General features: G+C 35.7%; 1 protein-coding gene and 1 long non-coding RNA gene across 2 annotated transcripts in view; both read right to left on the bottom strand.

Annotated features, from left to right (window-relative positions):
• LOC135327353 (uncharacterized) overlaps window positions 1-561 on the bottom strand; it is a 1897-nt gene extending 1336 nt beyond the window's left edge. Inside the window, exon 1 of the long non-coding RNA XR_010387469.1 lies at window positions 467-561. This is a non-coding gene — a long non-coding RNA (uncharacterized LOC135327353). The remainder of the gene's footprint in view (window positions 1-466) is intronic.
• Window positions 562-19961: 19400 nt separating this feature from the next.
• Window positions 19962-48344, bottom strand: PXDNL (peroxidasin like). Its single transcript, XM_064505505.1, is given in 17 exon segments — window positions 19962-20100; window positions 20102-20149; window positions 22058-22092; window positions 22094-22199; window positions 25745-25819; window positions 25821-26008; window positions 26010-26097; window positions 26099-26204; window positions 26207-26224; window positions 26227-26258; window positions 26389-26608; window positions 26611-27061; window positions 27063-27086; window positions 27088-27147; window positions 43777-43855; window positions 44249-44360; window positions 48155-48344. Coding segments are annotated over 17 exon segments (1971 nt in total).
• Window positions 48345-72089: the final 23745 nt, after the last annotated feature.

The following is a 72089-nucleotide window of genomic DNA, read 5'->3' as shown; positions in this document are numbered from 1 at the left end:
TATCAGTTATATAAAAAACTGAATAAACTCTACCTGAAAGAGCTAGACAGACTAGAGAGCTTCTTCTACTCAGAAATTCAGATAAAAACTCTGGTTTACATCAGCCAAAGAAGATGGCTACATCCTACTTCACTCTAAGTGTGGTTCCTACCTTGCATCCACAACGTAATTTAACAAAATTAGTCTGGAAACTCTTTTGTAAGGTTTTCACATCAGGTGCAGGTCAAGATATGTTATTCTAGATGCAGTTCATCATAGAGAGATTCTTTTCATCTGAATTTGAGTCCCAACTTTTTTAGTTTGCAGGAATATCACATTACCAGTGAGTTAAATGGAATACTGTGTGTGGAAAATGGAAACATATTTATCTTTAAATATACTAGTGTGTTCTCCATGCATTATAATCTAGTCCTAGGAATTTTAATAACTTGCTAAAATAGTACAAAATAAAAAAGAGAAACCGCACCTTTGATGTATTTGTACATTTTTTCTTAAGAGTTCAAACTTTCCATCTGCTCAGGAAGACTCCAGCACTTGAATGCTAGGCAATCTGCAGCAAAGTCACACAGAACTCAAAATAGTTAGTCAAGTAAATCAAGTCAAGTCTAACTATTGTACAGAAAACATCACCTCTCTCAAGGAAATGACTGTCAAGTCAGCTTTTTGACCAGAGCTTTCTAGAAATCTCCCTGATTCCTTGACCCTTAACATCTTCTCTACAAGCATGAAACCCTTTAGAAGATTGCTAAGATGGCCTAATTTGCTGCCTGATCTCGCTCCATGCATTCCTGTGACCAGGATTTCAGAGGCATAAGTCTCAGCTGCAGGTTTCCTTGGAGATCTAAGGGTAGGTTTTACTCAGCAAGTCCCATTGATCTTGCATGTCTTTCTAGAAGGCAGTGCTGGTGTCTTTCTAATAGGTACACCTCAGCCCCCCATCTATCCAACATCAGCACAACACATGGAAGAGCTTGTTCACACTTTTAAGTTAAAAGAGAGCAAGATCCCAACTGTCTTACCTTGTGTAACCTAAAGCCTGTGAAAGTTTATGAGTGAATGCTTGTCTTCATACATGTATTATGAACAGAAGATAAGTTTGAAACAAATAGGGGCTGGGCTCATGTCCAGCGATTATCTGCAAAGCAAATCCAGACACCTGTGGTGTGATGCCTTGTGATGCAGGCACTTGTTTCAAAAATTTCAATGATTTTTCTCTTGAGCCTTTGGTAGAAACTAAACACAGGTTATTCCAAGACAATCTGCTTATGGAAAAGTCATGAGAAAGTTTCAACATGCATATGACCACTTCTTTACAGGCAATATGGAGTATGGCATGGCCTTCTCACTTTCAGGAAATTTTAGAGGGTTCTCTCTGAAACTGGGACACTAAAGCAAAAGGAAAGGCATAAAGATATGCATGGTCACAGGAGTCTTGTAACTCAACTCATTTCTATTGGAAACAGACGGTCCTTGGGTCCAAAGCTGAAAGCAAGTCACATAGTTCTGTCTTGGCAGAAATTCACCCTAACAGATCCCACAAGCTATATGAAGTAGTCCGTTCATTTAATAATCACAGCCATTCCAAAAAGAAACACATCATTTAAAATGTTCTTTCACCTCATGGAGATCACTTTTAGGAGAAAATGTATATGTCCTAACAGGAACTTCAATATTTGGCCTAACAAAATAATTAGGTCTAGTTTAAGTAAGATACTGTAGTAGCTCTACACCTGTAAAATGGAGTTCTGTTAAAAGTCGATTGAAGAACTTTAACCCAAACACAAAACATTAAAAACAGACAAAAATGTATGTGATCAGATGTTCAGGTGGCAGAAGGGATTAGTGGTCATTTTACAGCAGTAAAGAGACACAGCATATTTAACGATAAGAGGCAGCTCATTAATCTGAGCTGGTGGGACTCCAGTACCCAATCAAATGGAAGCGAAATGCATTAAGGCAAGTCACTCCATTTCTCATCATTGAGTAAGTAAGAACTCTAATGGGCTTTAAAAACACATTTTCTGGGATGTCAGAATATAATTAAAGCTTAGCCTAATTCAAGTGAATAAATAAAATTCTGTTTTGAAGGGAATATTCATTTTGAATACAAAGATCAACAAGTCAGTGCAGCTGGGCATTCTGCTCACACACACTTGATACTTAAAAGGGGAACATTAATACATTTGTGCCAATGGCAATTCATTTTCTGATGGAAGTTCTAATCTGACAGCACATGGTGCCTTGGCGACAAGACACATAAAAAAAAAATTAAATGAAAGCCTGAAATATGAATTTCCACTCTCTATCACAGGTTATAAAGTATACAGTGTTAGAAAAATGCATGTAAGTGAATAATGCGTATAGCCTTAAGACTTGCAGTAAATTTTTACAGTGTTTTTCTATTGGTATTATCCTTATATGACAATATGCTGGAACAGGATAAATACTGATAAGTGAGTCCACCCAGCAGTAATACTCATTTACTGTATTACATCATATATAGGATTATCTTTTAGACATGAGTGCTCTTAACAGCAAAATGAAACTGTTCTATGCTTGAACAGCTTCCACCACAGCAATGGCTTGGAATATTAACATTATATAATTGAATAATAAGTCAGAATGTCTTTTTATTTCTTGTGGAAGATTATTGCTTGTTTTGAAGATACAGCAATATTCTTCTAAAAACCACTTGTATGGCTATTAATGTAAATACAACTGCATGCCATGAACTATGCCATGAACTATGCCATAAAAACGATGGGTTATAAGCTATGGTCTTACTAATAGATTACTTCTAAGAAATAATTAATTTTCCTGTATTCTTATATTTTAACTAAGGAATTCTTCAAGAATTGGAGAAAATGACATTATTTGAAGAAAAGAAAAGAAAAATGTGTAAAGACAACATGCAGATACTAAAATAGAACTAAAACATTTGTCATTTTAATCACAGCAAAAACAACCAGAAGCCCACTACTTAGAATTCACAGTAGTATACAGTTTATATGAATTTTATGGTAACAAGTCTAATCTTACACACAGCAAACTCTTCTCATGACCTAAATGGGGATAAAGTAGTTTAACGATGTTTTGAAACATTTCAAATATATTTATGGACCACTGCAATCACTCAGATATTGAACTGTTATATCACTACCTGTCACTGCGTACTGAATGTGCAGAAAGATGAAAAAATGTGAGTATACTAATGGACAAAGAATAAAAAGAATTCTGAAACAGTATACTGCTTGGGCTTTCTGGAGATTTTAGCTATATTCGGAAGCATTATATTTTATTTATAGTGAAATTACATTTTTTATCTATCCTGAGTAAGTTTAGAAATTACTACTTCAGGTTCAAATATGTCCTTTCTACTGACCACAGAGTTCATATATCTGACAAATAATGTCAGGGAGCCATATGTTTCTCCTTTCCTTTCAGTAAAGAAGGTGGAAGAAGGTGGAAGGCATCACAATGTTTTAATGTTGAGATTAATGTTTAATGCTTACTCTAAGAAACATTTTTTACTAGCCTACATGAGTTCTCCAATTCAGCTAAATGTTTTAAGTCCATGTGATTTAGCCCTCTAGTCACATACAATTTAAATGTAGATACATTTTGAATTGAAAATTTAATTTAAAATATGAAAATGATGAATTTACTTCTGTATTCCTCAAAATGTTTTTGTTTTTCTAACATTTTTCCTTTACATGTATTTGTTGTTCCAAAGTTTGGAGTTTAAGCTAAATTTTCCCAAATATTTTGTTCCTAAGGAAACTTTTGCTTGCAGATTGTGCAGAGGAATGGATTTCATTAGCTCTATTCCACTCAAATCCATTGGTGTTTGTGCCTCTGGGCTGGGCAAACTAACACAATTGAAATGATCAGTGTTTCTGATATTGATGATCATCATGTGGCCACATTATATGTCCCTCTGCATGGCACTGCATATGTACTTGTACATCTTTTATGAGGAGAATTGATATGTTTACAATGATAAGCATTTGCATTAGTACATGAAATTGCACACAGGGAATAACTATTGTATGAATATACAGGGCACCGAAACAATAACTTTTCTGCTGCTTCTTATGGTGGGAGAATGCATTCCTCTGCCATTTTATATGATTTCCACCTAAACACTTTCTTTTTGTATACTGCTTTCTAAATTTCAAATATTTCAAATCTACTCTGTCATTGAACAACTGTATATTACACATTCCCTGTTTTGCTGCTTTGTTATTTTCATCATGCTGTGTTATATAATTTACCCTGAATTTGCAATTACATATCCCTTGTGAGGATGCAATTCAGGAAAAGAAGAGTATGTTGTAGAGAAACAGTACTAGGAAGGAAGAAGCCAGAAAAGGAGAAGGAAAAAAAAATGTAGAAGTCCATCAAATGAAATTAATCTTCCCTGATCTGTTAGAGGTCCCCCCCCGCCCATTACCTTACACATCAGTGTGTTTTTAATGTTGACATACTACTTAATTTTCTCTTTCCTTCTGCAGTTTAGATTATTTCTGGAGGAAAGGGGGTGTGAAAACAAATAGTGAAAGCAAATATGCAAAAGGCCCCAGAGAGGTGCATTGTATATTTGCAGTTAACTTAACTCTTGAGCTTCAAGCTCTTTCTGAGTCTGTGGAAGCTACGGACTGCAAATTCAGTAGAAGCATACCTAGAAAAAAGTCCACATGCACAGCTGAATAAAAGAAATGCCTCCCATGGGTCTTGTTTTATTAATAAAAATGAACTCCAGCCTTTTCTTAGATATGAAAGCACATAGGAGCCCCAGTTCAGTGAAGTTCTTGAGAAAACACTTCAATGTAAGCATTCAGGACCCTACTGAGGAAGACTACTTGTGCATAAGCAAATGCAGTGCTTATACCCTGTACTTTCACCTTTTACTCAGAAACCACCTGTTTCTTCCCAAGTCAACCTTTTATTCTAGTGACTTATTCCGCCTCTCATTTAGCCTAGATAATGTCTAAAGAATTTCAGAACTACAATAAATAACACTGCACCAAAGGTATTCCCTAAATATGAGTCTCCGTTCAAGTATCTTACAAGGCAAAAATCTGTTTCATTAGAAGACTGCTGTTTGCACCAAAGCTGAACTACTTTCTCCTCAGAGTAATCCCCAAAATGCGATAATGAAAGAGAAATGTTTCCTCCATCATTAAAGGGCAGAGATCTAACTCATCTTTTCATGAAATTACTCAGGGGTTAACCTCAACTTTCTGGTAACATGCAACAGTTGACTAATGGGCCTAAAAGAGTATTTTCTTGGTTACCTGATGAGAATGCGGGCCTTTTTTGCCCTTAATGTTTATCCCAGCTATCTGTGAGCTTCTCCCATTTCACAGATAATAGCCCTTTAGGGTGACTTCCAGCCAGTCCTTGGAGGCAGGGTGAGATGAGATATAAAACAGATATTAAGACATGAGAGGTGGGAAGCATGTGTAGAAAGAGCTGAAGCCCTGCTTTCCAAAAAAGCCAGATTTGATTCTCCTGCCGTATAAGAAGTTAAGTGGGAGGCTCTGCATAGTCTTTTCAAGCAAAGCATAGATCGGAAACAAGCCTTTAATTATCAGATGTGACACTGAACTCATACATACCCAGCCACAACAATTCTTAAAATGCATGCTAAAAGTCTGCGCTCATCTGTTCTTCAATAACTGTCCTGTAACAATTTAATCTAAATTCAGAAATAATGAAGAGACTTCGTAATACTTGTGCCCCATCTTTCTCCTAAGAACTTACAGCCAGGTTATTTCTCCTAGGAAGAGCTACTTAGTTCAGAAGATACTGGTTAATCCTGCAGGTCAAGTACTGGAGAGCTGTGGAGGCAATTTGAAAGACTAGATTATAGAGTTATTGAATGCCTTAGAGTCTATTATCTGTTATCAAATCTATTATTTTCAATGGATATATTGAAGGAACATGGTGTTACAACATTCACAGAATTATGACACAATTCAGGAAAATGAGAGGTTTTGAAATTTTGATCATTTATCTTGTGTTAAAGTGTACAGATTTGAGAGATTCAAGAAAACCACTGGATGAACTAACCAATAATACAGCATAAAGCCCAACTGTGGATACTCTAAATAAATCTCAAAAATAATAACTTAAAAACTCATAGGTTTAAATGTGATTATTGCAAACAACTGGCTGAGCAATTGTAGAAAATATCTACAGAATCACTCTGTTTATGAAAAAATCAGAATATAAAAAATGAGTCAAAATAAAATCTGAGGAAGGAACAGTTCCACGATCTCTGCTCATTACTAACTTCACTATTCTTTGAAATTCTTCAGATTCTAATAAACTATTATCTGACAGCCACATACTGTTGGAAGAGGTTAGGCATATATGCAAAGACGTCTGTAAATTTTATCATCGCTAGTAAGAAGAATATGTTGAGATTGTAGTTCCTTTTATTGAATTTTTGTTGTCATTTTGTTTTGTTGAAACCTGACATAGGTTATTCACCTATCAATTTTAGATATTCCAGCCTTCTAGGAAGTAAATACTTATGAGAAAGATACACAGGCAATGCTGACAAATATAATACCTGCTACATTTGATTTGATAAATTGTGTAAACACAAGAGTAGCTGCAGAAAATCAGAAAGGTAAGTGTGTCACATTTATTGACAAAACAAAGTAAAATTTTTTCATCATACTGGACAGTAATGAGAATGTGCTTTTATTCAATGGAAGATTCTAGGCACATTTGGAAACCCAGTTCCTATACAGCCAACATGGTAAGGTTTCTGAGATCTGATTCCATAATAAATCTTAATTTTAATTTGCCAATGAAAACTTGGGAGATTGAAAATTTCCACCACTTCAGCAGAGAGGAACAAATGTTGTTGTTTTACAGAAATGTATGCTGTTCATTAGTATTTTACTATATAAGACAGGAAATGTGCTGCAAAAGGAACAAAAGTTCAGTATTCCCAAAATTGAACTCTGACATGAAAAATTGATTTTTGTTTTTACTCTCTAAAGTAGAAAGGATATAATAAAGTAGTTCTGAGTTTTAGGTCATTTCAAATTCGGATACAGTCCAACTATTTTTTGTTCTTACTTAAGCTCAGGAATAATACATTCCTTTCTTTTCAAATTTCCTTCAGAGCTGTATTTATCCGTCTAAAAAAAAAAAAAAAAAACCAAAATACCCCCCAAAACCTGGCAATATCTCCAATTAAAGGAGCACGTTACAATTACTCATTCTTTTCTATTGTTCAGTCCTGTGAAATTCATACCACTGGCTTAAATGAATGTCATGTGTTGTGTCACTACAATTGATTTCCTTAGAGTTGAATCACAAGCACACAAGTGCCGTAAATCAGGCCTGCGTGCTTCAGTGGTTATACTGCCCTAATGGGTCTGCTGCCGCAGCACTGATTCTGCCCTTCTGCAGGTGATGATTCACAGAACATTTCTTTTCATTCAGATGACAGGACTTGTGCTCAAAGCTCTATTTTATACTGCTTATAATCAAGAGTTAGCAACTTCCACACGTATTCTCATTCTTCCTTTGGTCTCAAAAAGGAAAAAAGGCTACTCATGGAGGGGGTGGCAGGAGGGGAGGGTGGAAGAGGAGCCTTCTTTGTCTTAAAGTTTCGTTGTTGTGTTCCACAAATAAAAGGAAGTAGTTTCTGATGGCTTTTCATACATATGTTCAGTAGTACAGTGATACAAGCAGTTCCTTCAAAAACAGCTTCTGAACTGTCTGATATTATCTGTGTCTGTCCATCTATCTATCCAGTCAACATATGGTACTTCAGCTTTGGAAATATAGGCAACAACTACTGAATGACAGCTTTCTATTTGTTTTATCTGCCCACAGAGCTTTCATATCAAAGTCGAAGTGTTTCAAAAAGGCTGACAGATTAGATTAGATATTGACACTGACTTTTGCAACAATGAGGAGAATAGTAAAATGTAAAAAACATTTAAAAAAAAAGCTTGAAAGAAGACATGATTCTCAATCATTCAAGGATGATGGAAAAAGGATGTTCATGATGACAGGCAACATACCCTATGTTGATTCATCATTTACAAACTCTTTTTAAATTATCCTCTCAGTGTCCAAAATAATGTATGATATATTCCTTACACACCTGTCTTCCTGCTATCAAAAACTAATTCTTTTTGTATCTCCCTTCCTCCAAGCAAATAATTACAAAGACGATTTCAGACATAATTCTCACAATAAATAAACCAGTCTTAAAAACTGACTGAATATAGCAGAAAATAGAAAGTTTGTTCCAGTTGGCAAAATGTTGGTGCATGGCATAGTGAAATTTGAGAAGAAGAATCTGGCTTTTATGTAAGGACGGGAGGATGTACATTTGTCATTCTAGCAGTCTGCCATTCTGTTTTTTTCACCTATCCTAGCCATTGAGTTATCAGCTCCCTAAAGGCCAATTTCTAATGTATATGGTTTAACTACCAACAAGAATGAAATAAGCACTCTATAGTGTCCAGATAGTGTTGATGTCCTGATGCAGGCATAGTACCACATTCATCTATGTGTTCTCTACCAGCTATTTATCCACAAGCAAGTTAAAAATCAAAGCCTACATTCACCCATGTTAAATCAATTTTTTTTTTTTTTTGTTCAGGCATAAAACACAAGGTTCATTTGAAGCACATTGTTTCATATTTCACTTATAAGGAATTTAACTATATGCTTCAACTTTATATGAATCACAGTAACAAGAATTGTTTCTGGCTGAAAATCTGTTCTGTAAAAACTTTACCCTGCTCCTACCAGAGAGGTACTATAGCTGACATGGTTCTGACTGCTTTTGTGATAGATATGTTTTCTTTACATACAGCCAAATAATCTCATCCTTGCAGAAGTCAAATACATTTTCTTATGTGCTACTGACCTGTACATATATAACATTCTCATCTCACAACTGGTCTCAATTTCCTCATCATAGTGATGGCACCTGCATGGCACCCTGGAATGCATATAAGGCAAAGGCTGGCAGGAAGATCAGAGATAAAAAAAAAATTCACCTCCTTCATACACTCACACATATTCAGCTTCATGGACATGCACGAAGAGCCTATCTCTTTCTTCAGAGACACGGAATTCAGTTTCCACTTCTTGTGGTCTTTTTATTAAGATTAAGCTTTGGTTAGCCTGCTCTACTTTCAGATTACACGTAACAACAAACTTGGTTTCAGTCCTTGGCAGAATTTAGAAACAAAATTTTTCTCCACATCACTCAAAAAAAAAAAAAAAAAAAGTAATACATACATGTTAATTAGGTAGAAAGAAAAGAACAACATTATACTACTAGCAACAAGAGAAGAACAATAGTAATTATCACCACTGCTTTTAAAATGCTCTGAACCAATGCTTTCCTAGAGGAACCTGTGTGCTCCATCATCATAAAAATTAATTAAAACACAAGAAAATAATTTCAAAATTTAAAACAGGAATCTCCTGAGAATTACAAAACACAAACAATTATTGCCTAAAGACAGAGCAATAAAAATGAAAAAAAACCATCCTCAATGAGCCAAAGAGGAAGGCTTTCAAGCAAAAGCATCCTTTTATGTCTAATTAAATGCATACAGTGTATTATTGAGCAATTTCAGGTAAGTGCTTTCACAGTTACTTCTTACAAAAGATAAAATTGTACAGTACTTCATAAACAGCAGAACACATTATCACTTTTCTTAATTAAAGTGGCCCACGTCACCTTCACTAAAATTTTAATTTCATTAAATTTACAGGATTCAAGTTATACTTCTCTTAAGTAAAAACTGAACACTAGGAAGAAAGGAGAACAATATTTTCAGGAATATTTACAGCTATCTTGTCTAAAAATGCCAATAAAAAGGTAATTGTTCAGGTTGATTTTTTTCTTGGTAACAACAGCATTTATTGTATAACGGCAGTACAAATAAAATATTAGAAAAAATCAGCTATTATTTTCACCAAGTACTTATAGTTGGGAAGCTCCTAGGTAATTTTAGAAGAAAATGGTGAGGATGCAATGAGAAATTATAATTTCCCAAATAATGACAGACCCAGTTAAAAAGTCTAGTTAAAGACATATTCTAAAAGAAAACAATTCTAAACTTCTAAAGAAAAACAATTCTAACTTCATATATAAAATAATGAGCTTAAGATAACCATTATTATTCAGGGAAAAATCGTAACAATAGAGTTGATCGTTCAACGAAAATATCAGATCAATGCTTTAGTAGCTCTCAAATATCATAGAATGTTAGCAATTATTTAAAGAGGAACTGTGAATAAAATAAAGTACATCAAAATGGCATGGTACAGATCTTTTCTATATCTTCATCTTGTATAATCTGTGAATTCTGGTCTCCCTGTCTCAGGAATAAAATAGTGGAACCAGAAAGTGTTGAGAAGGGAACAAGGATAATCAGATCTGAAATGAGGATGACCAGATCTGAAATAAATCTCAATTGGGTCAAAAACAATTGTAAATTTTGCAGATGTAATTATTATTATTATTACTTTTATCATTATCATCATCTAAGGGCTGGGAATCACATTAAACTGTGACTACTTTACTTCCTTCTGTTTGTTCAAAATAGCCTAGCAGTGGGTTTAATAAGTATTATTTCCAAGGCTGCTTCACACTAAAAACAGCACAAAGGATGTCTCTGAAAATGACCGTCAGGCTTTACATTGCTGGCTGCCACCACTGTTGAGCTCTTGACTGTCACTAATGCTAAGGAGTACTTCAAGGTATATTTGAATCCAAGATGCTACACAGAATTAAGGTCATTACAAAACTATCCGGGTAGGTTTTAGACAATTAGACTCTGAAGGCAAAACACGGAAGCTGGAAATCCATCTACCACAGCTTAATGGTGGCTCAATGGTAACCCAAATACATCTGCTTAATGGTGGGCACAGCCCATTAAGGCTGAAATCACAATTGCGTGTTATAGGCAGTCTCTGTTTAGGAATCTGGCAAAAGAGATTGTTTGGGTTTTTTATCCTTTCTGTGCCTTTATCCTTCTGGGCTTCTTGATTTTCACACGTGTTCTTGTGTGGCTAGCAGAAAGGTGCTTTCTACAGCACAAAACAATTTCTGAGTGTTTTACATGGTAGAACAGCAGTTATCCTTTTGCACCTGATGTCAAGGCCAGGCACTTCTGTTATACTTTGCAATCTACTTCAGATTATCACCTAGTGAGGAAGAAGTCAGTGCTGACAATGTAAATTAGAGATCTGATATGACAGATGCAATATTTTGTGAACGTGGAATACAGAATGTCTATTATACTGAAATATGTCTTACAAAAGCTGGCTGCCACTAGTTAACCCTGCCACCACCTCTGAAGATCAGGATTACAAATGCCAAATTAAAGTCACAGTCAATAATATATCTGAAAGGAAATGATCATTTTCCTGACAGCAGGGTTACTTACCCAAAAAAATGGAGATGATAATTACGAACTGATATTTGAGTTATGACTGCTAATCAGCACAGGGAACGGTTACATCATTGCCTTCTTTCATTTGTTGGTAAGGGACAACCTTACAGACTTTTGCCTTGACTTGCATTTGACTGTTACTGAGAAATTAATGTGCTTGAACAACAGTGATGCTACAACTTGCTACACCGATACAAGCTGTTCTGCATAATTCATTCATCTCAGCTATTCATTCTATTACCCACAGGAATCAACACATTAACCTGAATCACCTGGCTTATTTCAATTTACCCAATACTTCTTAATGGACATGATTTGAGACAGGCGTACGTCTTTGAGGGGTAGGGAGCATGAAGAACCACAGCTGTAAACTCAGGAAAAGCACTGACATTATTAGCTTGAAAAAGCTAAGGAGGATTTATGCCATTTATGCATTTTGAGGGCCAAAATAATTTTTTTCATGAATATAACATATGACATTGGCCATATAACATTGGCCAATGTAGAAAAATACTTGACAAAAATTGACACTTGTGTGAGTTACATAAAAGGGCAAAAGATATTTAAAACGTAGGCTAAACAGAAACTCCCAGAATAAAAATAAACTAAAAACAGAATGGCATGTGTATAACTGTAACACAGGATTTGATATTAGGACTGATTTCTTAACTTTAGAATGTACTCCAATGATCTAAATATTAAGGCCGGTGAATTTAAATTTGCAACAGTTACTCAGAATGACAAGCAGGAAACTGGAGATCGTCAAAGCTCATAAGCTGTTGAAGTTCAAAGTTATTCAGAAATTATGACAGGGTAGCCTGTCACAAGAAGACCTTGTAAAATCAGCAGTGCCCATAGAAGACGGGGAGTACAATATGTGTATCAAAACAATCATTGCATTCAGCCTTTCTTCTCAATGTTCATAAAAAAGGAACAGGAAAGTAACTAGTAAGAACTTTATGCATTTAATATTGCTCACAATATACAAAAACATTTGTCAATGGATCTTCAGATAGCTGTATAGGAGAGGCCTTTGTACTACTGACAAATAATTCCTTTTTCTTTAAAAAAAGAAGATAAATGTACTGCTTTATTCCTATAAAAGTTCTATTAGAAAAGCTAAGCCTGTGTGACATGATACATGACAAGGCATTTCATCCCTCTGGACCCAATGATCCTTAAAATTAGGGTACTTCATCCTTATAACATTGTTAGCAGATATCCAAGAAGTAGCTGGAATTAACATAGCAGTACCATCCCTGCTGGTGCGCAGCAAAGTAATAGGAAGTTTGTCAGAACCCCACCAAAGCATGTGATCAATAAGTTAGGACACGGATTTGAGAAAGCAACTCATTCTGAGTACTACCATGCAGCCAGAGAAGAAACATCAAGCCAATGCATCTTCAGGTGTCTTAGACTATGTAGAAGGATGAAAGGAATAAAGTTTTTGCTCAGGAGAAATGAGTGAGTAAACACGCTAGATGTATTAAGAAATTCCTTTCACTAGACATAAATAAACAGGGTGTGAAAGTCTTTTAGAAAGGTATGGACACTGTACATCTCATACTTTTTGCTGGGGAGGGGCAGTAGCAAGGGGAGGAGTGTTAAATACATTTCAGGAACGACCATTAGGACTCAGTGCAGAGTTTCATCCAAATAGTTTAGATAGGTTACAATTACTTAAACACATACTTATTTTTAAGCATGTACTTGAATTCTGTTGTAATCAAAAGTGTGACTAAACCTCTCATATATGCTTACATATTTTATTAATCAAGACCTTTCATTTCTTTGCATTTTATTTACTATTACTCTACTCTTAACCAAAACTTTAATTTATAACAATAGAAAGGCAAAAAGGATGGGCAAAACTGTTCCAAACTCTGTTCTTAAATGGTAAGCTAGTCAAAAAAGTGTCATTTCAATACATCTGTGTGCAATGCACAATTTGTCACACCACCATTCCAACACATGAAAATAAAAAATGTCATCATCCTGAAAAATAGGAAAAGTTTTAGAAAGGTAGATGTGACTTTTTTTTTCCCCCAGAATTCAATAGGGCAAGATGACAATCTACTGAAATGAAGATCACTTGATTGCTCAGGCTATTCAATAGGTATATTAAAGTCATTTCTTAACATTTTTATGTTTTCCACTTATGACTTATACTTGCCTATAACAGTAAAGCACTGTTTTTGGAACAAGAATCTACACTGACTGAGAGCAGCTTAGGCTCCTGTTCATTAAATACAAATCCTGAAAATGCAATGGGAAAGTTTAAGTTTAAATGAAATCTGAAGCCAGTTGTTATAGATTATTCAACAAAATACACCATTTTCAAGCCAATTCAATCTGGAAGAGAAATCCTGCTTTAATTGTGTTAACGTGCACTCTCTGAATGGAGACCAAGATTTCCTTGCAAACAAAACAGACGCGAAGATAATTGTCAGCTGTAATAACTGTAAAATTTGAGCATGGAAGTACAAAAATGTGAGTATAAAAGGACAAAGTAAGAACTTATGAATATGACACTAAAGTTAAATGAAAACTCAAAAGTCCTATATTTAAAAAGGTCTATCTAGAAACCAGGAAAGCAAAGTCTTATGGTGGCAGCCATTTTCCGGAGCCCTTTTACTAAGCTGGAAGGAAAAACAATGGTTAATGTAACAGAGGCAAGGTATTGAAGCTGATGTCTGATGGTATTTTCATCATATACCTATACAAAATACTCCTGAGACATTTATAATACCTAGCTGCAAACTACTAATCACTAACACATGGATGTTTAAAAGATCTTAATGTTTTTTTTTTCCTCCCTTACATTAAAAGATCCAAAACTTGGAATTTTTCTATCTTGAGAAATCTGCTTTTCTAAAGCAACATGAAAGTGTTTTAATATGCAACCAATATTTTCAAGGAACTGACAAAAATACATTTTTAATTTTCTGTCTACAACATATTTTCCTCTGCTTCAATCATCGAATTCCATACTCACACTCAGAAACTATCTGTCAGAATCAGAATGTCAGTTAAATAAGTAATTTTGAGCCCATAACAGTCAGGAAAAAATATTTGGGTAGTAAACTTCTGCGTACGTAAGAAAATTACTTTTGGAAATTTATACTTTTTTTAAAAAAAGGAAAACTGTTAACAGTATTATATCCTTAACTATAAAATTCAACATGTTCCATTCTTAAGTCACAAAATATTTTTCCATTTTTCATCAGTGAATTAATCAAAATATGTTTTTAAAGAAAGTCACAATTTAGAAAACAGAAGAATTAACTCATCTAGCAAAGTCATAATACTCATGTTCAAGAATTTCATCTGAAATTATAGTTTTTCCTCATAAAAAAGCATATTTTGTATGCGAACATTACAATACAGACAAGCATTGCAGGAAATAGGATGTGAGAAGAGGAGGATTTAGATTTGTGTACTCTCCTTCTGCTGTTCCTACAGAGATGTGCTCTATACTGTACTGTCTGTATTGTGGGAGGTTTGTACAGAACTCTGACATTGCTATCATTTTCATTAATAGCTTTACACTGAAGACTTCTAGATTGCATCTCATTTCTAGATCTATTTCTACAAATTAACATAAGAGCTTGTTTCTAGAGTATTAACTCAACTTACTGAGTTAGCTCAGTTTGGCCAGCATCAAAATCTTAGATTCTCCTGCAGCTTTAACTTATATGAGGTTTTGGTCACTGTGAAGATGAATAGCTTTTTCAGGTTTCTTGTCATCTCCTATTCTCATTGCTCAGGGATTAGGGACAGCCAAACTCTTTCTTTTCAATTTCTTGACTGTTCTCCTGCAGAGCTACAGGCTTTAACTCACTGCACCTTGCAAAGAAGATGGGGAAGACTCAAAGAATATATGTCTGTGTTTTTTTCTTTTTTCCCAGCTTTCCATCTGTGCTTTAAAAAAGAAAAATAAAAAGGAAAAAAAATATGAACTTCAAAAGACTCACCTCTGGCAGGGTATGTGGAAACTATATCAGTTCACCTTATCTAAATAAGAAATGAACCATGATTGATTACCTCGGAATGATGTACTTTCTTCATCTCATCTGAATACGTATGGAAGAATTGAATCCTGATGTGGGCTGGATGGTATATACATGTGCGTATTGGGCAAAGAAAATGTTGAATTGTTTAGCAATGAATCAAAACTCTTTTTACATGAATTTAAAAGTAACCACTGACCCTTGATGAAAGTGTCAATCCAAACTAAAATGCTAGCATAAACAGACCTAACAGAAAATTGCTCATGTATGTTGCTGTAATGTAAAGCTCTTTCATAAGCATAATGTGACCTATTTTTCTTCACTGTTGCTTTTCTAGTGTGCAGACCTCAGAGTCCTGGCAACCCCTGGTGTCAGGTCTGATAGCGACCAGAAGCCAGGGCAAAGGAAAGAATACATATAAGTATATATATTTTATATATACATATAAATATATATATAATATATAGCTATATATATATATCTGTAGCAAAGAGATTCGTCAGAAAAATTTTGCTAGAATGCACAGTAATATTATGCCCAGATACAGTTTTTAATACAGCTGAAACACTCAAAAAGCTCAGATAATAAAACTCAACAGTTGATCCTGTTGTACATGTGTGTGAGTGTGGGTGTGTGTACAGACATATATGTGATGTCAACCAAAACCTGAACACACACAAAACGTATACAGGCACCATGTTCCATAGCTTGTGGTGTAGATTATAAGCAAAAACACAATAAATTCCATAAATTTTATCCTCTTCACAAATATTTCTGTGCAAGTTCACAGCCTGTACTGAAGTATTGGCTTATAGAATTTTTAGGAAGAATGGCTTATAGAATTTTTAGGAAGAGAGTCAAATCAAATATTTATGAGTTTAAATTTTGATAGATTTTGGATTTAGAAGTCTTTTTTTTCCATTTGATTCATGGAATAAAGTAGAACTCTAAATCATGTTTCCATTGAGTAAGCTTACCTACTTCCATTATCCTGCTAAAGCTATTTCTAGATAACATCTCAATGTGATGAAAAGAGATATAAAAGGTAAATTCATAATCTAGGTAGACTTAAGAATTATATAGTAAGAATCTTTACCGGAGAGTTTTACTCAATTATATTTATCTGCTCTTCTTCATCCCATTTCTGCATAAAACAATTAAAATCCACAGTCATCCTGCATCTGGCAGGAGAAATTACCCCCATTGCATTCTGCAAATGAATGATGATTTGTTGTACAAAAAGAGCTACAGGCTATCCCGATATGAATGACACACTCAGCAATGTGCCAAGTTGATTAAATAAATCCTTCTTCAAATAAAACCAGTTATACCAAAAAGTGACAGATGTATATTTTGTGCTGGGATTTATACAGCCATCTGGCCTTGTAAATTCCAGATGGAAGTTTCACATTAAGTTCTCACACTGAGATTCTAAGGTATTTGAAAGATCTGTGTTTTCCTTGTTTTCAAGTATCTGTGCGATAGATGAAGTCTCCTCAGCACTTACAGGCTTTTGCTGACTAAGTAAAATTGCTTTTTTACATAGTATGAAATCTATTACATTGGTAAATATTCTTTTAGTAAATTTATTCTATTGAAAGTTGCTGCATGATTAATGAAAATAGTGTCCTCAAAGCCATTTGTAGAAAGCCAGAATTCCACAGCTCATAGCAAACTTTAATGAGACAATTAAGCCATAAAATTGTTTTCACTTTTACTTTTCAGTTTGGTTGCTATATTTAACTTTAATCCATAAGGCAGTCTCTCAGACTTGTCTTTTTATTGTTTCAGAACAACTTGTTAGAAACTAATATTGCAAAGCAGGACAAGGACAAATATACCAGAACGAAGGAAACTGAAAATCCAAGTTAAGGATGAAAGAATCACAAATGGAGATAGATAACCCCAAGCAAAATAGACAAATATATATATATATAAATATATATAAATATATATATATAGAGAGAGAAAAATAAAAGTTAAAATCTCTGGGACCAAATGCTATCTCAATTCAAATACTTCACAAAATTGATTACAGTTGAATAATCCTAATGCACGTGTATAAATAGTTGCTGAAATATCATGGAACACTAAGAAAACTGAGAAATCCACAGACAAATTTGCTACCTGTATAAAATCCTTAGGGCATGACATCAGGGATGGACAGAGTATTTTCCGAGTCCAGGGGAGGCCCACAGTTTTCTGTGGGAGTGGAAATCTTGAAAAACTTGCTTTCTCTTCCATAAAATGAGAATATGTGACTTCCACTTAAGGAAGCGTGCATATAGATATCTTAATTTCAGTTAAGATCTTAGGTCCTAAAGGTTCATGTGATTATTAAAGCTCAAGTTCAGGATCTGACTGTTGTGGTGTGGGCAAACACAGAAACACCACCTTGTCTCATTAAGAGACATGCATTAGTTTGATTCTTTTTTTTTCCTCCTCCTTTTATATATATTTTCTTTTTTTCTTCCTCTTTCTATATAATCCCAGATGTTATTTTTGAATCTGTTTTGCCTTTTAAGTATTTTTAGCATAAACAATTAACGTCTCCTTTCACTATGTCATCAGCATGTAAGCTGTCTCGTTGGCTCAAAATCAGCCCAGCATTCCCTTTTATACTCTTCCCACCCTCTAAAGTCTCTCTAGAAGGTTTTTCTTGTCTACCTTACTTAAAATAGCTCTAGCTTCTCTTACTGGTTGATAAGAATTTTTCCTCTAAGACACTTTGCACATATCTTTTAAATTTACACACATATCAAGGTAACAGTCTTCCACACTCTGAAACATCTGAAAGAAGATCCAGTAGATCTTTGTAAATAGAACTTTGTAGATCTGTAGGTCTTTATTCTTGCTAGGGTTAGGAAATCTAGCAATCTCCTCCTTGTATAACAGCTGATGTTTGCAGATTTGGTAGGCTGCTTGGGTGTGTGCAACGAGTCCAGGGAAATCAGCTGCACAGCACATTAGATACAGCTAGGATGGAGGGGGACTATCTAAAAATAAGGCTAAGCTCATTCACATGATCCACAACTGAGGCAGATATTTTTTTAAAAAATATAATCTGTGGCAGGCTGTAGCCTATAGCTCTCTCAGAGAAACTCTTCTTACTCAGGATTGCAGCATATTCTTCCCAAAAACCTGCAACTCCTAGGAACTCCTAGGAGCTGATCAGGAACACCTTATCAGAGAAATCAGGAACAGATACATTCAAACTGTCTGTCCCACTGGGCCTCATCCCACTAAACTACTTGATTGGCTCTCTGTTTAAGCCAATGACTCCCTGGAAAGGGGAAAGGAAATGGACAGAGGTATGGAAGTCCTTGACAATATCACAACTCTTCCGGCTGCAGAAGAGGACTTGATTTGTTAAAGACCACCTCTGGACTTCACACATTCAGTTCCTGAATTCCATGCTAACTTACTGAGTCACAATGCTCACACCTTACTTCAGTTGTTTGGAGAAGAACATGGGCTTCATGAAAAAACCTTCTCTCATCTCGTTGAGCTGCAGAAGTTGAAGTACAAGATACTTCATACTTTATATCTGCTTGCCTTTTAACTGATGGTTGAGCTTCCGAGCTATTTTCCCTCTTCCTTTCCCTTCTGTAGAGCACCATTCAGGCCACAGTTCCCTGTGAGGCCTTGCAATCTGTATAAATTAAGTATTAACTATGCCAATCAGTATGTTTACTGAATAGCTTCATATTTAGGGTAATGACCTGTAAACTCAAAAACAGCTTGACTAATTTTCTTCTTACTTAGCAGAAAAGCACACTTGAGAGTTACCCTCCAAAAAAAACCAATTACTAGAGGACTACATAGTATTAGAACATGAAGAATCTAACCTAGGTCATATAGTTCCAAAGACTGTGGCCTTGAGGTAGGAGAAAGCTCATCTGCAGTCCTGAAGTATATACAGATATTATATTCTCTCTACATTGCCACCAAAGGACAAAACAGTGATTATTCAATTGTTTATTCAATATTACACATGCTGTAATTATCGCAGATGCAGACAACAGTAATTAATAACTTCAATTAATGACACGCAATTTTCTTCAGCTATAGTTAATACTTAAGGACATTCAACTAGGTGGATAGCTGGAATCTGTTAAAAAGAAATAAACATTGAAAGTAAATTTGAATCAGGATATTTACTTTAGTAGAGAAACTTTAGCCACTTTCTCATAAGTTTGTTAGCAAAAGAAAAATATTTTCTGAGGCTTTTGCTTTTTTAAGATATTGCTGGAAATAACAAGAGTGGTCAATACAATCCTTCTTAATAGGATACTGTTCAAAAAATGCTGTGTTTTGAAAGTAAAACTGCTTTCTCAAAACTTAGTTCATCATCTTTTTACTAAACTTCCTGTCACAATATGTAATATTAACATGGGAAGAAATGTTTAACAATTCTGGGCTTTTTTTTTTTTTAATATGTATATATATTTACTTTGGATTTATATATTCCATCTGCTATTTGCATTCCAGATTATTACAGATCTTCGCAGCAGTCTTGCCACATTCTGAGATCCATCTTGCAAGACTGTTTCTGAGAACAGTCTGCTTTTACAAAGACATCAGGCTGGGCTTGCTGGGTGTTGTCACAACTGTCACAAAATAAGCAAGCCAAAGGAAGGAAATTGTGCTGTGGTGAACACTCCAGGAGTTTCATACCAAAATCTAGTCAGAAGACAATAAATAAATAAATAAATAAAATGAATCACAGATCTGCTACCTGGAAATTAAACATCATATTGCACAGCAGTAATGAGGCAGAAGATAAAAGCAGACAGAGAACACAAATACTGAAAAGTGTATTATTTGTTCATAGTTAAATTTATTTTAACTGCTTCCATTTATTTCTTAAATCAATTTCTCATTTTTTATGACCTTACACAGTTGTTTTGGCTATGAACGATCTCATGTTGAAACAAGTTTTGAACTGCAGGTTTCACACTTTATTTATCATTAAGACAACTTCGAATAGTTCATTACTCTCATAATTTTGAATTTTATTAATTAAAACTATCAGTATGCAAAAATCTAGAATCAAAACAAGCATCTGGCAATTTGCAAAAAGCAGATCTGCCTTCATTATCTACATTACAATATTACAATATGTCATACCTTCTCTGTATCAGCATTTTGTCTTATATTTTCAGAAGGCTTCCATTGATGAAGGAAGGGGTCAAAATTCTTCAATTATTGTTGATTAAAAAAAGGCTTTTCAAGTTAATTTCTTGACAAATTCTTGAGCTTACCTAAGTCATGCAGCATGTAACATCTTTCAAGAACTTTTGCATTAAAAAATGTTCATTATGATGAAAGTATATTCTCATTTAAAAAATCCTTATGTACAGATTTAATAAGGTTAGCTTGAAATAAATAGATAGCTGCAAAGAAGGAATAGTAATGTACCTTTTCTCTCCTCTCTCATGGCTCACTGTTAAAATTATCCTTATTTTTTTTTCTCCTTTATGTCGCATTTTATAGCATGATAACAAGTCTTGAGAAGACGAAAGGACACATTCATAGTGTGAACTGGAGTTTACCACTGAAGTCTTAGTATGTTTTATGAAAGGTATTAATGATATACCCTATTTGTTCTTGTTTCAGAGCTTTTAAAGATTGAGTCTAGTTAGATCAGCAGGAAAGGGGCCAGTTCAAAATACATAACTTGCAGTGGGATTTTAAGTACTAAAAGCAAACAAAGCTTTCCCATACCCGTAGGCAGGCATGAGAAAGAAGCATGGAAGGATAAGTCAGTAATACAGCTGAATGTAAGTGATTATTTCCCTGTCTTACTTCAAGACTTACATTGGGTGTGTAGTTTTTACCTTAAAGGAGCAAAACTGGAAATTTAGCATTAGGAAGGAAATCCATATGCAATGGATCTGTTTCTGCTGCCCACTACAGACATGAGATGGCAGGTCCAGAAGTCTATGTTTTTATGTTTTAAAGAAAGAAAATCAAAAAAGCCTGAATATAGATAATGAACGTAATATACACTGACTAAGGAATCCTGCATAGTTCTCCCATGTAGAAAACAAGACACAGGAATTCAAATATGGTTCAAGACCTAGAGGTTAACCTAAAGAGGCTAAGCTGGTTTATTTACTGATTTATGGAAAGATGCCATTTAATCATCCAATGAAGACTCACTAAATGATTTCCCTTTGCAATTCATGAGATGAAAAAGGCTGATGGATGGCACCAGTTAAAGTCAAGTTGTAGTGTCATGTGTTTAGACAGCATCACAGTCCTGTCCTGTCCTACACTTCCTCTATGTTTTGAGCAGGACTACAGTACCATAAATCCCAATGATATTTTTAACACATATTTAGCTAACTCTCACAATGCAGGCAGTGACAAACAATCAAGTGAAAGGATTATTATACCAGTTTAAAATGTTTAAAATTAGCATTTTTTCCCAATTTATCTCACAACATAGTGTCAACATTCCTTAACCACAATCAAGACTGAATCATGTAAGTTACTACAGACTTTATCAAATCTGCATTATAAACTGTCAATACTACAAGATTAGAGCTTTGCAGACAAAACTATAATATATTTAAAATTGGTTACCAGTCTCCATCCTTAAGATACTGAAACTGAATTACAGAATTTACAGAATTATGTTTGAGTTGGTCCTGCTCTTGTACCAGGAATTATGCTTTCCTGCTTAAGTGCAGGCCACAAGCTGATGTTCAGTGGTGTGCCATGTAGTCATTACATTTAAGAAATAGTAGTCAAATACATTTAAGAAATATTAGAAATTCAGAACTAGACAGACTTTTTCAAGACTTAATTTTCACTTTTTTGAACTGAAATGGGTATAATTTGATGAATAATAATGCACTGTAAAAAGAAAACTGGCTCATGAAAGAAAACATTTTTCCTTCTGTATGATCTCTGAAAATCTTCCTGATGTTCCCATCACAGTATTACAAATGAATGTTAATATCCTCACTAGGCAGTTACTCAGATGTAAAAGTTACATGCAGGAAAAAAAAAGGGATTGAATAGATATATCTCCTATCCAATACTATGTTCTTCTTTAAATAGCCGATATGATAATAAAGTAGGTATGCACTTTGAAAACATAACCTTAGTGAATAAAATTGTGGTTTCATAACATTAAAATACATTGCCTGACCACGAGTAATCAATAGTTACCAAACAGAAGCAGTTTTACTCCATTTAAAAAGGGGAGAAAAAAGAGGAAAAAAAATTAAGTGTATTTTCCTAAGTCAAGTATTCCCATACTCTTTAAAAGCATACCAAATTGATATTTGCAGCTTATCTATTATACCAAAAGTGTCACTCAAACTCTTCAGCTGAACTGGAACAACAGATTATAAAAGAAACTTTTTTTTTTAACCACAGAAAATATTAACATACAATTAGAATAGCTTACATTCGGTGACTGTGATTCACTTTGTACAGCCTTGAAAACATTCCAGCTTGACTGTCCCCTCCCAAAAGTACTATTCTCTGTGTTCCCTTGAGTCCTTCAGCTCAATGAAAAGCTCTCAAAACTTCAGTTTTATTGTCATTATGAAACCAGTTTTTCATAGACATTGTAACTTTCTAAGCATGAAACAGTCCGTTTCAAAAGCTCTCGGTCTTTTCAAGAGCATAATACTTTTATGAGCAATATTAGTTGCTGTTTCAAGGCCTTCCACAGCCAGAAACAGAAACTAAAATCAATGTTAGACAGTCTGACTCCTCTGCAAAAGAACCTGGTTTTTTATAGGTTTGGAGAAATTAGGATATTACACTTTGATATCAAATCTTCTGGCTTTTATATGATTATATAGCAAAAGAACTATTCATGTATGTTTCGTGTTTTTTTTTTCCTGTCAACACATGTTTTATTTGTAAACAGGCAGATAGAAGTTTTGGAATTCTATGCTGCACCTAATGTATCCTGAAAAAGAAGTGCTAAATGTTGGTACAATTTTGCATGGTAGAGAGCTTTTGTGCTAGGAAGATATTTTAGGAGATACAGAATCCCAAAGGTTTCAGGTAGTTCCAGTTCTAAAAGTAGTGATATATGAATGTGAATCACCCCAGTATTTTGCTGCATGCCAGTGAGCCTTCACCGTCACCAGCAGTCACACCATAGCACAGTGGTGCTTACCTTGACCTCACTTAGTCAGCACACGTCCTGGCCTGATTGATAGCTAAAATAAGGACCCACTATTACCTTTTAGATGGACTGGAGAACATACTGGGGAGAGGAAGCATTTGTCAAGGTGTTTTTAGGGCTCTGGTTTATAGACTCACCACACTGTGAGTAAAGGGTACCATAATGTTCCTCCAGTAACCTTAAACTGCGTATAACTCCAGCCACCTTAAGAAAAACGCTAACGCAAACATCTACTTATAGCATGAAAAAGAGACAGTGGAGTTACAAATGTCTATGAAAGACAGGTGAAGTGACATAAAATCAATATTTACCCGAATTACGCCAAGATTATATGAAAGGTCTCTCTGGATGATCTGCTGTTGCTATCATAGCAAGGCAAAACTTAGGGTTTCAGCTTTTGTGCAAGCCTTTTCCTCTCTTTTATTGCACTGGTTTAGCTTCTATGACCAATTTCAGTTATTCCAAGGGGTCTAGATAGGTTTAATCTTTTTTCTTTCCTATCTCTTCCCAGACATGCTGGTAATTAACCACTCTGGGATGACTAGACCCCGTCATTTTCTGTGTAGGCACACTATAGCATACAGATATAACATTTTCAGTTTTCAGAACTGAAAGGAAAGTTTCCCCTTCCTTTTGTAGACTCCACCTGTATGCATCTTTTAATGGAAGTAACTTACGTACAGAGTCGAAAATCAGAGACTATGAAATCTTAACCAAAAATGTAGATCCTAGGGCAAGGATAGGAACAGATATCATAGCCCATAAAAGGCTACAAAAGTACTGTTGGATAGCGAAGTGTGGAAGGTATGTTTGCTTGTTTGTTTTAATAGAAACAGTAAGTTTGTCTTGGCTTGTGCATTCACAAAAGCATCAGTTTTCACAAAAAAAAAAGGAAAGGAAAAAAGAAAAATAAAAGGTTAGATGCTACAATACAATACTAAGCTGAATGTGCAGCTTAACAGACTGATCCATCTCACATGAAAGTTCACAGAAAGACTGTAAGAAACTTTATGTTTCTGGAGATGAAATAAGCTTTAGTAAAACTGATAATCCAGAGCAATGCTTTCTCTATAAATATTCTAACAGAGCACTTCTCACAAATGTTACCTCTAGTAACAACTTACATGACAGAGTTGTTAACCAACTGTTTCAGGATTACATGGAACTTCATAAAAGTATATTCTGCTTTTTTTTTTCTTTGCCAAATTTTTCTGAATTATATAAACTGTTAGCCTTCATTTTTGTAACAAGTGGTGTTCTCAACTTGATTTTATCGCCTTTTCCTCTTATAGTAAACCATTTTCAGCCACTCGTATTCTGAGGTAGAGGTCTTCAATTTTTAAAACAATAAATGTCAACTATAAATTTGGATTACATTTCAATAATTATTTATTTTATACAATGAAAACACCCTTCTTTCACCACTAAAAAGAGATGCTGCAAACCTAATACTAAAGCTCTCATTAAGGAAGGAAGTAGAGAAGAACTGGATAGCAAAAGGGACTGGGCAAATCAAATACAGGACCAATTCACTAACACATATTAATGTGCAGTTGGGTGAAAAGTATGCCATTGTCTCTTGAGGAAATAAATTAGTATCTTTGCTCCTTTATTTTATTTATTTTTTAAAAAACAGGCTATGGGACTGAAAATGTGATTTAAGCCTTAAAACATGGTTATGATTGTATTTTGAAGGAGATGAAGCAGAAGAAGACAGCAAATTAAGTAGAATATGTAGTGAATGAAGGAAGAGGATAAAAGATTATTCAGAGCAAGAGAAAAGATGAAAGTGGAACACCTAAAGAATAAAAGCAAATAAGATTTGTAAATGTCAGACATCAAAGAGAAGAACAAAAAGCATTTAAGAACTTGAGAGAAAGAGGGAAAGGAAAGGAAATATGTGGAATAAAATAAATATTTTTGTTGCTCTTGCTTCATCAAAAAGTTTCTAACAAAATACATGGAAAGAGAAAAGTATTTTTTGTGACTCATATTTTAGAGGAAGCAATACAATTGCAAAACTGTTTTAAAACAAACTCATTGCTGCTTGTGCTGACAAATTAAAATACCACATAAATTGCCATATATCACACCATACATACATTTTAACTAATACTCACTTTTTAAAATTCACTCCAATTTTTGTGTCTTTAATCTCATTTTGAAGATCCACAAACTTCTCAACTGAAGTTAAAGAAAGCCCAGTAGTCAGCATAGCATGGGATCCCATGATCACACCCCCTCTGGATATCTTTAGCTGCCAAATCCAGGGTGGAGCATGCCATGGCATAAAACCTTCCTGTCAGTTTGAGATTCAGAAGCTGAAAAGATGCTCTGATTTTACCAGCCACACCAAACAAAAAACACAGGACAGGATCAATCAATGCCTCCTTCCTTGATTATTCAGGATGGTACAAAGACCTTGTGAATCAAAAGGTGACCATGTGCTATTTCTCCAAAAGTCTCATTCAACAAACGGAACAAGATTGATCAGCATGTGACCAAACTTAAAAGCATTTGTTGCAAATGCATTAACAATTCCAGCATTTAGACTGGGGTTATAACCTTTGTAATTTCCATCATCTTCATGCCATGCTCAACAAGATCTTGGGTAGCCAGTGCCTCAATGTGGTACTGCCCAATCAATCTTTCTGACTTCATTATAGACAATGTCTCTATCCCAGAATGAGTTCATTTTCAGCATTCTCTTACTGTGTGGTTACATTTGTGAAATCACAGCACGTGTAAAGCAGTTAGACCCAACTTCTCGTTTTCTCTATAGCCTTCTGCTGAAAGCATGGTGTGGCAATGAAAATCTTCTTTGAGGCCATATTGAGTAGTTTTATCTCCTGGTTCTTCAGATTCTCTCTCAGAGCTTCCATACACATTAGAAGCACCAGTATGCAATGTCAGGTGGTTATTTTGCTCCCTCACACAAGCTGAGTTCATTATGAGAGAGGGCATCCCACTGCTGCAAACTGGCTTGAGTAAACACAGAACATGCGTTTTGAATTTGATACTTGGGGATCATCATGAGCAGTAATGATGGGAAAACACGGAGGATCACTGGTACATGCTATGCTACATGGCTGACTATCGGCAAAATACGACATACTCAAAGCAGTCATTGTCTTATCCAAGTCACAGTCTAAAAATTGGCCCTACTGCATGAGCATATGACTGTATCTGTCACCAGGCTGTATTGTCTCTGTATCAATCATTTCTGTTGAAATAAGCCTTGGACGTGGAAGGGAATAACCACTATACAAAGATGTGTGATTTAAACCCCAGGGTATGTTAAAACCATTTTCATGCGTGTGTTTAAGGATCTGTTCAAAATCAGTTGTAGAAGCGCCCCACACTGGGTGTCGTGAACTGTTACATGTCCAGTGATCGCTTCTGTACTTTTGGTGGAAACAGATGTCAGAGCAATCTGGGAACTACTCTGTGAGAGGTACATCCAGGAAAAACTGGCAGTGAGAGTGGGGTAGTGAGAGGAAACTAGGTCATCGTAAAAGAAATTCTGAAATACAACATTCGAAGAGATTAATTAATTTCTTAGGTTCTTACAGCTCTTAGGTTCAATATTAGCATAAAGTTTAAACTTGCGTAAAAGCTTGTCTGCACAATGTCAACTACCCTGAATTTCTGATGGACTGTGAGTCTCAACAAAGCTAATGATGAAAACACAACATAGAAGCACAAAGAGAGCTAGCAGAGTCAGTGAAAATTAGTTTAAACTACTAGTGTACACATGACAAAAAAGGAAATAGGGGCACAATTTTGGTTTGCATCTTGTTTTGAGGCGTTATGCCACAGATTAAGGAGCTAAAAAGCCTAAACGGTAGGAAAACTAGAGTACTAAAATCTATTTGCTGAACTTCAGACACAAAAGATGCAGAGAAACTAGAAAACCACAGCTGGTGTTACTTATGGTGTCAAATGGTACATGAAGAAAGACTAAAAGAAACAACAGTCTGACAAAACAAATGCTGAAGGAAGTATTTCAACTACCCAGAAGTGTTTGGAGGATGCCAACCTGAAAGATTAAAACTGCCTAAAAATGGCAAATTAAAGATAAGCTTACTTTAAACAGGGTAAACTTTCTAAAAAAGTAATTGGCAAAGAAGTATATAAGCTTCATTTTACAGGTTATTTTAATTCAGGAAAATAACTATCTGGAAGACCCCACAGGAAAAAAGGTGAATGATTCTTCATCTGAATGATTTACAAAGAGCTGAAAAAGGAACTGAAAAATATATTCTGGGCTGATTTCTGGATCAGGATATACCTTAAACTAATCCATCCCTATTGTCCTCATTTTAAAAAAACAACTGCATAACTGCATCTTCCAAACATCAAAGTGACAAAATTGTCAATTAAGTACAATGTTTTACCCACTGAAGATAGTTGTTAAGAGCTCTTCAGTACAATTCCATTTTCATTCACTTGCCATCAGTGCCACTGAAAATGCTTCTCATAATAAGCTTTTTAACAAGGTTGTTACTTGTTATTCAGAATGCCTATATTGGACTCATTGGTCTTCAAGATATTGGGAAGACAAACCAAAACAGAGCTTCACATTTAAATATAAATTTCAATCCTATTTTGTTATTCTGACATGATTAACATGTAAAGACCTAAAGTGGAAGCAGACTAAAGTATCTAACAGCCCTAAAAATCTGCTTTTTAAAGCAGAAGCAGCATGCCAAATGTAAAACTGATAACAGTCTTTTGTAAGATGAATGTATTTATCGAACTTAGAAGAGAGGACAAGTGTTTTCCTTTAGCAGCATCCTTGAAACAGCATTTTCCTTTGACAACCCCAATCACAAATAGCCTAACACAGGGAAAATCTAATAATTTGTTACATTCTGGGAGGTAAGGACAATTTGCAGTCACCCCTTGCTAACATTGCTGGGGTGGCAGCCTATAATTAATAACCGATATCCAGAATGCAGTCAAATCTTCCTAAATACTATATCAGTGGCATGTGTTGAATTCTACCGGGTGAATGCACTGAACTGGGATTTAGAATTACTGTCTACAGTGCACTGGCAAAAAAAGAAAATAACTCTAAAATTGAAAGAGAAAACAAAACTATTTTCTTATTTTAAAATATTTACTATTTATCCAGAAATAGCCAGTTCCCACAAAATGCTAATAAGAGATTACAGGCAGTTTACACACACAAAAAAAGAGTTCATACATGATTATTAGTGTTATACTAATAACTATCCTACTTGCAAATAATGTCCAGAATCCCTGAACAAGTAGGTCATACTGAGTCTGATCACAGACAAATTGTTCTAGCACCCTTGATTCTTTTAAAATAAAGTGGAAAATACATTGCAACAAATTCAAGGAAAAGATTTAATTTTGTCAATGAATACATTTGTTATTTAATTATGATAAAAATTTAACCTGGAGCTTGTAAACATGGAAAGAAAATGTTATTTTATTTGAAAGTGCAGAACAATAAAATCAAAACAAATTAAACACAGAATGAGATCTTCTGCTAACAGCAAATCCTTGGCATTTTTTATTGCCAGTTTGCTGAAAATGTCACATAATATATTCTGTGCATCGTGTTAGATGCCATATGTTTTGAACAGGACGTTCTGATGACAAGCAGTATTGTGGACACCCATTCTTGCTTCATAAAAGGTGTATATAATATTATGCATCTATGGACAACATGGAAGTTACTTGCATCACTTTTTATAAATGTCATATACATTCATCCACCCGTCCTGCCATTTAAAGACTTTGTGTCTACTATGTTACTGACAGAAAGGACTCTCAGGTGTTAGCTAGCTTTGAGCTACAGGGACTATACACTAACAGATATAGAGGGTTTAACACAGTGAAGAAAGTAATCCTTATGAAGCTTATCTCCATAAATGAGAATGAAGAGGTCAAAACAAAACTGACTCAATAAGGGAGGATTACATATATGATAAACAGCAATTGTGATATCACTTAAAGGAATATATTCAAGGTTCCTGCCCCATCAAAAGCATACATCTTCAGGAGACTTTTTTTGAGAAAGCAGGGAAGCAGTGCCTTTGTTATGGGGTAGACAAACTGATTAACTTTTGATCATAAAGTCTCACTCTTTAACAGGTCACTACATTGCTGAGACTGAGGAAAACTCATTCAAGTGGGAGAGAAAATGACTTCCAAACATCTGGAAACATCTGAATTTACAAAAATGAAGCAGTTCTTAAATACTTTTGCAGTCTTTAGTAGAGACTCAGCACCCCAAGAAATAAAACAATAAATACATGAAATCTGTCAAAGCACATGTCCTGCCTCCTGGTTGCTCTTCTCTCTCTACTAATGTCCAACGACCATAGCTATGCACCAAAATGTAAAAATTAAATGAGGAAAAAATAACATAAATTGCTTACTTTCTTTTGACTGGTTTTAATCTGACACTATCCATCTTTATTTACTACCACTTGTATGATGAAAAAACAGCAATCAGTCCCTATTTATCTGCTCAATGATGTTCACGCTTTTATTAATCTCTGTCATACCGCTTTGCCCAGTTTTCCTTCCAGACAGAAAAGTCCTAGCCTATTTAAACATTACTTACATGGGAGCCATTACATACATGGGAGCCATTACATAATTTGATCATCTTCCTTGTCACTTCTCTAATTCTTCTTCAGTTCAACAATAATTTTTGACCATTACTGAAAACTGAGCAGGTATTTTCATAGACTGATTTCTTACATTCCCGAGATTTTGATTCTGAGTGGCAATGTTCCATTCAAGGAATTTCGGAATGCTTTTTAACCATGAATGTTAGGATTGCTTTTTCCACATGTGCGTTACTCCACAACTGTAACACTTAATTTCATCTGAAATTTCTATAGCCAGTCACTCAGCTTCATCAAATCTTTCTGAATCCTAAATAACTTGGTACCATCAACAAACTTTGGCACTTTATTACTCACTCTTTTTACAGATCATTGATGTATGTGTCAAACAGTACAGGTCCCAGTCACTTTACTGGTGACTTCTTTCCACTGTAAACACTTAAAAATTTACTCTTGCTCTCTGGTTCTACCTTTTAATTTTGTTATTTTTTTAATCCCTTTGAGGTCATTCTTTTTCACATGCTTAATTAATTTCCTCAGGAACCTTTGAAGGGGGAACCTTGCCAAATGTCTTTTGAAAATCTGAGTAGCCTATCCTGAAATATAAAAACGTCTCATGAACATGAAAATACTTGCCTCACACATGACTGTATATTATGCAGATTTCTTAGCAAGCTGCATGGAATGCAGCTCTGAAAAATTCTAAGAGCAAACCAGGTGAAGTAAGGGCACGATTTTATGTAAAGCAAAGCCATCAGCAGCATACTCTAAATTACTTTTGGTTCCTTTAGTCTTTAATTTATTGTTACAATATAATTTGCAGAACTGAATGAATAGGGAGATCAGCACAAATGGTAAGATTGTTGGAACATGTTCAGAAAAGTATCCTATTATGACAATTTTCTGTTTTGCATCTTATTACAGCAGTGACCTTTGAATGGAACCAAAAAGTAACATATAAACAACTATATACAGTATGAAAACACAATTAAGAAAAATCTCTCCCTGAAGTCTATCTGGTTAAATACAAAACAGTTTCGCCTGAGAAAAGAAAGAAGATGCAGCTGTACTGTCATAAACATGGTATGCTATGTTTTTATTCAGGAAAGGACAGATATGATAACCGTAGTACAGATCCCAGCAATATCCCCTTTTGTTATATAACTTCAATGATATTTTTCATCATATGATACCATTTAACTGTAATATATCTACCTCTTTCATCACTTTTTTTAAAAGAATTAAAAGTAGTTCATTTTCTTATTAGGCATTTTTAAATTTTAAACACTGGAAATATATCACCTATTCCATCTGGTCTTTAATGTTAAAATTTGTTTTTATGTGAGATTTTTCTGGCATACAACATCTAAAAATTACAGGTCAGAGATATTCAACAAATTAATAATTTGATATATCTAGATTTTACAATAGGAACACAGAAATATTTCATCTATACGAGAAACATACGTCATAACTTGATTTTATGGCTACAGAAGTTCTAGTAGGTGATTGTGTTCACAGTTTTCTCTTTACTTTAAAAAGATATTTACTTACAGAACAGTACATGTCTAGCCATTTGGTATAACAGTGACTTAAAGCAGAGAAATTCCTTATCATATATATATATATATATGTAACAAAACTCATCAGAAAAATGACTTTTTGACCCTCAAAGGAACTGAAAACAGCCATGAACTCCTTTGATATGCATTGTAATTTGTACAAAATTTCTCGTAACTGAAATTTTCCAGCTTGCACTGCAAAAGTTAGATTGGTTGGACTTTATCTCATCTAACTTTAGTAATCTAAAATGTTGGCCACACAGGCAAAAATAGCTGTTTTAATTCCCTCTCCCGTGAATGAAGAGAGACAAGCATAAGTGGGAAAATTATCTTATCTTAATCAACCACTGATGGATGAGCCTAGACAGTCAGTTCTGACAGTCAGAACTGTTTATGAAGTTAAAGTTAAGTGAGATGACTCCCACCTTGCACATAGTACTAATATTAGTTAGTACTGCTAACTGTACCATGCTGTAATCTTCCCAGGGAATTAATTTCCTGAAACAACCATTAGCTCTTCTGCTCATTTCACTTCTTCCATATTGACCCCGGGAGTATAAGTAATAAAGACCTAACAAATCTTAGAACATAAGTGATGGGCTCCATAAGCAAGCTGGCTTTCCAGTCCTCAGCAATCCTAGACCCTATTTCATATAAGCGCTGAACAATCTCTCTTATGCTGGTGGAAGATGGATCAAGCTACAAGACAGAGTCAAAGGATGAGTCTGTACCTTCTTTTGCAGGCACTCTGATTTCCAAATGCACTTCAAGCTGCTCAGTATTAATGTCACTGAGGTTAGAAGGCTGCCGAGCTCAAGCTCAAAAGCCCTGCTCCCAGGACTTTTTCAGAAGTAATGAAAAAAATACTTTAACTTCTTAAGCTTTATATTGCCTCAGCTGACTTTAAAATCTAAAAACAATCCTGCTCAAAACAAAAAGGTTTAATAACAATCCTTAATAATCCCTTTACTAATTAATTACCAATTAATAATTATTTACCAATCCTAGTAGAATTGCTTTGCTAACAGCAACCAGGATGAGTCATCCTGTTCAGGGACAAAACTATCCTTGCTTCAGAAAATTAGCCATCAAATAAACATTGATGAAATTATTATTTTCCTTGAAGTATGTTTTATTTTCCCTGATATTTAATATTATAACATGTATTAACAGGAGGGAGGTGCACACTTATTTAGAACTAAGGTGCTTAATAAGCTTACACAGATATCCAGGGATTGAAACCTACCAGTAACAATGAGCAACATACTGGCTACAGAAAATCTGAAAACTTCTTGCAACACGTTCATATCTTCCTCATCTTTCGTACATGTCTGATAGTAAGAACGTCCTCAGTATATACATGGAATTTGCTACTTTTAGTAACCTAAATGCCAGTCCAGAAATAAAAACAAACAAAAGCAATGTGACGTTTACCAAATTCTTCTATTTTTTTCATAAAAGATATTTCAGAATAAAATTTAAGTTAAAGCAGTTCAAATGCTTCAATGAACAAAAACATTCATCACTTGTAAAAGTAAGTCTTCCAGATTTTGTTAAGGGAATTGGTGGAAAGGAAGGACGAGGTTAACAAACACAGACAAACCAAAGTGTATTTAATCATCTCCCTTCCCACTGATATGTTAATCCCTATGCCTCTGTTTTATTTGCACATAGTAATTGCAATCATAATGACTTATCTTTTTAAAAAAACTCATGATTTATGAGAACAGCATTGTAAAATACAGATTTTTTTTTTCTCTCTTTAGTAGTTAGGTTCCACTACGTTTTCCATCACTTTTTGGTACGGACATTTTCTGTTTCATGGAATGGGCTAAATAAATTGAGGTTTGTTTCCTGCTTATCCTGTGGAAGACTGGATGGATGTAAACAGTTAAAATTTAAGTCTTTTTTTTTTTTTTTGGCTTTGTTTACTTCTTAGTTTATTTTGTGAAGACAGGTTCCCAGATTACATATTGTTGCTAACATTTTTTCTTACACATCTAACACTTCACTGACAAAATATGAAGGATCTTTGGGAAAAAGCTATTTTTGTCATTACTTTTGCTATAACATTCGAATAAAGAAGCAAACCAAGCAAACGAAAAGAAAAGGAATGGGAATTCCTAGGCTTTACCAAATCAAATAAAAATTCCAGCATCAGAAGTGCCACATTTTATTCAAGCAAGCAGCCCTACTCTAAGCACCAGCACCTGAACACATCAAGACAAAACTGGGGATAGAAGTGAGCATATTGAGATTAAGGGAGGATCTTGATGGCACAGGATCACGTGAAGTACCTAAGGCAGTTCCAGGTACTTCCCATCAGCAGAAATAACAAGGAGTTAGTAGGCATAAATATTACACAAAAGCTTCTCTATTGTATTATTTTGAAAACAGAGCCAAAAAAGGACTGTATATTTGCTTGCAGTTAAAAAAAGGGGGGGGGGGGGGACAGAGATTTAAAGAATAGGATTTTTTTTTCAGATGGATTTTAGAACATCACATTGATGCCATGAAAATTGGTTACTGCTTTAAAACAACTTTTACAAACATCACTTGCCATTAAAGTTTTACTTCTTGGGTTCTATGATAGGAGACAGATTTCGATTTCAGCAGCTGTACCGTATTACTTTTATGATCTTAAAGGAAATAGGCACAATACTTCAGGTTACAAACTAAAAAAGTTACTGAAAATATGCAAAGAGAACTAAACATACTTATTTGGCTTAAAAAAGCAAGGCTGCAAGAAAACACCAGATTTTATGTTTATGAAGTTATCCAGGCAGCTCTGATTACTGTAATGGCACAGCCAAGTTAACTCTACCTTAGTGCAAGCGGTGATGGGCTGTGGTGCTCCATGTGTACCCCAAGGAGTCTTTACGTTCTTTCCAATTTCTATACTTGTCTCTTGGTATATGAATAAACATGGGTAGGGCTGCAGAATGAAAACAAACATATATTCCTTATGCTAATGTCATCTCTTAGCATCTGCCAGACATTTTTATCTAACTACTGATTATCTCTTCTATAGAATAAATAGAATAATTCAGGCCAGCTCATGAGCTAATATAAATTATCCTAGCAACGTTGATTTCAAAAGTTATGCCAGAAAAATTTACAACAGCCTGGTAAAGCTATTGGGGTGGCCAAGCCGTGTTGTAATAGAAGAGAGAAAAAATTAGAGAAATAACAAATTTTGGCAAGGGTGTCTTATCTCTCACATTACCATGACAACATCCATTCCATTTATTGTTGATTGAGCCCTGTCTCCTCAAATCACACAATGGTCCATGGTAAGTTTGGGAGAATATTGAACTCTGAAAGTGGCATTTATTTGAGACTTGAATGCTGACAAAACAAAAATGAGGAGCGGTATGATGTAAATTACAAAAGACAGGGAACACCTGCAACTGCCGAAGTCAAGAAGAAAATTTGGGATTACATTCTGATAGCTTGATTTGGATGCTCTTACTGAAATGTTGTATCTATATCATCAAGAAGAGCAGTTGATTGCCTCATCATCCTAAAGCAATTTTATTTCAATTTTCAAGTCAAATGTGTCCTTTAACAACATAACCTCTAACTTCTTGTTCTACTGCTGTTAGAAAACCTGATCATTTCCTCTCCCTCAAAATTACTGCAATTTAAAATATTCATATGGGATAATTACTCCACTTCAGAAATTTGTGAGGCTCCCTTACCTTCTCAGAAGAAATTAGGGTGAAATTTATAGCAGTGCATTAAATGGATTAAAACCTTTATCCATTTAGCAAAATTTTTCCCACTTGCTTTAAACATGAAAATGACCATACACTGTAAAAGAGGTTGAATAAGTATGGCCTAAGCTCTTTGAACATACAACCTATATGACAACTGGAAATACTGGGAGTTGGTATGGGAAATGTTTCATAGTAACTGGAATCTTCCATATAGATTTTGGTATATCAGTGGAATTGCTTTAATCACTGATTGTTGTTCTAAGCACCAGATCATGTACTAACATGGTAAACACAATTGTGTAGAAATCTAACAAGAGAAAATTTGAGAAGTATGTATGTATAAAGACTATCTATTATAATTTTGACATGTGCAGAAGCTTAAAAGCATAATTTCTATCAAAAGTTAGAACACTAATAACAGATACGAGAAGCCAACATACTATAAAAATAATCACTGTAAACTGGAAGAATCAGAAGTTAAATCAGCTCAGAACCTAGTTGGCCTTGCTTTGAGTGGGAGGATTGGACTAGATGACCTCCATAGGTCTTTTCAAATCTGAATTGTTGTAGGTTTCTACAAAAAAAGAGATAGTCTTCCAAGCAAATGCTGTTAGGTACTCTTCATCATAACCCTTACTCGCGTACAGGCCTGAGGATGCTGACAGCCATGTTGCCCCCAGTTCTCAAATGTCAGAATCCCTCCTTATGTTAGGAAACATGGGCCTCTGTCAGGTGCTACACATTGCCTCTCTTGGAGTTTGGGCACAGACACAGCGAGAAGAACAGCGACCAGGAAAGAGCAAGAGTTTAACACTGTAATAGCTGAAGACAGATTTTAGGAATGGATAGAGGTTTGCTAGAAGTCCTAGTTGATACACTTTTTACATCCTTTGAGTACCTTCTAGTACTTTGTTCTCATTAAAGACAGGAGCTTGAAGAGAAAGCAGGGCCTTCTCTCCCCTCCTCGGCCAAGACAAGTCAGTAGATAATCTCTACAATATATATCTAGGTTGCTCAGATAGTAAATTAAATTTATTAAATAAAATAAATTAAATAAAATTTAAAAAATCCGGGAGGATGGATGAATGAAGAATGAATGAATAAAATTAATATTTTATTTTTTGAAAACAATGATTTATTTATTTCTTTATTGTTTTAATGAATAAAAAACTCCTGTATTACCTTTGAGTTGCACAAACTCACTCTCACCACCCTCAATACACGCATAGCTTGGCATATCCTGGCCATGATCATGCTGGCCCACATGAGCAATGGGGAAGATTCAAGTAAGCACCACAGTGTAGCATCCATTGTGTGGCAGTTGGCTTCCTACAACATACTAAAAAAAATGAGAAATAAATGTGGTAAACTATATTCATAGATCATTCTGTATTTAATAATTTGGGAGGCTACACATAAAAGGCCTCTTCCTCAAAATTCTTTATTTGATACACTAAGATTTTTGCTTTCACCGTTTCTAGTACATTTTATTTTGGCAAATAAGAGGTCAGTTTAGCTACATTATTAAGGAAAAAGTTAGCATGCACCTCATGGAGTTTTTGATTACTCTTGTTAATGCCAGGTTCAAAACAACTTGAATCCATAATTAGATCTTATTATGTAAAAAGATTGAGTCCAATAAAGAGGAAATTGAAAGGCCATTCAATCCAGTGAATTGTTAAAACAGATTTTCATCCCTGGAAAAAATTAAACAGCTTAATTTTAGATACCACATTGTGTTGCAAGTGATGGGTTTTTAAGCACTCTGCACTGCATGCTTCAGTATCTGCGGTATAATGAGCTGTCACTTGCTAATGCTGATGGGTTTTATTGCTGGATGACATCTTGGAGAAATCACCACCTATGGTGAAGGAGAACAAAAAGAATCTAGATATAGAATCACATAATCATTTAGGGCTTTTATTTAGGGCTTTCCATTCATGCAGTATGTTTTAGACAAAGAAAGAACCATTATTTATCACAGAGGAAGAAGGAGAGGCAGAGGAAGTTGACCATTTGCATACTTGACCAAATAGAATCTGTGACTAGTGTCCAAGTTTCTTGAGTCCCAGTGGTCTCCCTAGTAAAGAAAGTACCTGAAAACATGGTAGCAATTCAAAAGACTAATGGAAGCAATTAGAATCTTCATTATAAGATTGTAATCAGATCCTATCAGAAATCCAGCTTTTGTTCCAGAATTACATTCAGATTACAAGTAATCCTGCCAGGAACAAAGGAATAAAGTTAGCAGAACTTCAAAAAATGTAGTTAACAAATTAAATACCATGTCATTTACTAAGCAGCTAAGCCTTGATGTATAATCATTTTTTGATTGGCTCCAGTACATAGGATTGGAAAATCACAAGATCCAATGAACTAACCTTCAAGCAGTATTAAGTTGTTTGTTAATTAGCAGTACTACTGAAAAGTAATCCCCCCAGGAGTTATTCTCTAATTTAAACTAAAATTATCAAGCAATTTGCCATATCATGTAATTGCTATTTAGCCAGGCCAAATTCTAAGGTGCTGAACCCCAGGGCTTTCAATGGCAGATTGGGATCCACAGTGCGAATCACTACATAGCTACAAACACGTTACCCTTATGTTCAGCCACAGAAAACAGCTCCAAAGTATTGCATGGCTGATATGATTTTATTTTATAGGCACTTCTTTAGAAATTCACTATTCATTCTAAACAAGTTTTATATGCAGTGGCCTTGTACTCAAAATTTCAAGTTGTATCCTTTGTTCACCATGCATATTCTCAGTGAATGAAGTTGTACTTTGTACAATAAAGGTGTTCACTCAGCATGCCAAATCAAAAGACGCATCAAGCTAAGCAAAATAAGATTTTTGGCAAACAATAATGCTAGAAGTGACAAACTATGGACACAGAGTAAGGGCATGTGTGCGGCATAGTTCAAGGGTTGTGAGATCATTTTTACTTTTTAAATGTATGCATATAAAACAGTAGTCCTATATAAAAACAAAAAAGGTGCTTTCCCTTTATATTTTTGTGCTTTGTGGTATAACAGAGCTGAACTAACAATTTGAATGGGACAATGAAAATTGTTCTACAAAGAAAGACAATGAAAGAATTCCAGACACTGTGATTTTTATGCATAAAATGGTTAATTGTCTATCAAGACAGCATTCTATGGATGCTGATGTGAATACATGCACACTCAGCACATGCATATCTTTGCATATTTAAGAAAATAAAATGAAAAATCAAAAATATACAGTTTCTTTAGATATCTCAACTATAATATTTAAAAGCAGTACTACAGTAAGAGTGTGTCAAGTAATAAAAGTGACTGCTTTTTTACATATAATATATGCATATATTATTCTTACTGTTTATATTTTGTACAATCTAGGAACATGGTCTTATGTAAATTTGATCGTACCTGCTTTGGCACAGGCAATCACAGGTCATGGGTCACCTTCTGCTTCACAGGGAAAATCCACTGTGTGTCCTGCCATTACAACCTGGTCCTTGGGCCTCATCAAATACTGTGGAAGAGCTGTATGGGAGGAAAAAGTAAAAAAGGACTGACATGAAAGCATGGTCCAGGCTTACCTTGTCTGCTTTACTCCAAGTGATCTTCATATTGCAATTTATGATAGTTATAGGAGCTATAATACAATACTATATACATCTATATACACATATATTAATAAAGACGTATTAACAACTTTAAACTGATTAAAACCAAGAGAATTTTTTATAGAATTTCTAATTCTTTGGCAGAAAATTAAAAACCTGGAAGAACATGAGCAGGACAATGATACTTTATTACTGCTTCACTGAAACAAGACAGCTCTCATTTCTTGTCAGAATACAGAAACCCTGCATTTACCGCAGCCATAAACACAGAAATATCACATCTCTAAAAAAACCACAATCTACTTCTTCTATCAGCTCATTCAAAATTCAGACAAAGAAACAATCTGAAATCCAAACTTTGATGCATGATAGCAGGGGGCAAAGAATATGGAGGACATCCAGTTCTCCAGGTGCCAAAAAAACAAAAGGTGAAAGTCAGTCCTCATCAAATGTAATACAGGTTCTCTGCTTGCCTAAGGGCTGATGGCTAACCTTGCTTTTCCAGAAAGGAAAGTCCCAGAAAAATAAATGGGGAGGCAGAGGAATAGAGGCATCTTGGCTGGCTACAGATGGGATTAAATGTGGGCTGGAAGCTTTGAAAAACTGATTTTCATCTCCTCTTTTGCTGTAGAACTAGTCTGCTATGTTATTTTAAAAAAATCATTCTGCAACAAGAAAGAACATTTTAGGAGTGCAGGATCAATAGATGGATTAAAAAAAGCATGAACAATAGTGGAAGACAGGAGGTAGGAAGGAGACCATGCCTCTCCCATGCTATGTACACTGCCCCTGTCGCCACAAGAACTTACTTCCTTCTTCTACCCCATTCAGACAATAGGGTATGAATTACCTCATTCACTATAACATTTACGCTCATCTAAATGGTAACTTCAAGAAGGAAACACATGCATAAACATGTATACATGCTTACATCCATAATGATGATTTTAAAAAAAGATTATTTGGAACATATTTCTCCAGTCTTAGTGAATTTGAAAGAATTGGAAGCCTCACTATTTATAGTGCTATAAAACCATATTTTGTCTGTAACTCATAAGAGAGAAAGGATAACCAAAATACATTTACACTGAATCTGTGATGTTAACCTTACCTATTGTGAGATTATATATATCATAACACCTGCATTTAACTACATTTTAATTTACTACTTGTCCATCCCCCCACAGTTTATCTTCACACGATGAATGTTTATTTTGGGTTAAATGGACTGAAATGAAATATGTAATCATGTCTTGTCTTCCTCTAAATCAGAAATTTAAGTACAGCAAATGGGAAAGAAGTCTTCCAAAACTCAAAGCAATTCAGACTAGGTTCAGTTCAAATCACTGCAACTTGCTGTCTAGAAGGTATGAAATTGAGTACAGCTTTTACTTGACAGTTTTTAATATGTCAGTATTATCAAAATTATTTTGAGAAGATATGGGCATAGAATGATTCTGTCATCCATGAAAAGATTAGTCTTTTTCTTTTTTTAGAAAAGGATTTCACTAAATCATCTTCCTGAACACATGTAATGCATCCAAGTGTTCTTATGTTCCTGCTTTAAGCACATCTTGAAAGCCTCATATCAATAAATCAGCATTATTTTTATTGACTGCATGTACAGGTAAGCCTCTATTGTATCTCAGTGCTTATCTGCTAAATGTACCTGTATAAATAAGGTACTTCACTGAATGTGATTCCAGAATACACTATTGTGATTTTTTTCTAACTACTTTAGGTTTCTCTTGTTCTCTTATGATGATCTTTGAAGCTCAGTGTCATGATTACTCCTAAACGACACATTTCATCTTGACACCTGTGGAATCCTTTTAAATAGGGAATCCTTCTAACCATTCCTTTGAATTTCCTGGTATTTGGTTTCGAAAACAATACTGAAATCTCATAGAGCATTTTAAGCCTAAGGTAATGATGTACCTACTCATCTGATTTTGACGTTTGTTTTTTTCTCTGCCAATATGAAATGGACACCATTTAATAACTAAATTTAATAACCCTAGAAATCTGCAACTACTATAAAATCTTTACAAGTTAATGGCTGCAGAGATTGAATTTATACATTTTAACACATTTTAATGACACCTGTTTCCCACGTCTGTGAACAAAAAAGGAACATTCCCTACAGCAACATTCAGATAGCCTTTAAAGACCTAACTCCCTGGAGACTAATAAATATTAAGAATTCTTCTCTCACAAGAGATAACCCATAAAATGAATTACCATTAATTATTGTATTGCAAACAAAAGATACTAGTTTTGTGTCAGAGCAGTTCAGTAAAAGCAATAGATCATCAAATGTAATAAGATTTTTCTCTAATGTCCTAAGCAACAATCCTTTCAGTGGATGTTATGGCAGTCGATGTTCTAGAAAATTAATTAAAATTACATAAAATATGTGCAAAATCTAATACTCACTATTGAAAGGGAAAAGCAAAGACTAAAACCCAAACTGATTTATTATTAGCATCTCTTTCTTATTACTAGCTAGCTAGTATTTTTGGCAAAAAGGAGAATGCTAGAAATTGAAATGACCTTTATAGTATAGAGTTTGGTATTTATAGCCTCATGACAACTTCCCTTTTTCATACCTTTATTTATTTAAAATCTCACAAGTAAACCTCTGACTCTGAAAATATTTATAACATCATTAGAAAGAAGAGTTTTCCATTGGCAATTGTTATTAAAGAAGAAAATAACACTAATGCTTATCACATAAATAGAGGTTTGTAGCCTAATTAAAATCAGTCGAGACAATATCCTCCTGGCCATTCTTTGTAAAGACATGTAATGGGAATGAGTTCTGTTTTACAATGTTAATTGTTTTAGGTCATATAAAATAGCATATTTGCCTTGCATTCTGTTTTAGACATTTCAGAGGGAAACCTTTTACATTTTTATTCATCACTTGACTCAGCCAATATACAAAGGGGATTTTTTGTTATTTACTTCAGTTACTGCAGAAAAATAGAAAGATACCACAGAATCAGGACACAGAGATAAAGCATCTGCTAAAATGATGAAAAAGCATAACACCTTTTAAAAAAGCAATTTGTTTTAATTGGAAATCAAAGCTTCTTTTTGCACACCAGTTGGTTGATTAATGATAGAGCTAACAACGAATTAAAAACTACACACTGCAACATAAAAAGTAACAAGGAAACAGTAACAAATCTTGAAGGACAAGCAGACGGTGACTTCACTCATACTGTTTTAAAGCTGAAAAGCCACAGTTCACATTCTGATACTACCAGTGATATGTACACTATGGATTCCTTATATCCAGACAAAGGAGCTCAAATTTAGATACAGGTTATTTTGGATGGAAATATAAAGTTAGACAATTTGGGATGAAGACTAACATTTTTTGTGTAAAAAATACCAACCTAACCTGGCATAATACTGCAAAGGGGTAAGAGATGGTTAAATCTAAGAGGACGTCCCTTACAAACTACAAGGCCAGAAAAAAGGAAAACAGTTTATTACAGCTGGTGAAGATGAATGACTCTACTAAGTATAAGAAAATAAAAATAATGAAATGAATTACTATCCTATGATACCTTCAAATCATAATCTAGGCTACAGTTTATGCAAGGTTAAATAGTTCATTAATATATACAGCAAAAATAGAAACAGAAGATTAAACATGCCTTTGGTGCTTTTTTATTTTTCTCTTTCAAATCTTTACTAATATTTTTACTACTATTACCTTTTCCTTTGTGATATTCCAAATCTAAACAGAAAATCAGGGAGAAGTAGTTAAGTTTTTGTTTTATTAATCAATTTTTTTTGCTTTGGTACAGGACATTTCTCTCTGCACAGGCTTTTTAACTGTTTTTTTTCCCCCTCTGCTCTTCAACAGGAATACTAAGTAATAATATTTAATAATATTCCCCCACACCACCACTGTTATACAAAATATATATATACTGAAACAATGAGAGTTGTTTTGGAAACTGATTGTTCCATGGCTGGGAAGTTATTCAAAGTCAATGTATAACTGCTACTTCTTGTGCCAGCACTGATACGTAAGTTATTTTTTTTTTCCTTTCCATCCTTGATTATTTATCGCTTTTCCTTCTCCTTTCCCACCCCATTTTTGCTGTTCTTCATTTTGCAATGAAATTCAAAATGAAATGTTAACTTAATTTGAATGAATCCGTCTCGCACATGGCTGCCCCAGGAAGGTCTTACCAGGTACAATGACTTTTCAGGTTTCTAAGTCTCAAGTAGAAATCCCTTCTGTGATACTTGTTAGCAGTATATTTGCTTTTTTCCTAGCAGCAGCATGGTATCAGTTCATACTCTTTCAAAACGTAGAGTTGTTTCTCATTGGTTATTCCCAAAAGATAAGTTTCCATGGCAGTTTTCTTTGTTAGTCTCCAAAACTACATTTACATACCACACTGGAGTAGAAAATAGGACTATGTTCGTTTCTCTGAAAATCCTAGCAAATATACTGAAAGTAGCACCTCTACATTCATGTAGTACCCATGAAAACTAATTACCTCTACTGAGAAGAAAGGTGCATGGTCCACCTTGGTATCTGTCCTGAGCACTGCCACTGAAAAAATTTAAGTATGATTGCCTGATGTGGTGTTCATCCCGTCTGCACTGCAGAAGGCTGTCCTGTACACTATTCCGATCCAGCTCACACTGATCACACATTGCTAATTCTGCCATCAGCATATTTCCGCTTTTTATGCCAAGGTCGCTAATGGAAATACAAAACGAGTACATAAACACACTCACTGCCCCAAAATATTATTACATAATCCCTATTAAGGGTTGTTTCAAAAGATACAAAACACAAAGACACCAATCCTGTTTGCCTTCTGCATGCATCTTCTAGATGATTTCAAGTCAATTGAAGAAGCTCATGTCATCTTACGTATTTCTCTTTTGTGTTACCATTATGGTAACAAGTGTCGGCATTTCCTGCATTAGAAGAGCTAAAGTAATGAATGAAAAGGCCACAATGAAAAAGCAGTACTTAAATAACCTAACAAATAAAAGTATATATAGCAACTTCTGATTTGTGCAGATGCTCACCCAGCCCACCCTTGGCAAAACAGTTGGATAACGCGCTGCCCGTAGGGACCCACACCTCAGCAGTGTGGACCCCTGGGCTGTGTCTTCACCAGCACGTGCACTAGGGGATTGCACATAAAAAGGGAGCACCCCCGTCTCCAGCAGGACAGGAGTGTACGGAGGGGGACCTGCAATCCCAAAAAGGGGGTGGTGCACTTGTCCCCCACACTGGTGGTGAAGGGGGCGGTGCGTGCATATAGCTCTGTGTGTCAGTGCTTAGGTGGCTGAGATTAAAGCTTCTTGAGGTTAATTATAAAAGGTTGCTTAGAAACCTGTACTTATTTATTGACATTTTGTAAGTGTCTAGTATTGTTGTTTACCTGTTGTATTGCTGATGCCAATTTGAATGTATAGTTCACTGATTGCCAGATAATTACATGCCATTAATAAAGCAATAAACTGCTTCGATTCCAATTTGGCTTAAACTAAATGAACTGAGCAGATTTTCCCTGTGGTACTCATTAACACAGGATTTAAAAATACAGTTCCCTAAACCTCCAGACTTATAGGGAGCAAGCTAACTCTAATACAGCTGTATTTATTCCTTTATTTAATAAATATAAGTTAATGCACGTAGCCCCTAGGAAATGCTATGTTTCCAAAAGAAATGCAAAGGCTAGGATTGCAGCTGGCAGTCAACAGGCCTCTGCTGGTGGCAAAAGGTGTATAGAAACCCTGAATATTTCCGTGCTAGAACTCTTCCTGTTTGAGTGCTTTCCCTCTCACCTTGGAGCACACATCGCTCCCCTACCCTCCCAACCCGACCCACTTCCACCTCTCACCAAATGCTTGCCTCGCTACACACTACTGGTTGCCAATGTCCGTAATAACTCTCCCATTGGCATTTGTTCCCAGTCTGGCTGGCTACTGTTGCAAAAGCAAAGACCTTGATTCCTCTTTTGGTGTGAATTTAAAAACATGGACATAGTCTACATGAGCAGAACTTCAAAAGGCGGAAGAGCAAATCATGTCAGGAGGGAAGAAAAACAGATATCAGACACAGCATTGTAAAGTTCTTATTATAGCTATTAGAAAGGTTCTGCCTCATATCTCATTAAAGAATACTTAGAAGTGTTTTGCAATTTAAAGGATTTTTTTATAGCTATAGAAAATACAGGGCTTTGGGGGGCCTTAGTGCCTTTAAGTATTCTAGGAGCCAAAAAAAACTATTGTTAATCTTTTTTTCTTAAAATTGATACCCACTTATCAGTGGAGCTATTGGCTAGCCTCTATAAAACTATTTTAAATTGATAAGCAAAGCTGAATTTGTCTAAAGAAAGTATAACACTCATGCTGATCTTCTTAATCATATCTACAACAAATATTTTATTGTATCATACAATTGAATTTTTGACAAGAGAAGTCATAGAAGAGATCAAAATCACTAGAAACAGCAGAGGGAATAGGAAGGTTGAAGGAAGGTGAGCTACATTCATTTGATGAAAGTTTGATGAAATGCAAACTATTCCATTAGCTCAGCTATCAAGCCACATGATACTATTGCTTAAAACTGTTTCACCGAGTGTAAAACACATCATTAGGCAGTCTGCACCACATAGGTCATGCTGTTTTCCCCCTGCCTTGGTGCTGTGTATGGTCTCTACTGAGAATGCACTGTTCAAGGTCTCCTTCATGATTGCAAAGCCCTCCAGCAACTGTCCCGAGCTATTTGCTAAACCATCTCTCATTTTTTTCAAATATTGTAATAAGGGGACATCCACTGTTCTTATTTGTGTGTCCAAATAATGAATTGTTTCTGAAGTCAGATGATTTGAAAAAGTTATGCAACTCATTTATACCTAGAGATGATGCAATTTGCAATTTATTTTTGCCTCCACGTTTTCCAGAAAATGGTCAATTTGAATCGTATAAATAAATGTTCTTGCTATCAGCTGGGTATTAACTCTAGATGCAATCTTCTCATGTAGGAGGGACTTACATTACAAAACTCTCTTGAAGAGAATGCTATTTGTAAAAGAAACAAGATTTAAGATGTGATAATCAATAAGTCAAAAGAAATAGGGAGTAAATCTGTTCTCCACAGAAACACTAATGAATAAAGGAGATATATGGGAATCCTTGCCCAAAATCAAGCATACCATTACCTGACAAGTGACAATCTTAAGCCAGGTGGAGATTCACTTTTGCACTGGCCAGCACAACCCCAAATTTTCCTTTGCTATGCAGGAAAGGCTAGTTTGGCCCCTAACAGCTGTTAGTGAGAGGCATCCCAATGGCAAGTGGTAGCCGAAGTTTCTTGATAGGCTGCAGGATAGAAAGGAAAAAGCATAAGAATTCGGGATCTCTCTCAATTTTGACAGAAACGTATAAATGGATGGTTGAAACAGAGTGAAAGAGAGCAGTGGCAGTGAGAGAAGTGGTAGTTTGAGATAAGACCCTGAAGCGTATGTGTCACCTACCACCCTGTTCTATCTACTTGGGTCTCATAATGAATTGCATAAAGGAATACGGACACTGGCGCTCTCTGGTGTTTTCTCTCCCTTCATCAAACCATATTTGTGCTACCTTAATTTCACTTGGCTTTGCTTAGCAACAAAACCTGTTGGGAAACTGCATTTATTTAAATGCAATGCCTCACTGATATAACAAGCTTTTGTACACCAGGAGTGTATTTAGAACATGATTATCAATGAAGCATGGAAGGGTAAAACATTTTTATGTATAGTTATAATGTATTCATTTATAATTATTAAATTCTGCATTTTATTTCTCAGGTGTTTTCAAGTATCATCTGAGGCAGAGTTTGATCTTTAGATATATTGCTTTACGGAAGGAATTGCAGAACAATGCAGAAAAAAATCCATGTGTTTTGTTATGCAGCTGCAAAACCATTTCAACAAATGCAGCATGAGAGCTCTGTTTTGATTTTGAATTGTTAAAATCTTGACAGCATATTCAGAGTGTACTTACCTCTTACAATAATATTTGCTGATGCCTGGAAAGAATCCTGGTCATGAAACACGGCAGGTAAACTGACTGTGGTCCTGCAGCATGACATTTTGAATAAAAAGTCCTCCAGAAGAAGTGACAATGAAGCTAGATGCACATCGTGACTCCCTATTTCCTCTTGTCCACAGTGTGTGTGGCCAGAGGGGGGCCTGCAGCCATACTTTCTAGGGTGGCATTGCTGCCAATTAAGATTTCTGTTTTCTGAGGATGAATAATAAAAATGGGTTTGGCTAAGGAAAAAGGAGGAAAACAAAGTGGAAGAGGGCTTCGTTTATTACCTTTGTAAACTACATGGTCATCCCATTAAGTTCTTGGCACTCCCTCGACTGAAATGATTTAATTTCTCTCTGCTACTGATTGTAAAACAAATGTTATTACACTCCATTTCTCACAGTCTGGTTCCTTAATTTTTGTGCTCTTTCAAGGGTACTCATCTCATAATTGCATATTTTAGTAAAGCCAAATTGGGTCATGACCTCAGGATATGAATGAATAAGAAAAAAATAAATAGCTTAAATTAGCATTAAGGGTAAAGCTTCAAATAGACATTTTTTGTTCTCGAAATAAAAGTTGATGAGTTCATACTGCGTATCCAGATCAAAGAACATTCTGCCTTCACAATGAAGACGAACACAAACAAGTAGAGAGAATTTACTTGGCACGCCAAAGGATTTGAGGCGAGACTTGTGACTCTTGTCTCCTCCCCTCTGTCCTGGCCCTATGCTGGTTTACACCCTGGTCAGATTCTCTTAGGTTCTGAAGCATCAGGGTCCTTCTGCCTTCTTTCATATCCAATGAATGTCTGGAAAAAAAATAGTTTTCATATTTTTTCTTCATAAAAGCTTTTTTCCTCTTTCTCATTGCAAAAAATGTTTTTTCTTTGAGACAAAATACAGATAGCATCAATCTTGATCAAATGCATGTACTATAAATTCTCAGGTCACTTTTGTACCATTTAACTGGAACGACTTTGCATTGGGATTAGAAGTTTGGTTATCAGTACAGAGACGATGAACACACTGAAGTGCAACACTCAGTAAGCACTCATAGTCCTCTGAAACAGTGCACTCTATATAGTTGCCTGTACCCATACTGTTCCGTAGGCACCCATTGCCAGTCACTGTCTGAGAGAAGATGTTCATGGCTAGATGGATATTGGGAGCAACTGATTAGGTAACCTTATGTTCCTTGCTGTCTCCAGGTGAAGTCAACGAAGAAACATACTTATTTTCTTGCTTTATTTTGATTTTTTATAATATATATTTAATGTTGAAGACAAGAATTCATTTCCTCAGCTCCAACAGTAATAGGATACACAAGAACTATAACTTTCTGGTGTGCCTGCATCAGGTTTAATTACAGAATAGTCACTTTTTCCTCTCTTTTGAAGAAGTGACAAAGATATGGAACTGAGGTATTGTTGCCCCTAGTTGTATCAGCTAGAATAAGAGCTGTAGAGTACCATAAATCCCTAACAAAAAAAGGGATAATGACTTACAGGAGGCATTGTCATACAGCTGTATGATACCCTCTACTTACAGCTATTGCTAAAAATCCCCGGGTGTAGCATATGACTGCATCTTGTTGTTTATAAAATCATCCTATTCATTATTTTATACTCATTACACTTGGTCTGAGATGATAGACAAGAAGATTTGTTTACTTGTTAAGAGTTTTGTTCATGTTTGTTTTGCCCAAGGCAAATATCTTTGTTTCTTTGTTGACTGAGTCAGTGTGACCATTACTGGAAAACAAACAAAACTTACAAACGTTCCTCATAAGGAATAATATCTGTGAAGCTAAATTAGAATATGCTTGTAGTTGCATTAAGGCTTGAACAGGTTTTTAACAATTCTTGTTTTACACTTGCTCTGCCACTTTGCAAATGGGCAGTACAAGGCACCTAACCATTAGTTAATAGCTTTTTCAGAAATGGCATCCTTGTTGGGAAATATGGTCCAACTGTGATATAGCAGTGTAAATTCCCTAAATGAGCCATGTGGAACGTGCTGCATTTTTTCAGTGTAAGGTACTTTTCCTCCCCACCAAAAGCTTTCTAACTGAATTATGTTCCAAAAGTATAGAAGTTTCTGAAGTAATAGCCATTGCTCTGTCAACATCATCATTACTAAAACTATGTATTTAAAAGCATACTTGATAACAATTTAAAGCCCAGGAATAAATACAAAACTTATTTTACATATTTTGCATTATAGACATATTCATAGTTTCCTTGAATATAAAAGATGAATACTTAATCATAACAAGCCATTTTCATTAGTTATTTTTAACAGCCTTGTTTACTATATCCATGTATTTTAAAAGACATTCTTAAATGAGAAATACCTATTAATCAAATAGCTGTAGATATTTTAGGCAGGTTAATAATAAATATTCTTGAGAATAACATTGAATGTATGGCCTGAAAGGAAAATAGAGTTTCTTTATTCTCTCTTACAGGGCAAGTAGTGTGGTCTTTTACAAAGAGGCCTTTTCAAAGAAATGTTTATACTATTTTTATAATGCAGGTGTTACCAACCAACCCATTCTGTTTGTCTGAGGAATGTGTGGCCACTGCATGCTCCCAGGATATCGTGTTTTGCTCACCAGTGACACAGATACAAGTTCACCATGTGTTCCTATTAGTACAATATATCTTCGCTAAGAAACCCTAAATCTGTTCAAACCATGGAAACGTATGAGCTCCAAACTGTATGAATACTATAATATTTGTAGCACTGCAGCTTGACTGACTGAGTAAGCACCTTAAAAGCAAAGAAGGAAGAATAAAGCATTTTCTACGTCACATATAAAGACACAGGAGGTGTAGAAACTCTCTCGCAAGTATCAAAACGTAAGCTTCTTTCTAATGGAAGCAATAGGCAAAAATACCTTTGTTACCTCCTTTGTGTTCAGAAATTAGGAGGAATTTGGAGCTAAAGGAAGAAATACTTTGCTCTAAAGATTTGTAGGTTATCGGAAAAGCTATATATGTATGGCTGTCCCAAAACAATCCTTTGCCCCTAAGCCCATGGCAACCAGAGAGAGAGGGAAAAAAAAAAGTCATCCAATTCTCCAAGAAAGAAATATGTAAATAAACTCTGTGTGTCATCTAATATATCTTGAATATTGACCTTCAAGGACAAGAAGATGGTTTGTAAGTCCGCTCTGAATCCTGCCTCTTGATTTATGTTATTTCGGTCTTCAACGATTGCTGCTTACTGACATAACCTCATGCTCAATACCACCACTCTTCTTTAGAAGACCTTCATAGTATTTTCATATATTGATGACTACTAGTGAAAGAATAATTTCTTGGGTCAAAGCTGATGCTCTTAAAGTGAAATTTCTGTATTAATCCTCAATTAGATGTTTTTTCTATCTATCTGTTCATTGCTTCCTATTTTTTATCCCATACATTTTTTAAAAATATGGCAAACAAATATACACTCATGACTTAGTGCTACATAACTTTTCTTCTGGAGCTTTTAGAGCACTTACAAAGTCTGCATAGCTGCTAGCCACTATCAGTAAATTCAATACTGAAAACAATCTTCATAGACATACTCTGGTTTAGTGATTTTTTTTCAGGGGGGGAGAAGGGGTGGTCAGTGTGACCTTAAAACATAGCAAAAGAGCTAGGTAAATAAGTATCTGTTCTTAAAACTGATTTATTATGGAGCCAAATAACTTAATAATTTGAACTATGAGCCTTAGTATCATTTTAAATGGATTAAGAATAATCCATTGATTAGATTTTAAGTAGACTAACAAATTATTAGCTTTGCACATAAAGTGTGTCCCTTTTGTTTACATAAACCACACAAGTTTTAGTACAATAATTGCTGGAGAATGCTGGCAACCTAGCCTGTAATTTGGATGCAAAAAATTAGTAAGAGCATGGTGGGAACTATTTAAAATCATCCCCACACCTGCACTACTATGTAATTTTCAACAGCATGGTTTGTTGTTGACTTCAGTTATCATCATCAGTGCAATTTGCACCAACCCGTGAAAGTTATGGATTAGGGTCATATCCTACCATTGACAGGTTGCAGAAAATGTTCACTGGCTCAACAGGAATTTCATTATATGTTAATGGTTGATCATGGACTAGAAAGTCAGAAAACTACTCAGAGCCATACTCAGAGTGATGTTGTCGTTCATTTTTGAAAAAGATTTTTTTTAAATGGAGGATGTCATACCCATGCCTCTCTAGCTGGTGTATCTTCTTCTGTTTTGGCCTACAATACTTTAAAGTGGCAGAAGAATTGCTGCTTGGAGCATGTTTCAATGGATATGAAAGCAGGGGCAGAGAAAGTGGTTTGGGAAATAAGCTTTCAAAGCAGAAATTTTAATCAACTTTTTAATGTCCTGATAAACTAATAAAGTAGTAAGTATTTTAAAAATCCTTTGATAAAACTGAGAAGTCTAGTCACCTTAATCTGTCATAAAAGCTCACAAAAATAGGGCGACTTTAAATTAAACATCTCTGGTAATCACCTCTCACCTGAAACTAAATTAATTTGAACATAATTGAATTTATGATAAAAGGTTTGAGAAACCTTCATTTTTCAATTAAAATTTAGAAGTAGTTCTGGTATAAATTGTAATTTTCAAAGTAAATTCTATTCTTTCTTGTATCTTTTGCCATAGACGATAAAAACTTGAAGTTATTTCGATCTCTTAATAAAATTGTTACAACTGTATCTTTTAGACAGATACCATAATCCCAATACCATGACTTCAGCAAATATGTTTTCAAAGGCTCTTAGTCGGGTGGCGCATATTCGTACTCAGTAAACCTAGGTAATCTGTAAGCCACAGGCTGAAGTCCTGCTTACGCTGCTCAAGGGAACGTCCTCGATGAATCAGCTCATGGACTGAGGGGGACTGCTCAGATCCTGCCAAACAGCATCAAAGTCACTTTAGCTGGTCAGAGCAGTAGCTCATCAGTTTGGTATCCTGTTTTAGACAACAGATAGTGCCAGACATTGGGAAAGAGAGTCAAGAAACCTTCTAGCGAGCAGTAGTGAATAAATTCTCCCTAAGTGAAGTGACTTCCTAACCTCACACAGACAGTAGCTGACATTTTCTGAACATTGATTCTTCTATTTTTTACCCCCTCTGCATAATGAAAATGCAGTAGGGTTTCAATCACTTTAAGTGAGCACCCTACTCACTACAGCTACATTTCTGTAAACAAAGTATTTTGTCCCTTTTCCTTTTCCCTGCTCTTCAGAGCACCAGTCTGAAAACCTACTGCTAGGGAAGAGGCGAAGCTGATGTCTATCAGCCATTACTGTCTGTAACTCAGCAGAAAAAGTGGCTGACAAACTTCTTATTCTGGTAATGAAATTCTTAAATCAACACCTACTTACACAATGATTTAGACTTCAAAAAAAAAAAGAAAAACAGAAAGTCAAGATGCATAACACTGGTCAAGCCTATCTTTTGCCAGTGCAGTAGTTTTTGTTTTCTTAAATGTAAAGAAATATTGGAAGAACCTGATCATATGGCATGATCAGGCCACGGCTGATTTCCTGATGGTTCCAAGGGAGCTACGGCTGTAAGGAGACTACAGCAGCCCCTGCATCCATGTGAGTCAGCAAGTTGGGCTTCCCTCGGAACAAGATACCAGAAAGTATTTTGAAGTCCACAATTTAAAATAGGCTCCTGTAGTATGAGACAGAAGATATGATGTTCCCAATATTCAGGTAACAGTAAAATAAAGAGGAACAGGTTTTAAACAGTATGGCTGAAGGTACTGAAGGTATGCTTAAAATCACTAATAAAAAGTGTATATTTGTTGGCATATTTCTTTTAAAATATTCCAGTATTTCTGCTCTTGCCTGTCACAGAAACTTTTATAATACTTCTGCCACCATGAAAATATCTACTGTATTATATAAACATTTACCCATAAATAAGCAGGACTCCACTTAATTGCTAAACACATTACAATGAGAGGAACAAAGAGAAAACAATAGGATTTGTTTGGCCAACACCTGCACAGCGTTAACTTCTGGTCTACTTTCAAAGCAGCACAAAAAATGTGTGGACATTCTTCAAAACATTTGCATTACAATATTTTAAAAGATCTTGTAACTTACTGAAATTCAAGGACACTGCTGACTAAACCAACAGCAGCAGCTGAAAGAGTTTGGAAACCTTTGCTAAGGGGAGCATCCTTAAAACTCTGCAAAAGAGTGGAAGGGGAAAACTCCTCCTTCAGCAGCATGCAGTAACTCTTTATAACGACAAATGACAATAAAAAAAATTATATATATCGTTTTGGATGATCCAGGATAATATATACTAGACAAATATATGGCCTAAATCAGTTTTAATTTAGTTATATAAAACACTATAAAGGCACAAACGTTCTATGTTTGGGTGGCTGAACCATGGAGGGGGAAGCATGCTATAGAAGAGAGAGGCAACCTACAGAAGGACGTAAGTAGGAAGAGAAGTCCAGCCTCCTCCTCTCAGTTGTCCAGCTGAAACAATAATTGTCAAAAAAGCCATTCAAATTATTCAAGATATAGATATTTTTAAAGAGTAGCACCAGGTAAAACAATGTATAAACCTTTAGTCAGGATAGCAGGTAGGTTTTAGGGAGCTCTGAATGGGAATAGGGCATCTCCCTTCCCTCATGCCTTTCCATTTTCCAAAAGACCTGTCTAAGCATGGGATGAGTTTTACCAATGGAGGACTTCACAAGAGTACAGTGGGCATAAAGCAGTTCGAACAGCACTGCTCCCTTTTCCTTTCCTACTTGTGTGCAGCTTCATGTGTGTAGAGCCTGCACATGCAGCATTTCTACTGAGCTCTAGCACTTTGCCACTGCAGGGGGGGGACAGAAATGGGCTTTCGCATGTCACCATCAACTTAATCCATCAACTGGAGCTATTGCAACCCAAGTAGAGCAGATCAGAGTTACCTGGCAGCATGTACAGTACTTTACAACTCTCCAAGAATGCCTTCATTGAGGAGTCCCAGGGTTTTGATCCACAAAGTAGTGATCATACCCCCACAGAGGTCTCAGCAGGAACCACAAGTGCTCCTCCACAGCAGTAAATATCCTGCACTAGGCCAAGCAAACCTGAGCATTGTGCAATTGTCACCCTATACTACCAGCAGGCCCCAGTACTATAATGTACCATAATTTACACACAGGTAAAACTACATTCATAATCTTAATGTTGCTCTGCAGCACACCAGGAAGCTCTTCCTATGCATAAATGTAGTTACAGCTGTCAGACTGGGTCATCCTAAACTGCAATGGCTCATCTGACATTGTTACAGATTTCTGGCTAACAATCATGTTTCTGCTACATAGCAAGAAGAGTTATCTCTTTTCTCCAGAAAGGTTATTCAACATGTAAAAAGAGAGCTACCCCTTTCTAAAAACACTGACCATATGTCCAACTTGCTTTGGCAATTTAACAAATAGGAACTAGCATGCTTGATCTCTTTACCCATTATAATCCTATAACTGGAATGAAGAGTACATGGCTAGAGAGCTATTCCTAAGCCAATATCCTGCATGAAAAATATCAAGTGCATTACGTTTAAGCAGATTTTATATGTAATATAGTATTTTCTGGACTTCTGGGGATTGGTCTAGGTTGTTCAGGAGAAGCGATGTCTTAAATTAGCCAGCTGAAGTGCTAATAAGTCAGATTCTTAACCAAGAAAGCATTCACTTGTAGTAGCTTTTGAGCTTTTGAGTTTGTTACCTAGTGTACTTTGGCTGGAGCCCATGATGAATCCAGGCTGTAAATCCCTCTTCATGAAACCTTTGATTGCCACCTAGGGATTTCTACCTCTTGCAAGAACTAGAAACAGCTTTGATGACAGCTGTCAACGCACTGACATTGTTTTCTCTGAGCCCATAACTATGATGTTACATTATAATTCATTTCTGGAATTAAGCCACATACTGATTCAATAAAGACTGTCAGTAACTAACAGGCTGGCTCGCAGAAACCAAAGAAGAAAATAGCATTACCTTCCTACATGCAGTAAACATCCCCCAGTTGAAAATCAGCAGCATCTAAATACACTCTGTGCCATAGACAGAAAACATGTAGGACTGTGGGTACACCAGGTCTAAAGACCAGGATAAGCAGTATTTGAAAAGTGATTTTATGAAACTAAACACAGCAAAACTTACAAAGATGTGAAAAGAGGAATATGAGCAAAACGGATATTTTTCCTTCCTTAGAAATTCTAAACTATCCAACAATTTGCTTCACACTTCTAAATATCAAGTGCGATATTTTCTCCCTCAGAAGAGCACTCAGCTAGAGCTGATATTATGCATTCTGTTTATTATAGCAGTGACTAGCCAAAAACAGACCTCAGTACAGTAGGCAATGTGTAAAAAGGTAATATCAGCCCTAACAACTCATGACAGGATTGTATGAACCAGGCAGTTGAGAAAAATGTTATATGTCATGAGGGCAATGGATACATGCATACTAATGGTTTTCTTTTTCCTCCCTTCTTTTGGTTGCTTGTACTTTTTTTAAGTGGGGCTGCAGTAGAAGGGTATAAACTGGTTGGAAAAACAAGGGGAAGGAGAAGACTCAACAGTTCAGAAGTGATGAGGAAAAAAGCTTGGAGGTATTGAAGTAAACAAGCACCAGACAGAAGAGAGGAAATATTCAAAGTAAAATTTCCAGAAAGCTTTCCAATAGATAATCTATGTCCACACTTCACAGTTCAATGTAATTTCCACAGCTGTCTAACAACTTCAGTCTCTAGTTGATTCTTGCATTTTCAGGTTCACAACTCATGAGACTTTCAGAAAAAAAAGGATGCCACACAGATCTTAGTTTCCTGAAAGACAACAGAAGGACCCCCTAGTGTTATTATTTTGGGTCAAGAAGGGGTGGGAAGAAGAGAAACGCGCATGCAGCAGCACCGATTTGAAAGCATTTTGTTGGCTTCAGTCTTTGGCAGGGTTTTCCTTCCTTTTATTCAATTTCTGTTCACTGAAATGAGGCTTTTTTTCAAATTACATACCATACATTATTACAATTACAGATCATACAAACCAATAAAATCATATTCTATTTCTTTTTGTAAATACTAATTAATTTTTACCATAACATTATAGACTTCCACATTACAACCGTATTTAACACAGTTAAATACGGACTATATTGTTAAAACTTGTACCTCGGATTTAGATGATTTTGATGAAATAAGACAGATAGGAGACCTAGTTTACCAATAAAGGTATTTATTTCAGTAAGGTTTTGCTTGCAGTGCAATGCTAGAGTTGTAAAAACCTTGAAAAAGATTCAATTTTTTGTTTTCTCTTTTTCCTCTGGAAATTTGGTTATGTGACTTAGGTTAAAAGTATTTAGCCATGTCTGTGAAGCCAGAAACACAGCGCCAGTCCCCAAAGAGCATTGGGCATGGAGTACACTGCATAAGGCAGCAAGCGAGCGGTGTTACGGCAGGAGGGATGGAGCAGGCTGCTGAGGCCCAGTGTTGGTCTGTAGCACCCATTCATGGCTCGTGTGTCAGAGCTGCGCATCCCTGCAGCAGCTCCTGACCCTGTTCAGGTCTGACATCATCTTCCTTAAGCTTATATACTGTTGCATTGTGTGCAGCTTGGTGATTAGCTTGTGTTTATTTAAAGTTATGATTTCCTATCGATATTGGCCCTCATCTCTAAATTAATATTTTAAAATTAGATATAACTCATAACTTCAGACTCAGCCCAAAAGCTTGTTAATTATACTTAAACCGAGTATATCTTTCATCAAGAAATTGTACCCAGCAAACCAACCCACAACATTCCTCTTAATTTAGAGCAACATTGTGAGTTGGTCTGCTGGGTACCTTTTTGGGTTTTTTTTGTTTGCCTTGAAACAGGGCACAGCTGGATAAAATTCAGAGGAAACTTGAGATTGCTTTTAATTAACATTGGCTTCAATAAGTTGTTTCTGGTTACTCTGCTTGCTGTCTTAATTTTTCTCTGCATAATGAGAAGCAGATATTTTTGATCAAGGAACTGCTGATAGTTACTAAATTGTTTCCCTGTGGATTTCTTTTATGAATACAGCTACACTCTGTTTGAGGGGGGGAAACAAAATCACAATTATTACATAGTACCTGTATGAGTCTTAATATGCTAGTCATCAACAGGAGAATAATGAAAATACTCAATGCCTCAGCTGAACATATGAAGACATCTTATCAGCATTAATCAATCTGTCATTTGAGGGTAGGTCACATTATAGCAATTTCATAAATAAAAAACTGAGTTTCAGGGATTTACATGACTTGTGTAGTACTCTTGAGCCATAAGCCCTAAAATCCACAGCATCCATTTTCCAGTCTCCTGCTCTGATCACCGGAAAAAAATAGTAACACTGACTTTATTCCTCTCCCCCCCTTTTTATTCTTTCGGAATTCTAGTTTTAGGGGTTAAAAAAAAAAAATACTTCCTTAAAACACTGTTCCTGAAAGAAAAACAAGATTTTCTTTAAAACAAAGTATCTTTTACAAGCACTGTGCATGCTTCTGCTATATCTGACTGTATCTGTCTTCATTCTGTAATATCACTCATCTTTCACTGCAAGCTTTTCAGAACAAGATTTCTTATGCTTGTGCAGCACCTATCAGATTTGACCCTGGAACTCAGTTAAATCCTACACGTGCTCTTGCCAATTAAATTAATAATAATCAGGAATTTATACCAGGAAAAAATGGAGCTTTTGAGGCAGTCATTATTGTGATAATAATGATAAGTATTTGGTTTTCAGAATTTAGTTTGACACTCAGAGAAATGTGGTGAATCCACTAAATTTAGTATCCTTATCTTGCTTCATCCCTGTTGTACCCTAGAGACATTAACCATTCTCCTTCCTCCCTAAAGATGTCATCAGCAGCACTGGCAAGTCACCAAAAGGTGTGATAAAAAAGAATGAAGAGAGATTCATCTAGAGTTTCACTGGTTAGCAGGAGAACAGAAACAATTTCAGGAAGGACTATAAACTAGCTTTTTGTTTAAAAACCTACAGTTACAGAAGTGGTCCAAGAATTTTTTTTTTTTTTAAGTCCTGTTCTCTCTACTTATTTTTTTTAAAAGGAAAAAGAAAAGCATTTGAAATGTAGCGGAGTTAAAATTGCCCCACAGTGCAAAGAACAGGGATTATACTTGCGGGCTGTTTTTACTCTAGATAATACTAAGAAAATAACATTTACCCAGAAACATTTATTTTTAAGTGCTATTTCATTGTAAAGCTATTGCTACAGCACAGTACAAGCATATTCACAGTCTGCTGTTAATGGTCTGTACTGTTAGAATTGCAAATGTGGTCACTTTTTAGCAAAATAGACAAAACACACTTATTAAAAGCTCTCTTCAATTAATTCCTAAGTTTGTTTATGCTGAGGATATTAATGACATTATTGATTGTTAGACTGGTGAAGTAAGCAATCTGGATAGCATTTTCTTTTCATAATTGGGTGCAGTGTACCTTTACCACGTTTTTTGTTTATTCAGTCATTTAAAAATGAGGCATCGGTTAAGGAATTTATGATAGGTACTAATAAAAAAAACTTATTTGAGTTTATCCAGAACTGTACAGGGAAAGATAAATTTAACTATTTTCTGTTTTCTTTATAACATTTTGCATAAATGTGATATGACATATTTTGTATTGCAACTGGTTTCAGTGGATAAAAAACAAGTTCAAAAAACCAAAAATGTTTCCATATTGGTCTTCTAAAAAGCTATACTTATCCTGGCTAAGCACTATATTTTGATAACCCAGTAATTTTATATATATATATAAACTGTCATCAAGCAAGGGAATTACAGAATATACATGAAAAAATATTTGCGGCAATAGTGCTAGGCAGCTAGAGGGGGAATCAGCTGGAGAAGAAAACTTGACACAAGCTTTTGACAAATGCAGTTCATTAATGGGGATTTCTGTTTAACATTCATTACTCTCTAGATTAAAGATCACATTTGCTTTCTATTGTAACACCTTATAGGTTTGTTAAAATAGCTTTCTAGCTAAAATGGAACATATCCATTACAACCACTTTTTCCTTCAAATGTCATCTGAAATCTTATTCCCTAATAACGCCTTTAAATACCTGCTTCGTTTTCATCCTCCAACTAGAACTGAAGTGTCCCTACCCGCTGCTGCTACCCACTATCACCAATAGAAACAGGGGAAAACAGCACAGGCTTCCTAGCGACATCAAACTCACTGCAATTGCTTTAAGGCTCTCTTCATCACCTTGTGATTACTTTGAGCACTGTTGTCCAAATTCACTTCACATCCTCAGACAGATGCTCCTGGAAATAAAATATTCTCATCGCTACTTTGGAAACCAGAAGGGATTAGCAGCGGGATGGCTGGGAAGGTGGAAGAGCACTGTGAGCTGCCCCAGCAGTTCATCATTTCCCTTTCAGAAAGGTCAACAGGTAATCAGTTCCAATTTTTATTCTTGCCAGTTGGTCTTAAACTTTAGATTAAATGTACATTTTGCCAAAGGAAAACCTACATAATTGAAAAGGACCAGCACAGGGTAGGACAGTTCAGCTCAGACTGATAGGGACTTGTGGGAATGCAGAAGACATTTTTCAGGAGGTGGTTTCATAGATTCAAAATGCTAACAATCAGTGAAGGGGAAGGAAGGGTGTGCAGCAAAGTCATCTATGTCTATGCTATTCATGATCTTAGCAGAATTCAGATAGCTGTGAAGAAGAGAAACGCAGTGCGTAAAACAAGTAAACACCCCCCCCGCTGTGCCTCACGCTGTTTAATGACGTCAAAACTTCAACAGATTCATCAGAGGTGAGTCGAACTTTTTACCTATAATACTGAACTGACATAGTCTGTAAGTTTCAGTTGCAGATGGAGAAACCCAACTTTATACATCCATGCTTGAATGTTTTGGCAGAATTTCAAAATTTAAAACTGCTTCTGAATGTCAGCCACTACATAAAACAGGTTAATGAGACTCATTTTAATGTGCTGCAATCAAGTAACATCCTCTTATGAGGATGATGCATGAAAGGCTGGAACACAATGACCCAAAATTTCTATGAAGTCCCGATAAAAACATATATTTAAATAGAAAGAAAGAAAAAAATCATAGTACTGGAAACTGTAGCCTAATTAGCTCACAAACCAGCAAGAACTTGAAATAAAGATAGGATTTATGTTTTCTTTCCTGAAATAAGCTTTTTCCAGTTTGTAAGGTGGCAAACCTTCTTTGAATATGAGGTCTTCAGAAATGAATCTGGATGTCCTATCACCACTAAAAATTAACAAGGCTTTACCCCATTTTTTTTTTCAAAATCCTAACCTACAGTTACATTAAAGCTATCTAATCACAGCACTTTCATCTCCTACACAACTCTTTCAGATGGATTTCTATATAAACACATCAGGGGAAGATTTTGTCCTGCTCTTTCTCACCAAATAATGGTGAGTGTTTTGAGCAGTGGTCACTAATCCAAACTTAGGCACTTGACATGGTATAAACATCCAGGGAAATAGCCCAGAGATTCTGTCTGTACAATGGTAAGATGGAACGATATGGAAAACATGCAGGATAGAGGAAGAGAGAAGGAATAATGATCTGAGGATATGAAAGCTTATTCTTATCATATGTATTATCTTCAGGATTTACAGTCAGTTTTCTGTATCATAAACAACATAACAGGTATTATAAGTGTCATGATGCCTGCCATCCATTTACAACATTGTATGGCAGTTTTCAGGAACATCACAATAAAGCTAGATTTTCAAGAGGGGTCTTGAAAGAGAACACGACTCTTCTTTCAACTTATTTCAGTAGTATTGTATCACAGTCAAGGGATGGTTCAGAAGAAAAGAAAATGCAAGAAATGTTCATGAGTAAATACCAGTGGAATAAAATGGATCGGAGGAAAGTAAAGATTGGATGAGTAAAACATATTTCCAAATGCACAGTATGTCCCAGAGGGGATGCAAAGGGTATGCAGACTTACGTGAGAATATTCAGTACCAGCAGGAGCAGTTTTTAATAGTTGAAAACGAGCAATGTATAAATAAGTCTACTCTTTGCAAAAGGATGAGGCAATGTCATTAGGGAAAATTCAAAATCTCAGAATCACAGAAGCATTTTCTAGGACAAGGTTGTGCTGGGTAGAAAACAGGAGAAAGCCTAAAGTCATGAGGACTTGAATAAAAGTTCTATTATCAGATTAAAGAAAAAGCTGAAATACTGGAGCCCTTTTGGGAGGAAAAGAAAAAACAAAAAGGCATTGCAGCAAAGATATAGTCTAGATGCAACTGAATGTGGCAGCTGAAATATAACAATAGGAAAGGTGTGGACCTTGATTGTCACTCTGACATTTTAATGAGATTAAAGAATTTACTTGGACTCATTTGCTAGATTTCCCAGTTGTTACTAGGGGAACCAAACACATCTGATGAATAGTCAATGGATAATTTCACTATATAAAAGAATCAACTTGATCTATTTCTCCTGGTAAGTAAAAACATAAATGATATCAATATTAATTCTGATAATGCTATCTAGCATTGTATAGAAAGTTACATAAGAAATGCAAGATAGAGCTTAGTCATTGTTAAAAATTTATAATGAGCGTATTTTCATACTACAGAAACATACCTTTTGAAACAATTACAGTATCTTGTACCCTGACAATGTCACTTACTCAAGCATTTTTAAACCTCAGAGTAGACACTAAAAGAACCAGAAGGGAAACCTACAAAAAAGAGTTATTTACTAAATACCGAAGACTACAGATTCAGTATGATACAGATTTTATGGCACATTATAGTCATATTGCCATTTTATATAACATTTTATTTCTTCCCCTAGAAGTGACTACTCCATTCTTTGTTTCTTCCCTCTCCTCACCTTTATGCTCCATTTTTTCCGTGAGAGATGACCTCTTATATATTTAAATCAGCTCCAAGACGTTATTCCCACCTGTATTTAGCCTTGAGATCTGATGCTTCGATTTAAATATTGAAGCCAGGTTCCCATGCATGAAAGCCTGTGTATCTTTCCAGCTATATTAGTTATCTAAATAATAATAATAATAATAAATAAAAGGTCTCTACCTACAAATATAAACCCAATTTATTACATCCAAGATTTCAACAGTATTTTCTCCTAAAGCATGATGACATTTGGCAGAGGAAAGAGTGACCTGGTGTGAGGTTGTTGTTAAGTGCCCATAATTTGCCACTTTTAGAGCTGTTCATAAAATTTTAATGGAACTGTTTTTCAGTAGAGAATAAGTGTTTTTCCATGACAAGCAAATTCTTCATGAGATGTTTCAGGACATTTCAATATCATCAACATGAGATATTTCAATTTTTTCATTTCAAAAGCATATCTTGTTTAAAATTTATTATTGTTTTCTATCCATAAGATAAAAAATTGGACATTGAAATAAAATAAATTGTAAGAGCAAACATGTTTCAAGGAAAAGAAAAGATTTTTTTCTTTTTTTTAATTTTGTTTTGTAGAAGACTATAAAATTTGGGGATTTTTTTCCTCAATAAATTAAAACAATCTTAAATCCTCGACAATCAGTTCTTCCTCCTCAGGTCAATTTTAATAGCTACATTATGAATTCACATGGAATATGCAACGAAGAATTATCCCTACATAAAGCATTTTCTCTACATAAACTCTAGTATCAGTCCTCAGCTCACTGTCAATGTTCTTGACCTCCAAAGAGTCAGCTCTTTGTGGATTAGTTTCTCTGTTGGAAAACAGGGATAATATTTCTGACTTGACAGAGTTCTTCAAATTTTTATGACAAACGTAGTCAAAAATCTCATAGAAGGCAGAATACCTTATAACTGGCAAATGACAGTGAAACACAAGGAGCCTTCAATCAGTTTGTAAGTACTGTCTGAATATTTCCACTGGCATTATAGATGTTTGTTTCTGTATTTCAGATGCATGCTCAAATATACTCAGTTAAGAAAAAGTAACTATTTGTAATGCATCTATTTAAAGGCAAAGCTAACAAAAGAATTCTAAGAATGATACATTCAAATATGATATTTGCCCTGTAGCAAAATTAGCTTGCTACAGTGGCCTTTTAGTAAAATTAAGTAATGACACAGATGCATTCAAGAAATAATTAACTAGCCTTTTGATAATTATGTGACATTAAAATACTATTCTCGGCAGTTCAGCTACATTTTGTTAACATGGACATCTGTTTATAATGGAAAGTAAGCAACATTTGTTTTGCTCTAGTTTTATAGCAGGAAATTAAAATCTTTGCTTTGCCTGCAGTGAAAACTCCAAAGTTATCATTAATTTTGAAAATGCTTTTCGACTATTAGGGCTATCAAGTTATTTGATATTCAGTTATTAATAGCTACAAATATGGAATACCATATCAAATGCTATTTCAGTGGCACTTGCTCTACCAAACATGCATTTTTGTGTTATTTTGGATTGGAGTTTTTCATTTGTTTTTATTATTTGATCCTTTAATTCATGTACCTGTGGTCACACTACCAAACATGATTTGTGCGGGGTATTTTTGCATGTTTGGTTTGGTGACTGTGCACCAAAATCAGGAATTTAGTAACCCAAATCTCTTCATACAAATGGAAATCAAGAGTGTTTTCTAAGGAGCAAAACAAAACATACAACACTGGAGCTTTCCTCAGCAGGTAGGGGTCTTCCTACAGTGGGAAAGAGGCTTGAGCAACGGCCTCCTATTTTAGGGACCATAGTTATGTTAGTGTCACTCTTAAAGAAAATAACATTTGCAGAATTTATTTATGATGACTGTAGCTATATTTGCAGAGTGAATTTGCATAGTCCTAATATACAACTTCCCATATTTAATGGCAACAATTAAAGAATAAACATTTCTAGGAACTCTACTGCAGACGTTTCAGTCTATAGGGTTGGGTTACTTACAGCTGTTCCAGAGATGCAAGCCTTTCAATCTACTGTGTGAGATTTTTTCTTGTACAGATAACTACAAAGATAAAATTGTTTCAAGGAGGAATAGAAGACATAATGAACATCCTGGTGCTTACTATTTTCGAAAATATTACTTAGTTTCCTTGAAGAGCAAAGCAAAAAACATACATGTTGGATACAATTATCTTTTATTCAAATGGTTAGCCTTCCTATCATCAAATAAAGTTGTATTTAAGGAAAATAAATTCAGATTGGACTCTTCCAATTGATGAAAAACAGATTACATGCAATAAATTCTTTATCTTACTTAGCTGATTGTAATTTTTTCCAAATAATTTTTTTTTGACAATATGCCATTCAAAACAGTTTCTAGAAAAAAATGTGCTCAGAATCTCATAGTTGGTTTCTTCTTCACATTTAGTGTTCATTTGCAATAACATCACTTAGTGAAAAATGAAAGTGGTTTTGGAAAAAGATTTAACTACTGTAGGAAAAGAAAGACAAAAGAAAATCCATGATATCCTCTCCTACCTCAAATTATTATCTAAATAAATCATCCTGTTTCATATTATAAGCCAGCTTCTATGTGACAGATGAAAGGACTTTAGAATGTCATATTCCATAATTAACTAATGTCATATTTCATAACCAGGAAATGCACACTTGTACCTACCCCTGAAGTGTCTGATATTGGCCCATTATTTGATAGGCCTTGGGATTTAATTAACCTTCACAGACACTCATGACCAAATACAGCATTGCATCTGTTCCTCTAAATATCTGAGTGTAAGAAGGCAATTGCAGCAGCTTTTCTTTGCCTGAACTGCTTTTATTACTGTTCCTGGAGCATCAGTCTACTTGTACTGTTACAGACACCACCAGCATGCCAATTGTACTGCTGAATGCTAGCAATCAGCCTTAAAATAAATACATTAAAAAGTATAAAACTATTATTTCTTTCTATCTTGTCCACAAGAAGGCAAAAGATTTTTTAAAAAAAACTTATTTTGTTGATTTTATGCGGAAATGAATGAACAAACTTATTTCATTTTGCCTGTATTGAAACAAAAAGATGCAAAGTTGTGATTAAACTCTGATGGGAATGACATGGCAGTAACTCAAAGTTCAGGTCACTTTTCTTTTCACTCTTGTGCCCATTCTTTGAGGGGAGGGAGGGAATTGTCACCAACCTTCACCTTTCCTCATTCCTCCAGAGGTGGGAGAAAAGAGGAGTTTGTCCAACAAAACACATATCATCAAACTAGATAACTGTATCTGAGTGAGCTGTCTCAATTTCCTCAATAGCTAAAAGGTGAGAAATAGGCAACTTCACTGAGTGACTTATCCTACTCTAAACTAGATATCTAAAATAGGTTAAATGTATGTTTATTTCCTGAATTCAAATTATCTAAAAAGGGCTGGTTTTCTCCACTGATTATAGAGATCCTAGAATGCCTATTTTATATTTTGATAGCTAATTTGTTACTGGCTACTGGTTACTTTGCAAAGCAGGAAGGAATATAAAATTTTAAATGGCTGTCAACTGCTGCGGCCTCTGAGCGAACATATTTTCTAACGTCATTCCTGAAATTTGGCAGTCTCCTCAAGTCTCTTCTGTTTTGGAGGGCACAAGCTGTTCTTGCAGGGCTAGCTTTGCATCAGAATTCATGAGAGCTGCACCACTACCTGTCACCAGGTTCTTCTGTCTTACTTAATGCATTGGGAAGCTTAATACATCTCAGGAATTCACTTTTTGTGGGTGGATAAGTAGGGGAGAAATGAAAAAATCTGTATTCTGCTACTTTTTTTCCCTTTATGCTTCAGTGGCTGTATTTTTATCTACATCAAAGGGCTTGGCTTTGCTTTCTCACCTGGGTTCCCTCCTCTGTGCTAAAGTGGGAGTGAAGAATTCAGCATGCTGAGAAGTGAACTCCAAAGGGAACAATATCTGCTCTTTTAAGTGTGGTAAACAGTTTTCTATTAGAGACATCTGTACACTTTTTCCTGCTACTTTTTAACTATCCTAAGCAAAAATTAACTCTTTGTTATCACAAACAGAATATACAATAAAACAAGTAGATGAAACAAAAAGCAGACAAAGCTACATCTTTCTCAAATGTGAACATTAATTAGGTGATCAGAGATGGGAGTTTCACCTGGATAATTGTGGGGGGATGCTCCCAGTTCCCCCTCCCCCCCACACACACATTTGGTGCCAGCCACAAGTGGTCTGCATTCCTGTGTTTTATGGCAAGCCCTGCATATGGGCTAAAGCTCCGAAAGGGAGGATGTCAAGACTGAGATGAGGCCTGCTTGAGCGCCAGGACATTGGGAAACAAGACCCTCCTCTCACCGCTGGGGCAGTGTTAATCACTGCAGACTGGACCACCACTGCAAGAGTAAAGCTGTCATTTGTAGTCACTCTAACTCCTTTCTTCAGTGCTGAAGAGTGCTCAAGACAGCTACCCTGCCCTTGGGGGTATTCGACCACTACCCCATCCCATGACTGCAGGTGCAATTGTCATAACAATGACGGAGGAGAGTTGAACCCTGCAGCAGCCAAGAGCTAGGGACTGCAACTGCCTGCAGAGACCTGCAGCTGGCCTTGTGGCTCCACCTCCATCTTCCCCTGAAGGGTACAAATGTTTGGCCCTGAAGGCCATCTGGGGCTCTTCATGGGTGACAGTGGGTCTGCCAACTTGCAGATCCCCTCAGGACGGGGATGCTCTCCCACAGTTACTGCCCTGGGATTGAGCATACATTGGCCACTGAGGCCACGCGTGGGTAAGATCAATTAGAATCAGAAAATAGGTATTCTAGTTGAACTAAATTTCCATTGATAAGAACTGTTGCTTTGTACCACTGTAACTTGTGTAGTAAACTTAGATAAGTTGTGGAGTCATGCAGTAAATCTCCCCACCTCCCCTCCCTCATGCACACAGAAACCACATGGTCCAGGACCATAAGGATAGTCGGTTGTCCTGTGACAATAATGAACAGACTTTCTTCAAATAGAAAGGCTTACTTCATGGATTTGTCCCATCACCTCTGTATAGAATCAATTCTATAGCTGTATCCCTTCAACCAGGTATATTTTATCCCTGAAATTGCATATGATTTATCCTGCTTATGTACAAGAACCAAATATTAATGATTTTCCCTAAGTTGCTTTTTTTACATTTCCAAAAACATAGTCCTCCAAAAATCCTACTATTTTCTCACCAGAAAATCAGGTAGAAGATTAATTATCATCCACGACCTACAGAAGACTGGTCTGTGAATTTCAACTGCATACTCTAATACAGGAGAGACAACATGAACTTGCCAAGAACAAATCTTGTCAAATAGTCAGGGCAACTGACCTTGGGGAGAGGGAAAAAGCAGAAGGACCTCGCTACAGCTTTTGACACAACCTTCAGATAACATTGTCTCATGCAAGACTAGGAAATACAGCCAAGGGTTTCCAGACGTCAGAGATTGTTGCTTCAGTTCCTCCTCCTTCTGTGACAGGCTAAATGCAGATGATTATCAAGTTCTTTTTGATGTTCAAAAATTATGAGCCACCTCTACCATTTCCCCTTCTCAAGGTGACAGCAACAACAGTAGCTCCACAATTTCTGGAGGGTTATGCAAAAGCAGAGCAAAGTGATCATAAAGTTGCCCTTTGGCTTTGTGCACCACATAACACCTTTGGTTTACGAGACAGTCATCTATGTAACGTAGATTTGGCACCACGGTATCTTGCAGAGTCCAAGAGATAAAAATCTATACTTTTGTTTTGTTTTGTTTCTTTTTCGGGGACATACTGTTCACTGGACTGCAATAACAGGGGTGGCAGCAGCTCCCTCTCTCTTCTTCCCTCCCTGGGCTACATACAGATGCCAAGGAAGAGCTATATCTTCAGTGCCACTACTCTCTTCACACAGGGGTGCAGAGGCAGCTTTCAAGCAAACGTGTAGAAAGACATCATTCAGTTTTGTTTGCTGCCCAAGTGATCCTTTCCTCAAAGGAAACAGTGGGTGAACTATGGTCAAGATATGAATACCAGCAGGAGGTACCGAGAGGGAATTGTTCTTCATTCGTCACTTCTATTGTTCTCATTAATGATGTGAGTATAATTCCTTCATTTGCAAAGCAGGAAGGGGTGCAAGGCTGGAATTCAAAATATTCTTCACAAATTTGAGAAACTGTCTGAAATAAAAGGATACAGTTCAGTGGGGATAACTAAATAGCAATGCACTTATGTAATCAACTGTGCAAATACTTTGTGGAGAAAAAGGGGTAAGATAGCAAAAAAAGGCCTAAAATTAGAATGGATCTCAAAGTGCATGAGAAAGTGAAAGCAATGTGAAATAATATGCATCACATCATGATGTGTAAGTAGGAACACCATACATGAAAAACGTAATCATTTTACTCTAGTCAGCATAACTGAGGCCTAGTTAGCATATTGCATAGATAAACTATAAAAAGTCCAGAGAAGACTATCAAAAGGGACTTGAGGCCTAGAAAATATGTCCTATGAGGAAATAAGGGTTGTATAATCCACAAGGAAAAAGAGAGACACAGGGGGAAAAAAAAGTGGCACTAGACCACAAAATGTAAAAGATTACCAAAAAGCGGAAATAAACTGTGCTTCCTAATTCCTGTGAATAAAACAACAATAACAAAAAAAAGTCTGTGAACAATGGTTTAGGTATGAATGGTTTCTGTCATGCTGCCTTGTACACTGAACAAGCTGATTAAATATGAATATCCACTGGCTTTCTCTGTGTTGACTTTAGTAGCTCTGCTTCTACTCAGAGTTAAACTGTCAAATCAGTGAATTAAACTCTGGTCCACGAGCTATCCTACATGACTCTCCTCCCTCCTAAGCAGTCCTTTCGCTTTTGCATGATGTCTAGTTCGTCATGCATGCTGCATATCTCCTCATTACTAAACACAAGTCTCTACCTGCCTCAAGACCTCTGCACCCATAATGCCACCCACCAGTGAAGACGTGAATGAGGACCACAGTCACAAGCAGAGGGGCAGGCTTGGGGTGATTTGTGACCTCTATATGGGACTTGGTGAGAGGACAAGACCCAGTAATTCCATTTTTATACTCTGCCACCGTCAAATGATGGAAGCATCCTAACACAGATGTGACCTATGTATTTGTCATAGATATTATTTATATGGTGCTGGATTGACTTCTAAGAAGGCAATGTGGCCAGATTAACAGACATAGATCCCATTCTGGAAGCTCTGATTGATTATCAGTGGCTACAAAAAGCACTGTAGTACATGACACACATATGTTTAGACAATTTGGATTATTATGTTTTCTGCGCATGAGCTATAGATACACGCTCTGGCATCCAGCTGTAGAATTGGGTGATTATATTTCCTTTGATGTATCAGTGACATTCTCCAACCTGGAAAACTGTGGCAGAAACAAAGGCTTTTAAGCAGTCGTGTGCTTCAGCAGTGCCATTGTGACGACCTTCAGCAACATAACCGTGAAACAACACCTCTGCACTCCGAACGGGGTATGTCCAGTCCTAGTTTGTTGTACCCTGTTCAGTCAGCCAGAGGGCAGCCCTGCCCCAGGACCAGTCCCAGTAGGACAACATGCTCCAGACCAGCTACCTACAAGCTTCAGGTGATGGCCCCACTCTCGGGAAGTGCAATTTGCAAAGCAGTGTGCCTGGCAGTCTTGTATTTAACTGAAAATACCCTGGCCTCTGTTACTGCGCACACAAGTACCTTATAAAATCTCTGCAATCATTCCCTTACTAAACAAGCCAGTTTCCTCCAAACACCAACACTGCTGCACTTCTACCTAGACCCTCTCTAGAATCTCTGTATGTGATGACATATGCACAGAGGTCTGAGGCTTTGTGTGCCCTGAAACTACAGGAGATACCTCACTCTCTGAGTCCCCTCTGTGCTCATATAGCAGCAAAGATGAAAGCGATGATTCTGCCTGGAGCTTCTTGGTTCCCAAGGAGGAATTCGAATGGGTGCCTAAGAAAGGAATGAAATCCAGCTGTGAGACTGCAGACAACTGAAAAGTAGAAAAACCTTCTTCCAACTAGCTCTAAGAATTGTATTTGAATAATGTATACAAAGAAAGAAGCATGTTGACTGATTTAAAAATAGGGATGTCAGCTCAGTCATGTTATTAAATTTAGCCCTCCCAAAGAGTGAGGGAAGGAGGGGCATAGAGATAAAAAGAGCAAATAAAAAAGAGAATTACAAGAAGCAGTTTCTTAGAAAAAAATTTTAGAGTCTTCTAATTAAAATGTTTGCCATCTGTTTATAATTATTATCAAAGTCTATAAAATTCACAACTCAGACCATCCAATTTAAGATTCCTTTGGTTAAAATGTGAGTTTGATCAGTATCTTAATTCTGTAAAACTTGTGTTTATAAGAACAAGTACAGACTTATTGACTCAACCATTTATATTATAAATATTGGGCATAAAATAAATGATTACTGCATAAATTGGAGACAAATTTGAATTAAATATTGATCCATACAAACTCTTAACTTAGAGAAACAGCCCACTTGTTATGGATATTGAATACTCTGATGGTTTAGATGAACAACACTAAAACACACGAAAAAGCACATTAAACTGCATCAAAAAAAATAGATCATACCTTTGCAAGGTTATTAGATGAAAGTTGTAAAAAATATAGTGCCAGTTGTTAGGAGTGAAAATAACTAATATATAATGGCTAAGTGTGAACAGTAAACTCAGAGCAGTGATTAGCACTTGGATGAATGAAGCCAATTTCTAACCTTTCTGGTAGAGATGAAGTGCATCAAGTGAACAAGATTACAGTGGGAAAAAGTGACAGCATTAATGTTATTTTTTGAATTGATACCACTATATGTTGTGACTGGTTGGTGGGCAGTTTTGTTTCGTGTTTTCTTCAGAGCCTTAAGGAGAAACAAATTAACCATAAGCTTTATGTCTAGCTGATGCTATGACAGGAAAACATATAACAGAAAATATAGATGTCAATTCTGCCTTCCAAGCTGTAATGCAGATCTTCATAACTTGAAATAACTTATGAGTTACAGGGGCAGCCAGACATCTTTATGCTGCATTCTTCCTCTAGCTAGATTAGTTCATTTCCAAAAAACAGTATAAAAGAAGACTTGCATGTTCCCTGCTGTACTTCATCAAAAAGGACATAATTTGACCTGCATTGAACAGTCAGCTTCTGTATATTATCAGGAGCAAACAGAGTTGATGTAAACATAACAAATTCAGATCACAGTGAAGCTGAGGTGAAATAAAACAAGTCTACATCACTGAATAGTGTCTGGATATAACTGGTTGGTAAATCTTTTACTTTCTCAGTGCTGTGATGGTAAAGTAGGTAAATGAGTAGTCCAGTGAACTGCATTCACAACCTACTTTTTCTTTTCCCTCAACATGTTTCATCCATAAATGCGTTGGCTTGGGTGTTGCTTTTATTGCTTATTTCTGACTTTCAGACTTTACTCACTTTTTCCTTCCAGCCTAGCAGTTGACAGCTTAGAGCTACTATCGAAATCAAGTTTTTTGGTGTGTTGATTACCCAGCAATCAGTTGTTTCATGTAGGCCATATTTCCATAACTTGCTTGTGAGAACATCGGGAAGAATATGAAAGGTTTTACTAACCCTAAAATAAATGTTGTCTGTTACTTCTGCACTATCCAGAAGACCTGATAACGTGTCATAGGAAATATTTAGCTGAACTCTATCAGTACTGGATAAATCTGTTTTGGCTGTTCTTATCCTCTAAGTGCTTATAAATCAACTATTAAAATGTTTTCTTCATAAGATCTGCTTCCTGAAATGTTGAAATTAGTTAGTGCATAACTCAGAGTTCTCCTTTTTTTTCAAATGCAGATATAGGCATTCTCTAAACCTTTACAT

The sequence above is a fragment of the Dromaius novaehollandiae genome, chromosome 2 (genome assembly GCF_036370855.1).
Source record: "Dromaius novaehollandiae isolate bDroNov1 chromosome 2, bDroNov1.hap1, whole genome shotgun sequence".
NCBI lineage: Eukaryota > Metazoa > Chordata > Aves > Casuariiformes > Dromaiidae > Dromaius > Dromaius novaehollandiae.
Note: the sequence above shows the minus strand (reverse complement) of the source record. Positions and strands in the feature narration are given on the sequence as shown.